Source organism: Poecilia formosa, unplaced genomic scaffold, assembly GCF_000485575.1.
Source record: "Poecilia formosa unplaced genomic scaffold, Poecilia_formosa-5.1.2 Scaffold587, whole genome shotgun sequence".
Classification (NCBI taxonomy): domain Eukaryota; kingdom Metazoa; phylum Chordata; class Actinopteri; order Cyprinodontiformes; family Poeciliidae; genus Poecilia; species Poecilia formosa.
Window position 1 is genome coordinate 1 of NW_006800526.1, and position 50,693 is coordinate 50,693.

General features: G+C 39.5%; 5 protein-coding genes across 5 annotated transcripts in view; 2 read left to right on the plus strand and 3 right to left on the minus strand.

Moving 5' to 3' along the window:
* Positions 1 to 2,805: 2,805 nt before the first annotated feature.
* b2m (beta-2-microglobulin) lies at positions 2,806 to 6,075 on the minus strand. The gene is made up of 4 exons (XM_007541077.2): positions 5,920 to 6,075; positions 4,893 to 5,165; positions 3,630 to 3,661; positions 2,806 to 3,176 (listed from the first exon to the last, which is right to left on the minus strand). Exons 1-3 carry the CDS (start codon positions 5,981 to 5,983, stop codon positions 3,648 to 3,650), a joined length of 351 nt encoding a protein of 116 aa, XP_007541139.1. The 5' UTR covers positions 5,984 to 6,075; the 3' UTR covers positions 2,806 to 3,176; positions 3,630 to 3,647.
* A 5,191-nt stretch (positions 6,076 to 11,266) lies between these two features.
* hspa14 (heat shock protein 14) lies at positions 11,267 to 18,195 on the minus strand. Its single transcript, XM_007541078.2, has 14 exons — positions 18,066 to 18,195; positions 16,491 to 16,571; positions 16,261 to 16,343; positions 15,649 to 15,697; positions 15,146 to 15,251; positions 14,987 to 15,077; positions 14,695 to 14,799; positions 14,227 to 14,388; positions 13,080 to 13,235; positions 12,897 to 12,999; positions 12,227 to 12,442; positions 11,746 to 11,910; positions 11,497 to 11,564; positions 11,267 to 11,422 (listed from the first exon to the last, which is right to left on the minus strand). The coding sequence occupies exons 1-14, from the start codon at positions 18,132 to 18,134 to the stop codon at positions 11,344 to 11,346; spliced, it is 1,533 nt and encodes a 510-aa protein (XP_007541140.1). The 5' UTR covers positions 18,135 to 18,195; the 3' UTR covers positions 11,267 to 11,343.
* Positions 18,196 to 20,576: 2,381 nt separating this feature from the next.
* prl2 (prolactin 2) lies at positions 20,577 to 29,078 on the minus strand. The gene is made up of 5 exons (XM_007541092.2): positions 29,060 to 29,078; positions 25,715 to 25,902; positions 23,286 to 23,393; positions 22,747 to 22,926; positions 20,577 to 21,107 (listed from the first exon to the last, which is right to left on the minus strand). Exons 1-5 carry the CDS (start codon positions 29,076 to 29,078, stop codon positions 20,913 to 20,915), a joined length of 690 nt encoding a protein of 229 aa, XP_007541154.1. The 3' UTR covers positions 20,577 to 20,912.
* Positions 29,079 to 30,737: 1,659 nt separating this feature from the next.
* Positions 30,738 to 41,496, plus strand: rint1 (RAD50 interactor 1). Its single transcript, XM_007541079.2, has 15 exons — positions 30,738 to 30,993; positions 31,083 to 31,208; positions 32,024 to 32,139; positions 32,524 to 32,697; positions 32,775 to 32,912; positions 33,888 to 34,068; positions 34,694 to 34,804; positions 35,466 to 35,691; positions 35,995 to 36,132; positions 37,439 to 37,533; positions 37,729 to 37,833; positions 38,039 to 38,259; positions 38,419 to 38,599; positions 40,320 to 40,438; positions 41,131 to 41,496. The coding sequence occupies exons 1-15, from the start codon at positions 30,763 to 30,765 to the stop codon at positions 41,333 to 41,335; spliced, it is 2,367 nt and encodes a 788-aa protein (XP_007541141.1). The 5' UTR covers positions 30,738 to 30,762; the 3' UTR covers positions 41,336 to 41,496.
* Positions 41,497 to 44,372: 2,876 nt separating this feature from the next.
* lemd3 (LEM domain containing 3) overlaps positions 44,373 to 50,693 on the plus strand; it is a 10,069-nt gene continuing 3,748 nt past the window's right edge. Inside the window, 7 exon segments of the mRNA XM_007541080.2 lie at positions 44,373 to 44,540; positions 44,543 to 45,667; positions 46,727 to 46,767; positions 47,614 to 47,683; positions 47,974 to 48,047; positions 48,186 to 48,265; positions 49,353 to 49,498. Coding sequence (XP_007541142.1) covers positions 44,405 to 44,540; positions 44,543 to 45,667; positions 46,727 to 46,767; positions 47,614 to 47,683; positions 47,974 to 48,047; positions 48,186 to 48,265; positions 49,353 to 49,498 — 1,672 coding nt within the window. The 5' untranslated portion in view covers positions 44,373 to 44,404.

The window sequence follows — 50,693 nt, forward strand, 5'->3', positions numbered from 1 at the left end:
TCACAATTTTGTAATTTATCATTGTTTATTAGACTCTGAAAGCTGTGTGGCTTTGTTAATATTCTGTCCTAGAAAGCGGTAAGATGTGCCCTTTTTTTTGAGTGCCCTTTTAGTGGTCTCTGTACGGCCCTGCCTGGAAAAATTGACAATTTTCAATTTTTGTCCACTTGTTACTTTGACTGGACTTCTTCCCTGACATGTTGCATTATTCTTGAGCACTGAACCCTACACCGATACTCATTTGTATGTCACTTGTGTTAGGTGCGGTGAGTGAGAGGTGGTGAGGAGAGACGCAGGACCCAGGTGTAGAAGAAAGTGATGAATTTAATGAAGATGCTCAAAACAGTCCAGATCAGGCAGCACGGCAGAAAGATAGCACACAGCTAAATACCGGTAGAAACTGAAAAGACTGAAAACGAGAGCTATACCAACACAGGACTTGACAGTACGACTTTGAAGGTATGCAGACAAAGAATGACGTACACACGACGAGGATCCGACAACAGACAAAGACAACAGGTGGGACTAAATACACAGGGAGGGTAATCAGGAAACTAGACACAGCTGGGATCAATCAACAGGGAGGACAGGACAGAGACTCACAGGGAAACAGGACTAAATGCAGAAAATCTCAAAATAACTACACAGAGAAACGCAGATCACAACAACGTGCAGCGCAAAGGAGTTTTTAATTCATCCTGGAGAGATTCACACACTGAAAAAACTGCAATGAGAAATTTTTATTTATCATGAATGAAAACGTTTTGGTGCCGGACCCCGGGAGACCTGGGCGCTATGACCTGTAATAAGCTTGGATGGGCTAAAGGGTCATATGAGAAAGAACTATAAACATGACAGTTATGTGCTTAAATATTATTACATCAATGTAAAAAATTTGTTCAATATTATTTAAATTTCAAATGCAGAGACTTCTATAATATTTGAACCATTTGTTAATGAGCAGTTTTATTAATATGTTCTGCCATAACCGGCCTTTTGAGGACATTCATGATTTTGATTTGGCCTAAAATGAAAACGAGTTTGACGGCCTGTTAGAGGAAACTGTCAGGTCACCAGTGTGTGATATGTTGTGTTGTGTTATGACACAATATAACGTAACACAACACTTCTTATTCTCATTTTCCAACAAGCTTTTCATCAACTGTAAGGCACAACCATCAAATTGAACAAAAAAATAAATGCTACAGATATATTAGTCTGTATAATGTGTTTTGTCTCTTGAAATGAGTTACTGAAATAAACTAGACTTTAATATGTGACTTCATGTCTGGGCGCTGCAGTGGCACAGCAGTAACGCACAACACATGGAGGACTAGTCCTCAACCTCAACATCACAGGTTTGAGTCCTGGCCTGATGACTTCTGACCCCTCTCTCTCTACCCACTTTCCTGTCTGACAACTCTCAGATCAAGGCCACTAGATCCAATAAAACCTTAAAAAATGATGATTCTGAGACGCATCCTGAGACACATTCACAGTTTATGAAATACAATTAAAATATGAAACCTTTTCATAACTGTTTCCTTTCCACCAGACTTTTAGCAACTAATTGAAGTTATTAAATAAAATAATAGATTGTCTTTTCTAAGCAATATCAATTTCATGCACCTAGTGTGGAAGGTCACATGGCCAGACCTCTTTACTTCCTGCCTGTGACGCTGGAGGTAAATGTCAGCCACAAACCTGTACAAGAGGAAGTCAGTAAAATATTTAAATAAACAAATATAAATAAAATATTTTGAACACATGTTCTTTCAAGTGTCTTCTACTGATATGTAAAGAAAATTGTATCCCTTCATTCATCTTTTGATCATAAGAAGAGCAAATATAAGCATGGCAACAATTGTTGCCGCTAGCAGAATACATAGACAGCAGTACATACGTGTCGATAGCTTTGCTGTTTATTCTGCTTTGCTTAAAGATATCAGATGTTTTAGATCTAGACCTGAAGGAACCTCGAAATGATGTCTTCTACATCCCACAGTTGAAACCCTCCCCATTTCATCCCCCCAAAAGGCGATCCTTTCCACAAAATGTGGCCTATGCATTGAAAAACAACTACAAGATGATGCCACTACAAGTCACAACAGAGCCAAAACCTTGACTCTGTTTAGGAGCCAAGGTGTACTGCTTGGTCTGGTGGAACAGGGACAATGTCCTCTCAGATGCAGATTTGTTCATACTAACAGTTTTACCTGATTTTGCCTCATTGATGAAATGACTAAATGAGGTCAAAGGTCACTCAGCACATTGAGACAATGACATCTGCTGGATGAATTTTTATGTTTCTAAAATATTTCTGAACACTCTTGTAACCATTCTTTGTTATAATAGGCTATGCATGTCATGATTTTTAATATTTTTATAGGTATAAATTGGCCAGATTTGTGTAACTTAGACGATGCTGTTTCCCACCGGCAACAATTATTGCGAGTATAAAACCTGTATTTTCACTAACATATCCAACATAAAATGTAATAATTCATAAATATCATGTGTTAGGGAGGTCCAAGGATTGAAATGTATGCACTTATTTTGCAGGAAAAAATTTGGGATTAAATGGGTTAACATTTGTTTTTAAAGTACTGTATGAATAAATTCACACTGACAGAATTCTCTGAAGATATTTGGCTAAATATCTTCAGAGCTTAACTAACAGCTCTGAGTTATGACATATTTTCCCTTTGGGATCAAATAAAGCAACAGTTTACAGGTACTTTGTTTTATAGTAAGCTACAATGTTGTAACTATTGTAATGTTTCTTAATTAATGACAGAAAAGAAGTATTACTAAGAGGCTTTTATTTAGTACAGGATGTTGACAATCACTTTAAGCCATAAATCAATAAGAAAAATAGAAAAACCTCTCAGAAAATTTGGCCAATTATGAAACAAAGTTTCACTTACAGAGTTTACATATCAAACATGGATACAATCATTTACAGGATGAAAAGCAAGAAATCAAAAACAGCACACTTAAATTATGACATGGTGTATAAGTTGAAGACCTGTTTGTATCAACAAAAACAAGACTGAAAATGACCCACCACCTTTCTACCCAACTATTATTCAATAGACAGTCAGAGGCAAACTGAAGAAAACTGATGCTGCTGATTGATGGGATGGTGAACAGATGATTCTGCAGCAGGGAACATTCTGAAAAGAAACATGACAGCATTAATAAGAGATGATCCTGCTGCTGAGGAGCCAAAGTGCAGTCAAGATAAAAACTCTTTCTGATCTACTTCTATGTTGTTTTCACAAAGAGTTTCAGCTTCAATGTTTTTAAAACAGTGTTCTCACTAGGACACATGCTGCAGAATTTAGTTCTCCAGGTTTCAATTTCAGAAACTTTTTTTTTTAAATCTATTTGAAAATGCATAAGAAAAGTTTTGAAAAGTAATCAAGCTGACTCTGACCTTGAAGTTAGTCAAAACATGTTGGAAGAGGATTTTACCAAAATTACAAATATCCAATATGAATAAACTGAATTTTTCAGTGTGGAAAACGTTGGTGATAATGTAATAATAACCTAGTAATGAACTTTATCTATCTGACGATTTTACTGTGGATCATCGGTTCTGTCAACAGGAACAAGAGGAAACTTACCTGTCTGGGTTTCTGCAGTTACATGTTGGGCTCTGTAAAACACAACACAGCAACTGTTACTCATCTGAGGAGTTTCTGAGAGTCCAGGCTGATGTCCAGGAAAAAAAAAACACATTCCCAGAATGCTATACTGGGGACAATACTTTTCAGCAAAACATTTTTGGTTTATGACATGGTGATTGTATGCACAACAGCAACAAATGTTGAAAAAAATAAAAGCCGAAAACGTTGCTCTCCAGGTTCTGCAGATATCATTTAGGTATGGTCATCAGTGATGTGATAGCCACAAACAATCCAACTCTTTTAACGGCTCTTTGCTAAGTACGGCATTACTCAGGTCTGACTGAGAGCTGTTCTATGTTTGTTTTTTTTTTTTTCATAACTTAACTTGCTAACAATGCTCTGTACACACTGCAGCAGCTCTTATTATATTTAATGTAAAAAATATATTTATTTAACCAGCAAATAAATAAAACAAAGGAAAGTCCTTGTTTATTAGCACTGCGCAGTTAACTGTCTGAGTTATTGTCGTGTCATGGTGGCTGTGCAGGCTGGACTACACTGACGGGCTTTGATAATAATAGTCACATTAATTCTTATATTTAATAGTCCAGAAGAGGATTTGTGTTTTCGGCCACAGCATCTGTAGTCAACTTTTCCTTCGACTTTGTTACATTTTTTAAAATTTTGTTTCAATATTACAAAAAGCACCGAAACATTATGAATACACACAACATTGATTTAAAAAGCTACATGGGTATTTAACAAGTATATTTTGAAATTTTATGTTTTATGAAAATATATACATAATATATTCTGTAAGAATTTTTTTCTTGGTTATTTACTTATTACAGATGATTCATCTTTTTTGTGAACTTTACCCTAAAAAGCAATTAAAATAAAACTATATTATGAATAAGATTGTTTGCTAATTGAAAAATTAACATTTTAAAAAATGGATACTTTGAACAGCTCTTTGCAGTTAACTGATCCTGAAGAGCCATAAGCCCCATCACTAATGGTCATACTTTTATCATAGAGGTTTAATAAATTAGATATAACAATATGTGTGCACATTTCCCCAGGTTTAAATGATTGTTTTTATGAAACCATTGTTCTCCCAGCAGGTTTCTGTTGGCTGCAGTCATGTGACCAGGCATGTTGCAGTGAGGGAAATCGAAAGCAGACTGAAGGGAATTCCTGGACTTTGGTTCTGATTCAAAGCAATATCTATTTCAGAAAGATTTTAAATTACCAACTCACCCCAAGTGTATTGTTTGGAATTTCCCGCATGATTGACTTTGCAGATGCATGTTTTGCCAGATTCTGGAGTGAAGGCGGCGCTTTTGGTCAGGTGGAAGTGCCAGTCCTGTTTGAAGGCCAGGTCGGTCTGCACAGGGTTGGGGAGCAGGTTGCCATCACACAGGAGGTCGATGGTGATGTCAGGAGGGTGGAAGTTGCTCACATGGCAGATCAGAGTGTTCTCCTTCCCGTACTCTCCAGGGTTACGGCTGTAGATCAGAACCTTGGGTGGAGCTAGAGGCAACAGGGCAAAAAATGGTTGTCATTTTACAGGATAATGGTAGTTATTCACATTACTTCTGCAAATAATTCCTTCTCAGTGTCTCAGTTTAGACTTTGAGGTAATGAAAAAGCTTCGTCAGGCTGCTAACATATAAAATAAGCTCTCAATACAACCACAGATCCTCAAAAGCTTGACTTTTATTTCGCTTAAACATCAAACCAGATTTTCTATGACAGTTCAAACATTAAACCTTCACGTGTTCACAGAAGATCAATAATTTGACGCAGAGAAGCAACGGTCGAAAAGAAAGACCATTTGAAAATTACTTCACACTGTCGCCAGTAGGGGAAGCTATTCAGCAGTCTGTAACGTGAGAAAAACGAAACTAAACTCAGGTCAAGCTTTTTCTATAATTATTTTATGCTTCATATTTGTCCTTGACTTCAATTCCCGCCAACATTGAAGCTTTTCGGGAGAATTAACTAAAAGAAAAACATATTCTGTACATATAGATTAACTATATATAAATAATGTAAATTAAAACTGCGTCTCTATCGAGGCCTCATCAAGATTACATCAACAAAAAAAAAGACACCAATGGTGTCGCCTAAAACGCTGTTACTGAACAGAACACGAAACTGTTGACAGCAGCAGAAGGTCCATCCTGTAAATAGAAAATGTTTCTGATATTCTTCAGTGTGATGAAAAGTATCATACTGTTTTATTCTATCCTGGCAGAATTAAACAGAAGATTTTGCTACTTACAATTTTTGCAGCTCACTGCGCAGAAAACAGCAACCAGAGCTGCGAGACACAGTAGCAGCTTCATTTTACTTCACTTTCTTCTTCTTCAGGTCGCAGAAAGTTTAGAACAGAACCGGCTCTTTCTCCGTCCTCTGATCAATAAACAGAAAGTGCTTCAGCCTCGGGTTGAATACACATCAAATCCCGCCCACTGTGTGACCTTAACCAATCAGGAATTTTATATCCTGGTGTTACCAGGTAAAATATGACCAAACACGTTTGTGTTAATTGTAGGCTGAGAAGAGTTTTGGTAAACGGGTTAGGTGTTTCCGTGTTCAGAATTCTCCAGACAATGAACATAAAAACTAAACCTTTTGGGGTTTTCTCTTACAGTGTGAAAGTTGTAATTGAGTTCCTTTGTTTTCAAAAAAGGAAACGGTCAGCTTAATGTGTTCTTTTGGGGATATTACCAAAACTTCCTTTTCTAGTAACTGGTTCCATAAACGTGATCCTCCCAGTCTGCCAATTAACTCCCCAGCAAATATAAAGAGTTTTAAAATAAAGATTCAACTCTATGTACACATTACACTCAGCAAAGTAACAGCCTTCTTCATAATAATAATAAAAAGGCAATAATGACAGAATACATAACAACAGATGAAGGCACAATAATTGATTAGCTGTAGAGCACATTGTCTTCATGGAGTATGAAAACATTGCATGTATGAAAAGGTTGTTAATCAGAAGAAATATGCCAATAAGTTGGTAAGCTGTCAGAGGACTGGCAGTGATGTTACAGCAAAGCCAAAGGGAGGAGGATGGCATGAAGAGAAAGTCCACATAAGAGAGATGAAGACTGAACTATCTGCTGTCAGTAGCTACAAATCTTCCCACTTTGTTTTATCCTCAGATTCAAACCAACTGAATACTGGACTGGAGAGTCCTTCCAGCTCTCTAGTGTCATGGTCAGCAGTGTGAAAGGCTGCACTGAGGTCCAGCAGAACCAGCACTCAGGTTCTTCCACTCTGGCTCTTCCAAAAGACAGCAGTCGGCATAGAATAGAAAAACTAAATCGCAACTATTAAATGAAAAACAGAAACGGTTTGTATACAGGACGTGATAAGCACACCAAATTATCCAGGAGTGCAGCCAATGTTTCTACAGAAACTAAGTTCCAAAAACCAAAAACACTTCACATGTGAAACTGTGAGCAATCATTTTATCCACATCTGGAAGAGCTGGTGTTATCTCTACCCAACCATTGACGGAAACCTGTTGGTGTCCCTGACAAGCTGTGAGTTGCTCTTGTATTGATCTGGAGGACATACAGCGTCGATGATGCTATGATTTTCAGCATCATCTGTCCTGTAGGACAGAACTTTACATTATGGGCCTCAGGATCAACTAGAATGATACCCCGTTGTTGTTTAACGCCTCATTTGTTAAAAAGAAAAAGAAAAAAAAATCTGAAAACATAGCCAGTATGGTACAAGCTAACATATGAAGAGCTTAAGGAAAGAAAAAATAAATGGAATTGAGAAAGATAATCATCCCTTTTTAAAAAAATAAGTAAATAAATAAAAGAATGCTGAACTTTTGTGAGGCACAGATTTAGATTTCCCAAAGATATATAGTACATGGCAAAAACAATGAAGAATCAAACTCTGCCACAAAGTTTCACTTTCTGTCTAAACTCATAACACTGTGCTGATGTCATTGCATCAAACAGGATGCCGTCTCATCTGGATGAACACCCTCTCACAGCTCCATCTGCCTGGGCGGAGCTTCTGCACCGCTTTTACAGGCCTGGGTTTGGCACACACTCATGGGAACGTTTGGGGATTTCCACTCGTTTGGTTTTATATAATAAAATGTCTAATTTAGTTTCGATTGTGTTTTAATACATGTAGGTCTAGGAGACATGTTGCATGTCAAAATACAAATTTAATAACTTACCTTTCAATTTTCAGGTGTTTTCTTTTTATAAGGTTTTATCAGCTCTGAGGCCTTTATTTGAGAGCGGTCATACAGGAGAGCAGGTTCTGAAAGAGAGAGAAGACGTGGGGCAAAGGTCATCGGGCCGGGACTTGAATATGACAGCCAAGTTGAGGATTAAAGCCTCACCAGCCGACAGCGAGTCAAGCAGCATGGCGTAGAAATACTGAACAAATAGACAGGGTCCACTGGAGTTCAGAGGACCCTGAACTCCAGGGTTCAGAGTCCACTGAACCCTGAACCCTTGAGGGTTCACTGTAGAACTCCAGTGGACCCTGTCTGATTTGTTTGGGGGAAACTTTGGTTAGAGGGTAGGGCACTTGACTCACATCCTGAAAAGTTGTGGGTTCAGTTGCAGTTTTCTTCCTGACACATCCTGACCCTGTGCAAGGCACTTAACCCCAAGTTGCCTATATCTGTGTAGAAATTTGTGTGTGACTGAGTGAACATGTCTCCAGAGTAAAATGATTCAATTGGGTGGATTGACTAGAAAGTGACTTAAAATGTATCCATTTACAATTTTAATACAATATTGTGATCTGTAATGAGCTGCACAGTGGCACAGTAGGTAGCACTATTGCCTTCCAGCAAGAAGGTCCTGGGTTTGATTCCTGGCTTGGGGTCTTTCTGCATGGAGTTTGCATGTTTTCCCTGTGCATGGTGGGTTCTCTCCAGGTACTCTGGCTTCCTCCCACAGTCCAAAAACATGACTGTTAGATTAATTTGTCTCTCTAAATTCTCCCTAGGTGTGAGTGTGTGTGTGCATAAGACAGACAGATGTCCTGTCTGTCTGTGTTTGCCCTGCAACAGACTGGTGATGTGTCTAGGGTCAACCCACCTCTCACTTGAAATATTTGCTGGAGTTAGGCACCAGCAACCCTCCTGACCCTACTAGGGACAAGGGTGTACAGAAAATGACTGGATGGAGGGTAATCTGTAATAGCTTTAACAAAAACAGGTGCGTCTGTAATTCCATTGGAATCTGACCTGGACCCAGTTTAAGAACAAATCTGGTTTAACATCATCATGTGAGCTAGAAGAATGCCTGGAATGCCCTCCTCTCATCAGCAACCCAAAATATGAGAAAGTTGGGTAAAATCTTTTCTTTAGATGTGACACTTAAGACACACAATCTAGTGTAGATGCTGGATAAATAAAAAAAATTAATCCTTTTTTTTGTTGTTTTACTTAAACGGGCCATTTCCAAGACATTAGCTTATGCAGAAACATATTTTGTAATATCTGCATCAGTTTATTTTACAATAAATGTGAATGGTTTCTTCAGAGATATAATTATGTAACTCTGACGACAGAATAAATGATTTGATTGCACAGTGCTGCAGTGTTTCTTCTCATCACTTATTTCCAGCCAGAGAACCACTTTTAGAACTAATTATTTCATATAAAATGCAGAAACAATTGTTTCTATCTCGGTGTGATCGCAGCTGATGAAAACCACAAACAGCCTGACCAGGGGCCTCATGCACAAAGCGTGCGTGCGCACAAAAAATGTGCGGTTCCATATTTTATGCAAAAGTCGGCATGTATAAAAATTAACTTTGCGTCAAGAAGCACCAAAACGATGTTTTTCATGATTTTAATATTTTATTGCTAAAAGGTAAACGATGAAAATGAGCCGCATTTATCCTCAGACAATAAGCTAACACGCACACAAAATAGAGAAAATAAAAATAGAAGTATGTGAAAACCTCGCTCGAATGTAAATAGTACTTTTCCTCAGTTTTTGTCTCATAAAGATGTAACACATTGGTCCATGAGCCGAAGCACATGAATTGCATCTGCGAAGTAATTTAATTCTCACTAAAAAAAAGAAAACGTGGTTAGATCAGTAGATTAACTCAAACCTGCTGATTAAAAATAACCAACAGGTTTGATTATTTTTAAGGTGATCAAGGTGTGTGTATACAATCACACATAAGTAGCTGCGCAAAGGTGAGCAGCGTAATTGTGGAGCCCTTTGGCTCTGGTGGAGAACATCCCCAATGGAAGGATTCAGAGGGAGTGTTTGTTCAGAGATCATATTGATCTGCTGGGAAATGTTGATGGTGGTTTATTAGCGTTTAGATTGCTAATCATCCTGGATCTCTGAGCAAAACTTAAAGAAGGATTGCTATACCGGTCTTGTGCCAGCTACAGCCATCCTTCAGTCGAGCCGCCCGTTTTGTGAATGCGCCATATAAAGCATCTTTATTCTGCAAATGTACAACTTATACACACGATTCTACTATTTAGAATAAACTGGTTGTTATGTCTAAAGAAGGCTCGGTTCTGCTGCCCCCCCTTCCCTGAGAACATCTGTGGGCCCTTAACTGATAAAGCTGGTGCTGAACTCCGACATCATACTCACAATCACAGACAATCCGTGCTTCAGTTAGGGTTCATGGTCTGACACACATAACTCACGAGACCCATATGCACGTCACACCTCCTCCTTGTACCCGGCTTGTTTTGTCTATGAGTTTATATGTGCCCTGTAAAGAGCAGAGTTTGAAACAGGCTGTTTTCCCCCCCTCTCCTTACCTGATGTTTTTCTTATTTCCTCTGCAAGGCGGCGCCTGTCGGGCTGGGAGGCCTCAGCCAACTATTCGCCCTCTCCCCCTCGTGTTGTGTAATGGATGGTTGTACTGGAATTGCAATTTTGTTGCCTTTCTGACAATGACAATAAAATTCTTCTGATTCTGATTCTAAACGTCCACTTTCCCCACTCGAAGGACCCTCTGACTCGGTCTTTAAATCCCGGCTGACCGCGCTACTGTTCAGACAGGCATTTGCACGATCTCATTTTTTTTTATTTGCATTTGTTTTTGTCTTTAAAATGTACTTTTATTTTTGTGAGGTGACATTATGTGCCCTCAAAGCACCTTTTAAATAAAATATATAATTATTAGTATTACTATAAATACTTGAACTGCTTCAAACAAGGACGTTGCCATGGTTATTGCTTCACGTGGTGGCAGACTTCCGGGTATTTATACAAATTCACATATGCATTTGTGGGTGGCGACAGGGTGGACCAGCAGCTGCGCTCTATTTCCCGCAAATTAGGATTTATAAAGGAAAGGTGCGCGGCCACCTGCGTGCGCACGGCTTTATGAGTCCGATTTTTTTTGTGCGCCGCACTTTTCTAAATTTTTCTGTACTCTAAGTTTTAGTGTCAAAACTGCGCAGTCTTTTATGCATGAGGCCCTAGAACTTTACTTTCATTTTTATCAGAATGTGTTCCAGCATCAAATCCTGCTCATACTGCCCAACTCTCAAATCTGCTTAGAAGAACTTTCAAAGTGCGACACCTTGTGGTCATTTTTGCGATCTGCATTATTCCGTGTCTGTATGAAAGCACCGAGCAGCTGCACATGGTTTCATTAGTTTATTAAGTTGTAGAAAACAGGAGGAGCGCTGCAACACGGAGTGGAAGGGGATGAAGTGAATTCATGATGCTGCTGCTATGGTGACGGCCTCAGATCTCCCACTGCTCTGCGCTGCACATGACACATGAACAGAACCGTCCCTGGAACACACAGACAAGAATTCTCCACAACTGTGAACTGAACTGAGCACACTGATGCTTCAGAGGACACACACCTTTTCATGGTGACCACAGCATCAATGCTGTGGTTCTCTTCACTGGGCTGCAGGTCTCTTAAAATAATCTGGATATTAAACACAAACATGTGCAAGTACTTAGATGGTGCATAATATTTTCGTGAATTTGCACAATTTTTCTTTACCTTCAGTGAAAATGTGCAGTTGCGTGGCAAACTTTTTCAGTCAGCAATATCAAACTACAAAGTACTAAAACTCACCTGAATACAAAACTACAATTCTGATTACCTTGGATAGTTTTTGGGGCTGCTGCGTGGTGACCCTCTGATAAACCTCCAGGCAGAGGGAGGACAGTCTGCCCTCGGCGGAGAAGGTGTGGTGTCTGCGAGCAGGAAGGGGAGTTCCCACAGGAAGTAGAACGCTAAACGTCTCAGCTCCTGAATTATCCACTTCCTGCAGCACAAAGCAGAACATTTTCATCCTAATCCTCATTTTATAGAACTGAATGAAAGAGGATGTCTTTCGTTTTATATCTTTATTTTACATCTCAAACGATAAAAAAGCTAATTCCATAGATTCCACTATTTTAAGAGGGAAAATGAGTAACTACTTAACTTGCTATTTCTGTTTTGGAATGTTGTCACAATATGACAAAATTTTATCCACTTTATATATACATAGTAATATATATAAAGGTCATATTCCAGAGGGAAAGCCATCCATGCTGTGCAGATGGCTCAGTGCAGACGACTCAAACAGATGAGGATACCTTCAGGAGGATGTCAGCAGCAGAAACATCCACAGCAACAGACTCCTCCTCCAGGGCAAGGCTGTCCCGGCCAACCAGAAGCCCCGCCTCCATGGCCGCTCCCACGGCGATCACCTCATCCGGAGGGGCTGAGTTCAGCAGCTCTATGTCTGGGAACATCTCACGGATCATTTGTTGGAGGCGAGGGATCCTGGACGATCCGCCACAGAGAACCACCTAAAACAAAAATGGCCGCCCAACTATGTTCATATCCATGATTTATGTTTCTCAGCTAATAAAAATGCCAGAATTCAGATTTGCAGATGCTCAGCAGGCAGTCGCTGGTAAACAAGCTGGTTTTTCAGAGTGGAAAGTTTAGTGGAAGGAGAAGTGGATCCTTATTAGGATCCAACCATGCAAACAATCAAAGAACTGTGTGCAACTTTGAATGCCTCGCAGCATGAACAGCCCAAACACCTAGCTAAATACTAGTCAGGTTTAGCAGTAAATGTCTTAAGCGCAACTGATAGCCATACAAGATCATTTTTCCATAATTGGGTTTTTAATTAAATGGGTCAAAATTAATATAATATTTGAAGTACATCAGAACATTTTATTTTTCCTCTCAACATGAACCTGTTATTTTTTGATGTGCTTTGCATGAAGCTGTGCCTGGGTCAACCTGTCTTACCTTGTTGATGTCTCCAGCAGAGAGTCCCGCCTCGTCCAGCAGCGACCTGATTGGCTGGATGCTTTTGTTGAACAGTGTGGAGCAGAGCAGCTCAAATCGAGCTCTGTAGGAAACAAACCAAAAGGTCAAACCGTAACGAAATGAAACAAATAACGAGATGAAACACCCTCGCTGGCACCTCACCTAGAAACAGCGCACTCAAAGTCTACGCCGTCATGCAGGGAATCAACGAAGCAGTTGGCTGACCCCAGGGAGGACAGAGAGTGCTTGGCCATGTCTGCACTGTTCATGAGCTTCAGCAGGGCCCGCGGGTTACAGCTCACATCGTGTTTAAAGGTTCTGCACAACAACACAGACATCTTAGCCCAGTGAAAACCAGCTTGGTTCAACGCTTTGCTACTGGACTTACTAAAAAACCATTCCATTCTGGAGGCCTGGACTCTGTTAAAGTTTTACATTTTACCTAGTCGCTAATGTCTGCCTGTGATGCATGTAGTGCACCAGTTTACCAGAAATTTTTTGCACTCTCAGAGAAGGGTCAATCCAAATGAGGTGGCTGTTAATATTAATTTAATATTTGGAAGTGTAACCAGCACGGACTGAACAGCTTCCTTCACTGTCATCACTAAAACTACAGGCAGACTACGATTCTAAAACAGAGCAGAAAATCAACATCATCATTCAGTCCTTCTGTTTGCTAATTAGAAATTCAAGTGAATGGGAGAAAGCCCAAACTGGTCTGTAAACCAGAATATTTTTATGGAATTGCACAGGAAGGCAACAGCCCGGCTGTTGCCTTCCTGTGCAACAGCCGGGCTGCCATGACGGCTGAGAAAAACAGTCCAGAGAAAAGAGGTTCCCAGTTTATACAGCAACTCTCAATATTTTCTACATTATGCAAATGCTATCTGGAATTATGGGAACATTTGGACTCTCCAGTCCAGATGAACTGGTGATGAAGTTGAGATGCACATGTTCTTATTGATTTGAAATATTTCTATTATTAGCTCACTAACCCATCAAGATTTAACCCTAGCATAGATAGCAAAGATACAAACCCATAATTTACAAATTATCAAGAAGATAATTATTTTGGTCATGAGAATCTAAAAGTGAAACTCACACTATGAAGATTCAATATCCTGCATCGCTGGTCTGATATAACATTTTGAGTTTTTATTTCAGTAAATGTTAATTTCAACATGAGCAGAAATAAATACTTGATATGCATTATTCTGATAAAAAGAACTTTAAAAAAAAGCCATTAACTGAATGTTCTTCTCTGTGTTTAATGGACCTGACTTGTGTTGTTCTTTGTGACTGTAGCTACCGTTTGAACTCGGAGGCCAGGTGCTGAGCCAGGGCCTGGGTGAAGCTCTCCCCCCCGATGCTGTGGTCCGTCCGGGTGCTGACCACCCGCAGCATACCCCCGTTCACCTGCAGCACCGTCACACTCAGGGACGTCCCCCCAAGCTTATACACCAGGACGTGACTGAGACAAAACCACAAGGTCAAACATCAACACTCACTCTACACAGGAGGAAGACGATTCATTTAGAATTCAGATCAGACTCAGTAAGCTGAACCTCTTCAGCACAGCTCAGACAAATGAAAAGGCTGAGCAGCAGCCAGTGACGCCTAAAGCAATTTAGCTTTTAAGAACGACTGTTGAGGCACACTAATTGACCACTTTATTAGGTACCCCTGCTTAATTGCTTGTTAAAATAGATGTCTAATCAGCCTTTTGACATTTCCTCTGTTGTTTTCCAGGCGTTCTGCAGACGTTTCCACCCTGTACCTGTTCCCAGAGGAGTAGTCCTGTCCCACGTTGTAGGCCAGCAGAGCAGCAGCAGGTTCATGGATCATCCTCAAAACATGGAAGCCTGCAGCTTCAGCTGCCTCTCTGCAAAACAACGTTTTGAAGCATATTTCAGAAAACTTCCAGATTGTTTTGCCTACCAAACTGCAGCAGTTAAATGTACTACTGTCAATTAAAGAAACATGGACACCATACATTTGTCCCCCAAAGCCATAAAGCTGGGGGAAATATAGTAATAAAACAGAAATTAATGAAAATAAAATATTCTTACCTCAAACTACGCTTCTGAGCATGTGCAAACTCAAAGGGAACAGTAATAACGGTGTCAGTCACATCAGAGCCCAGAGCTGACTGAGCCGTTTCTGGGGAAAAGTAAAGAAGTCATCTGATTGTCCTTTTCTACGGACAGGGTGCATTTAATTCACACTACCTTTCATCTTCTTGAAGATGAGCTTTGCAACATCCTCTGGTGCCACAAGCTTTGTATGCTCTCCACAGGTGATCTCATAATATGGCATCTGCTCTCTGTTGATAACCTGCACACAAACCACAAGTCAGATGGAGCCACAGCTTTGTCTCTGTTGGCAAAGCGCATTTTCGGAAAGAAACCAAAGTCCTATTCCAAGTAGAGAGTGGTAGAAGAAATAAAAATAATGATAATTAAGAAAATGTATCACCAGTCAAAAAAAGAAGGAACCAGGTGAATGTGTGCCTGATGATGGGATGTTTTACATGACAGTAGCATTATTATAGCAAAAGTCAACTGATGATAATTGATGATAAAACTGGCCTGTTTCTTTTTATGTTTTTGTCACTCTAGCTCTTATGTGGGTTGAAGAGTGGCATATGATGGAAACATTTAAATAATGGAAATAACCAAAAAATAAATACATAATTAGACTTCTTTCTCTTAATGTGACTGCCACAACATACCTGGCATTTGGTCTCTGTTTTGTGTGTTTGTGTCACAGGATCATCGAATCTAAATCAAGACAGAGAAAAGAACTCTATTATTGTCCAGAGCTGTTGTCAAGGAGCCGTTCTTCCCCTCAGTCCAGCTAAATAAAGCCTGTTACATAACCGTCTCTGAAAAGACGACTTCAAAATGTTCAGTAAATATCCATAACAGAAAATTTGTAGTAATTTCTAAAGAACTGCAGGTTGTTTTCCGTTTTAGGTTTTTAAATAGACAAAACATAAAACATGTACAAACAGAGGACTGATACATTTTCTTCTATGGCATGTTGATGTTTGTGTTAAATTATGGAAACAAACAATTTCCACAGTAATAATGAGAATCTATATATATATATATATATATAAAACTTATAGTTGATATGAGTCTAACAAATCTGCCTTTGTTAGATACATACATTAAAAAAAGGAAGTCTGTGTAAAAAAAAAAATAGACAAAAGTCAAAAAAAGTGATTGCTGTCGCTTTACACATTTAATAATAATTCAGATTTTGGCCTGCAGGTCTGATCAGAGCCATTGTTCTACCGAAGCTACATAAGCTGCAACAAAACACTCCTCTGGTGACCTACCTTCTCCCCAGAACCTGCTTCACCTTAACAACTGTGTTGGCCGCATTTCGGACCTGACCTTGCTTTGCTGCTATTCCCACAATCTGCAAACGAAGAAACAGTCCACATGGAATTAACAAGAATGACACAGCTTCAGAATGCCAGAAAAGACACAAAAATGATTCTGTTGGCAATAATTTTAGGAGAGTAAATAAGATTGGTAAAATGAAAAGCAGAACTAAAAGACTCACCTGCTCAGTATCTCTGTAGCCCACCACAGCTGGAGTGACTCTGTCTCCTGCATCGTTAGCCACCACATCAGCACGCCCCTCCTAAGACACACATTTTACTTCATTAAAACAAAAAATAAAAACAGGAAACAAAGAAGACAACTGGCATGACAGCCATCAGGACACTGGCAGCAGTCATGTAGAGGGAGGTCCTTACAGGGTCCGGCAGGCTTATAACACACTGGGGGGACCCTGTCAGAAGTGTAGCTTGAGTACATTTCATGAAATAATCTGATGACAAAAAATACTTTTATACAATGAGGTTTTATGAGCTTAGTAAGCCAAGCTTTTGAAACCAAAGCAAGGGGAACAGGGTAGAGTACACTGACAGGAGGCAGCGACAGTAAAGAGGACGAGGATTTGAAAAGATATGAGTTAATCAGCTCTAGGGATTAAGTGGAGCCCTGGCCTGCACACTGCTGGATGATATTCCAGTTGCACATTGAACATGATTATGGACACATTGTACACAATATAGTGGCTGCTGGTCATCTTCTACATAGAGTCTATCCCTTGTTTGTCCAGAACTGTGTGGTTTGGCTCATCCACAAACAGGACAGGTACAACTGTAGAGAGGGTCAGCAGGAATGACTAGCCCTCCATCCAGGACTGGAACAGGTCAAGGGTCAGGCAAAGGAAATCTTAAATCTCTGCTGACCCCACACATCCCAGACACAAACTTTTCAGCCTTTTATCTTCAGGCCGACGCGACAGAGTATGACTTGTGTGTGTGTGTGTGTGTGTGTGTGTATATGCACACACACGTATACATGTTAAATGCATTCACTGAGAGCAAAGCAGAACTGAAGTCAAATTTATTCTGTGTGCACAAACTTGGTAAATAATGCAGATTCTAATAAATATGTATGTCATTATAGGTAGTGTTAAAAGTATAAATATGAATGTGTAGAACATATAACATCATCATATATATTATAGAAGAATCATAAATATATAAATAGTAAGGATCATTCAGGAAACAGAACTTCCTGAATGATCCTTAACAGCTGGAAGCTGTTAAGGATCACAAATTATAGGTTTGTTATCCAGGTTCAACTTTTAAGAACCTGGGTTTATTTTTTTAAGCACATATGTTGATTCAAAATTAAAAAGTTGTGTCCTAATTTATAACACATTAACACAATAAGTTAAATTCCTTATTAAAAAGTAGAGGTAACAATAACGTTACAGATTCTGGATCAGTGACTGACAGCATTACCCTCCCAACATGGCGACCTCGTCGACGTGTGTAACTGTTAGCGTGTACACATTATATAGCTTCCCTCTGAGCTGAACCTGGCCGGTCTTCCACACACCTGGACCCCCTCACTCCTCTCTGATCTTCTAGCCTCTTGGTTCTCCCAACTTCTTTTCTTCTCTGAACGACCACTAGACTGCTGCTGCTAACGCTTACATTTTACCACGACGCCATCCATCATTACCGGAACTGACATCACTGCTCGTCCCCCCCGCGAAAAGCGGCGTGGACCTCAGCTCTGAAAGATTTTAGGTGGTAAAAGACTGCGAGTCGCTCACCTTAAACACGGCCACACAGGCACAAGTATAACCAAAATGAATCCCAATCGCAGACATGCTGGAAAACATGGACTTCCTCTTCTTCTTCTTTCGGAGTTTACCAGCGGTTTAACTTGCACTATTGCCTCCCTGTGGTTTTGTTGAGCATTACTGCCCACGTGCCACTTTTTTCATAATCATTCAGTGATTCTTGAGAATAGGGACAAAATGGATTTTAATTTTTCCAATTTTTTTTTATTATTATTTCTCAATCTGATGTATGCAAATATGTCAAATAATGTTTTGGAAATGTAAAAATGTGCAGCCTCCAAGTTGCAACATTTTTTTTTAAATTACATTTTTAATCAACCTGACCCAGAACTTTGTCATCACCATCTGACAAAAATAAATCTAAAATTATTTTTAAAATACCCTATTAGCGATATTTTTCTAATTTTTACAGACAAATACTTCTCAAGAAACAAAAAAAAAATATTTAAAACAAAAAACAACAAAAAGTCCATCTGGCAGAGTTGACAGTGCATGAAGGAGTTGACATAGAGCTGAAGGTGATGACAAATTAGTGAGAAAAAATACTTGATAGATGTGAAGTAATGCAATTTATGTAAAATACATTAAAATGAATTAAATGCACATTTAAGTGAGATTTAAAATTGAATTAAAATTGATTTTCTTGAAAATAAAGAGATTGAGGGAGCATTTATAGCAAATGTAAAATTTGATCTATGTTTGGACTTTTCTGATTCAATTGAACTTCCTGAATTATCAAAAATATTTACTTCATCTAAATATAAGTAGACCCAATCCCTGACTGAATTATTTAAAGAAGTATGCCCTGTAATGGTTCACTAGAGGGACCCAGAAACTCAGCCACGACACAGGAGTGAGCAGAATACTCAATTTATTAAAAAGCAGCTAAAGCCGGACACACAGGATCGTCAGCTGCAGCACTGCGAAGGGGGCGGAGAAGAGAGATCGGTGACTGGAGAGATAGCAATGAAGGGATCTTATTAGTGTGTATGAGGGGAACACTAACCTGGCTTGGCGGTCCGGTACAGCGGTGATCGGCTGAGGGACGAGGAGACAGCAGATGCTGTGCTGACGCAGGGCGCCGGAGGAAGCGCCTGGAGAGGGGAAGCGCTGATACTGGGCAGCGCACTACTGGGTGAAACAGCAGAAGGGCCAAATCCAGATCCGAATACTTAGTCAGACGAGCAGGGGTCATGCACAGTGGGACTGAGAGCAGAATCCGTGGGAGTGGGCGAGAGCAGAGTCAGCGAGACAGGCGTGGGTCGAGATCCGAAGGGCAAATAGCAACAGTCCGACAAGGGCAAGGCAAAAGGGGTAGATCCGTGGAACAAAGCGTGGTAGAAACGATGAGAGCGAGACAGGAGTGCTGGAAAACTACTAGCAGAAAGGGTTCGATAATCTGGCGACTTGGTAGTGACTGAGAAGGGCTTAAGAGGGGAAACAATCAGGGAGCAACACAGGTGTGGGGAATAACGGGAATGAGGGGTGTGGCATGGATAAGTTCAAACAAAAACACAGAACACCATGTGAACATTACATGCCCTTTGATTACTGTCCCCAATTTAGACATGATTACTCACTCCTTATATAACACAGGTTTTTAGGATCGGTGTCATTACATTGTATTTATGAAACAATACAGCTACAAGGTAAGCTAATGGACCTAGACAGTTCATTAGCTTGATTTAAGGCCTTCCACAGGGGCTAAGAGTGAATATATCATGGTGGCTTCATTCATGAAGAGCCTTGTCAGTGACGGACGTTGGCTCATGCAGGATCTTATCATCCTTCAATGGTGAGAGCGCCATTATAATATATTTTTGTTTTTTGGCTTGATTTCTTATTAGGCTAAGAGAAGATTTAAGCTTGTTATGTGTCAAACATATATATGGAATGAGAAACAAGAAAAAAATTCCCTTTAAAGTGACAAAGTTTGGATTTAGCTCGTTGAACCACACTAAACTGATTAAAAATGCTTTTTGTGGTTGTGATAAAAGACACAAAATGAAACGGCTTGTGGGTCCATTTGCTGAAATGTCTCACAGTTCTCATGGCACACAGTTCTGACAATATTCTTGTCTTTCGATATTTTCATGAAGACAAAAAAATATATAATTTTGACATCTGAAATGAGTAAAATTGAAACTAAAATTCATGTTTTTTTGTGGATTGTTTGACTAAATGCCAAGATCAATGTCAAGTAGACACTTTTCTGTTCTCACTGGCCAACTGAGACATGTGACAGTGAACTTTTACTATGGTCACATGTTACACTTAACACCATTACTTTGTGGTCAGACTAGAACTTGCCATTTAAAGATATGATGATACGTTATCCAAAGACTGTACATAAAGAAAACTGATTAATGTGTTCATATTGGCTCTTTTCTGACCATGTGAACATGAACAGTCTCTGGTGGAATGTGGAAACACTGCACATAATTCTTCTCTGGTGAAATGAGAATAATATATTTTTTTTCTAGTAATGTTTTTATATAATACAACCATACTTCAATACATTGTTCATTTTACATGACATTTGTAAACATTTGTGCTGCCACTGCACCCTTACATTATGCCCATCGTTTCTCTGAAGTTTTGAAAGTGAAATCAAGTATGAAGTACACAGTAAGCCGACTACCTGCAGGTCTTCATTCATGACAGAACTGAACAAATTATAAGTGTAGCTACTTCATGCCTGATAGCTGGCAAAAGGAACGTACAGTAAGTCAGATTATACATTGTTTCTTTATGGAGTATTTCCATTTCAATGCTGATGTAACAGAGTCCAACACAACCTCTTTGATAGTGTTCCTTTTAGCACCCATGCTCTGGAACAATTCGACACTTCAGGATTTTCAGGTAATTCTGGATCTTGTTTGAATCACGGCGAAAGCAATAGAGGAGATCGTAGTCGTTCATGAGTCGCCATTCAGCCCTGTCAGACGCCAGCAGAGCCTCCGGGGAACCCAGGTTACCAAGAGAACTGTTTATTACTCCCAGCATCTGCATCTGAGGCACAGGAACACACATGATTACTTCAACTTTCAAACCAATACCAAAACGCTCTTATTGATAGTAAACCACATATTTAAAGCTTCTTAATGTCTATTTAGGAGACTGAACAACTTTCTTCAAAAAATATGACATTCAACTCATCTGTCTTCAAAAAACATGGTTTGAGAAAAAAAAACTGGTAAAGTAGTCTACAGCTCTGGTGATCAGGTGGATGAGACGAGTTAACCTCAAGCACTATCAGACGGTAACAGTTTTATGCACTGATGCATTTTGTTCTAAAATAAATTACTTTAGGAATTAAAAAACAACAAAAACATAAACCACGCAGTGTCCTCTATGAAAGCTCTCATGAGAAATACAAAGTGTTGTGATCTGTGTTTTCTGTGTATTTCTTTTGAGGTGTTTCTGTGTGTATTAGCCTGTTCCCCTGTGAGTCTCTGTCTTCCCTGTTGATTGATCCCAGCTGTGTCTCGTTTCTTTGATTACCCTCTCAGTGTATTTAGTCCCACCTGTTGTCTTGTCTCTTCTCATTTTCACTCCAACCTGGGTTCAACCTGCGTCTCTCCTCACCACCTCATCCACACATCATGACACAAAGCCTTTTACCCACCAGAACTACTTTCACCAAGTTCCTTTAAAACTATTTATATTCCACACAGCTATAATTTCCTTTGTCTTGAAATATCAGTGTTTCAGTGATTTAGGTGTGAGGTTTTACTGTTGTCATGACCATGTGCTAGAGCTTGAAGAAATAATATTGATGGAACATAACTTTAGAAATATATTAAATTATGAAATATAAACCATATATGATGATTAATATGTACAATGATTTCCTGCTGGAAACCTTTTGTATGTAAGCAGCTTAGGATAGTTTGCTTACATTCTTGGTATCTATCGGAATCTAAATAGTGGTTGAAAAAGAATAGAATCAATTTTCTCTTTTTTTGGGTGTTCAGCTAATTTTCTTTTTTTTTTCCATTCTACTTTGTTTTATTGTTACTGGGTTCAGTTCAACAAACATAACCAATGACCTTCAAATTTACCAATGACTGCCTGACCGGAACCAGCGCATTGGGAAGAGGTTTACCCGTCAGGTAAACTGAGACTAGACTGTCATCTTCATCAGTGAGCCAACCATTTCATTTCACAAAACATGCACTCACTATTTCTGTTCTGTCTTAGAAGTTGAACTCTGAGAGGATGGGTTACTCCAAAAATCAACCATTTTCTTTTAATGTTTGGTATTGAAACTCATAACTGTACACATAGTCTGAAGAAAGTAGCAAGAGACCTAACTCATTGTAGCTAATATTTCAAATGTTCACTATTTGCTCATAAAACCTTCCCCTCTTTTTCCCCCCATCAGTTTGTGTTGAGTATTATTGATGCATTAGTATATTTTTTGGTGGTTTCTGTTCTTTGTACTTATTTATTTTATTGGGACAGCAGTATGAATAATGAGAAAATAAAATATCCTGTTAATTAAAAAGGTTCCTGGTCTTTTTTAGTGATAAGTAAATTTTAATCTGATAAGTATAAATAATCTCCTTACGTCTCTCATAAAGGTGGCTCAGAATCATTCACCTTGGTTTATGATGTAGATTATGAGGACGTGTGTGCAGGCATGTACCTTCTCAACCACTTTCTGCACACCCCTGCGTAGTTCATGCACCATTTCGCTCATTTCCAGGGACTTGTTTGAGCTGAAGTTGTTAAATTCACGGTGCTGAGCCATGTTCTGATGAAAATGCCACAGAGGTTCCCGCCATGCGACCAGGAGCTTCAAAATCACCTCGGTTAGTTCCTCTCTCTGCAGAGCAGCAGGACATATGGAAACATGGTGAGATACAAATGTCAGGAGAGCTTGTTTACCGTCACAGCTGTACGCAGTTACTGCTTAAACCGTTGCATTTTCAATGCAACGGTTTAAGCACACACACATGCTTTCTGTGTGTGTGTGTGTGTGTGTGTGTGTGCGTGTGCATGCGTGTGTGCGTGCATGCGTGTGTGTGTGTGTGTATGTACATGTGCATCACTAAACCGTTAACCGTTTAAGCAGTTGTAAAAGGTAATAACTGAAGGGGAACCCAAAAGGTTACATGACGTTTCACTATGATGTAGACAGCTGATGTCAGGAAGAGGAAATACGTTCCAGAAAGGTTAACTCACCGCTATTCTCTGAGCATTCTCTTTGCCATTTGGAGTTAGGATGGTAGACGTGTGGCAGTTGCGACTGACCCGGCCAATCTGGTTCTTACTGGGAAGGAAGTAGAGTTCCTGATGGAGTAGACATGAATGAGAATGTCAAAGGTCAGGCTTCTTCTAAATGCCATCTGTGGACAGAGTACGCAAGTGATTAATATTAGTGATGCTTTCTGTGTGTGTGCGTGCGTGTGCGTCTGTGTATGCGTGTGTGTGTAGTGTGTGTGTGCGTTTGTTTGTAATACCTTGTGGGGACGATTTTCCTGACATATACTACGTTGTGGGGACCAATTGCTCCTTGTGGGGACCGGAGCCTGGTCCCCAAACCCTGTTTTTGGGTCAGAGGTCAGAGTTAGGGCTAAGGTATGAATTGAGTTTTGGTTAGAGTTAGGGTTAGGTATGTGATGGATAGGCTTAGGAAAAGGGTAAAGGTAAGGTTTGGGCTGTAGAAATGAATGGAAGTCAATGGAAAGTCCCCACAAAGATAGCAACACAAACATGTGTGTGTGTGTGTGTGTATGTACATGTGCATCACTAAATAATAGCAAGAAGAGCAATGGAAGATGGGTTACAGAGAGCATTTTGCATATTGCAGTTTATGGTGCTGTATGGTGCAACATATTACACAGAAATGTATCCTGCTCCTCTCAATGCTTTTCTAAATCTGTTGAACTGACATCGTTAGTGATGTTTGGTCCTAATGGCCCTCACGACTGGAATAAAATAAAAAGGATGGAAGAAAATTGCTGCAGCTAAAATTTAAGTATTGTTTGGTTTTTATTCATACCATTATCTTTTGGTATCTTTGCCAATTTTATATTTGTCTTATTATTTTTACTAAACTTAATTTTATTTTCTATTTTGTCATTTATCTACTTGTGATGTTGTGCTTGTTGCAAAGCACTTGGGTCAGCTGAGGCTGCTGTAAATGTGCTGTATAAACTTTGACTTGACTAGAATACTTTCGGTCAATATAATAAATTATTACTATCAAAATTCAATGTATGAGTATTGCTAGTTTCACTGCAGTTCAGAAAAGCACTGTGGTATGCTAGTCGTGACAAATACCCATCTGAATACTATTTGATGTATAACCTGATGATGTCATTCTCAAAAATGCAAATATACAAACAGACCCTTGACACTGGATTTAATTCTGAGGTGTGGGTGAATGTCTCTCTCTGTGTTAAAAGGCTTTTTTTTATTGATGCACAAAGTGTGACTTCATTCCATCTATTTAATAGGTGAGATTAGATTTTTTGTTACAGACACCATCCGCTTTGTTGCAGCACCCATAAGAGCATTACAGTTATGAGCCCCATATGGTCAGAACAGACAACAAGGTCTGTATTTAAAAAAAAGAAAAGAAAAGAAAAAATATCTGTGTTCCTATGAGGAGTTCCTTGGCGATGCCTGTTGCTGTGTCAGTCTACCTTATCAGCAGATTTCTGATATCAGCTGATGATGAGCCCACAGGGACCATTTTAAAACAACTATAAGATCTGGAAAGCATGGCAACATGGCATCCAGAAGGTTAAAAACTTATATAGGTCATACTGTCATTCACAAATTACCATATATATTAGCATTTGTTGTATTCTTTCTTGTTGCCTTTGGTCACCTAAACTATGTTTTATGTTTAAATGTGCATATAGCTAAAAGAACAGCTGAGATGTTTTTGATTTACTTGCTTAAAGTTATTTTTCCAGATCTCTTAGAACACTTAATGTTGTCAGACAGGTTATGTTTCAGTCAGTTTTTTGATTTCACAGGTCCAGCTGTAATCAGGTCTGGGTTTGACAAGGAAAACTGAAGTTAGTATCCATTAAATGTAGTTAATAATAGTAAATTGAGCAATGAGGTAATTCATTTTTCATGTAGGACAAGGTTGGTTTGGACAGCTAATTTTCTCAACTACGTAAAATCAGAACTTAAAAAAGAGGTTTTGGATTTACTCAGGTTATCTTTCTCAGGTTATTAAAATTAATTTACTTTTAAACTTTTAAACATGACTAAAAAAACAAAAAAAATTATGAAGGTGAAAATACAGTGTATTTATTTGATCCTCCTCTTACAAAACCTTTTTAGGTATGATAACATGTTTAGTTCCCACTTAAAACAGAGTAATGTACTGTATGTCCTAAAATCACTTCTTCATTTAAATCTTTTTTTTTTTTTTAATTATTGGCAAAGTAAGGTTCACCAGTAGACCAAACTGTATAATCCTAACCAATCACTGGCATAGCTAATAAAACAGAACTGTTACATCTAATAGATAGATCGAGTAGAAATGCACTCTGGACACAACGGATACACTCAGAACGACAGAACACAAGTATATCAAAGAGACTGATCCAAATCATTAAAAATCCTCAGGAAATAAGAAAAAGTCTTACAAATTCAGAGTGTAGGTCATTTGAAATGCCATGCATCCTGGCTGAGTGCTGGATGACCCGGTCAAACAGGTTGGCCAGGGAAAGGAAGTGGCATCCAGTCTGGCCGTTGGTGCAGCTGGATGCTGCTCTTATGCTGCTCAGCCTGCTGCAGAGTGCCAGGTAGACTAGCACCACCAACACGGGGGAGACTAAGAAATGCCAAAGAAAGAGAAAAATGAGGAAAAACAACAAAGACCGGAATATTAAGAAAACTCACAGTGACCCTCAAGAATATGGACAGTAAGTAAATGAATGAATTGATATATTTTCTCCATGTTTTCCATATTAAAACCTAAATGTGCCTCCTTTTTTTCAAAATATTAAAATGGATTCTACAAAAAGCAGCAAAAAAGGTCAAAACTTCATGCAGTGACAGACTGAGAAATTAGACGGGATGTGAAGAGACAGAGAGAAGTCCTTTTCATGCATGATACCTGCCTGGTCTGATGTGTGCAGACATCCTGTAGGTGCAGAAGGCTTTCGTCTCTGGTGCAGAAATGAATGCTTCAGTTTCAAGACAGCAAGAGCTTTATATGAATCCTCACTGATAATTTGGCTGGTAAGCAAAAATAAGGAGGGGGATGTTAAGAAAGGATGGGGGGAGAAGGGGAACAGGGGCATGTGAGTGATCAGTCAGATCACTGTAAGCCCAACCCTAAGAACAATGAGTCATTCTAGAACAGTTTATTTTGTGTTGTTATTATTTCCAGGGGTTGAAAGCATTGTAATCATGTTGTCTTTCTTTGTCCTTCATGTCCTTTAATGCCCTTTAATATCTCTCTCTCAAACTCATATACTATGGGAGAGTAGGTATGATGCATACAGGTTAATATCCTATGGCTTATGTTTTATTTTAATGCTTATGAACTTTGACCTAATGACCCTGTCTGAGCCCTGAGGTAGCTATCCTGGGCTTTTTTTCTACAGCTGCAAGAAATCTAGACTGTCTTTATTTCTCTGTCCTTGGTGTAAAAATGATGACAGAACTGTACTCTGACCTATTCATGAATATCTGTACGTAAGTGCTCCTATCATGTACATATTCATAAACCTGGTGGTTATGTATGTATATGTGTGTGTACCATGTATTTAATACTTTGTGGGGACCATTTTCCTGACACATATTACTTTGTGGGGACCGATGCCTGGTCCCCACAAGGAGAAATGCTGATTTTCGGTCAGGATTTAGGTTTAGGACTAAGGTGTGAATTGAGTTCAAATTCAAAGTCAAAAATACTTTAATAATCCCAAAAGGAAATTAAATATTGTAACACAATGATTTAGATTCTTCAAAGAGTTATTGAAGATGGTGATGACTGTTGGTAGGAAAAATCTTCAGCAGTCTGTACTGCACTGAATCTGAAGAAGCCTCTGACTGAAGATGCTCTGCACACAATAACTACACAATAAGTTTTTTCCTCTGCCTCCACCAACTAAACCACTTCAGTCTCCTTCCAGGTCCCAACAGGCCACTCTTTCAGGTTCTATGTCTCAGACAGGAACATGTTTTGGAGTGAAATGCTTGCATCTACCCAGAGCAAAAGCAGGGCAGCCATGTTGGTACATTTGGAGGAAGAAGGGAGGAAGCTTGCAACTCTGAGACGAGTATCCAGGAAACTTGTTTTTGAGATTTTGACTAATCCAAACTACAATAGTGCTTTGTTCACAATTCAAATCAGTAAACCCACCAGCCCAGCAGTTGCCTCATTAAGTTCTTTTTAGAATAATTTTCCTTTCTTTTCAAAATAAAGCTTCACTACATTATTCCATATACTCTTTCTGCATAGCCTACAGACTCAGCATGTTGACTAAGTAAAATTTTGTCCTATCAGTGTGTGCATCATAATGTCTCACTCCTTTTACACTCTGATGCTGAAGGTTTGTTGTACTAAAAGGATGTCATTACTTCATTAGAGACGATTATGTGATTCAGTCTAGAAAGCTTCATCTCATAAAAGCATTGATTTGTTTTGGAGATTGAAAACAGTACATTATCAGAGATGTTTCACTGATAATTGAATGATGATTCCACATGTGACCAAGCTACATGTGCAGACAAACCACACTTAGGCTTCCATGGGAAGCTGTGTTGTCAGGCAGATCTTCTCATGTTGTCATTTTTAGACTGACCTGTAGAGTTAAGGGGTCAAAGTTTTGTTCACGAATGCCCACAGGACACTACAGTCACTGGATCTGACCTTTCAATCCATAATTACAGAAAGCAAATTTTCCTGGTAGACAAACAAAGAAACCTTATTGATGTGTTGGAACAATGGAGATTTGAAAGTTATCTTCTGGTTAAAATCTTTCCTGAAATAAATGGTGTCTCAAATACTAGACTAAAAGTTTATAAATGTTCAAAAGTTTGGAGTAAAAAAGAGTAAATTATTGGAGATTGCGAAAGTTTTTGCTAAAACCTTTTGAACTTCCGAAGTTGTCTGAAATAAAGATCGTAAGATGTAAAAATGTGAAAAGAAATGTATTTATTTTTTGTTGTTGTGAAGGATTGAATATCTAAATATTTCTCACTGGAACAAACTTCCACAAAACTGCAAAACAGCTGAAACATTGAGTTCCTTGAAATTGATTAACAATAACTGGAACACCGATGAATATATCTGATGTGCATTTGTTTGATGATTATTCTTGATGATTTTGAAGATGGTATTTGACTAAATGTAATGTTTATTGCTTGTTTCGTAATTGGTTACTGTATTATGTTTGTATAATGTAAAGCACTTTGAACTGGGTTGTTGCTGAAATATGCTGCAAATAAATCTGACTTAAATATTGCTGTTAATTTCTGAGAATGTGTTAGTCACAAAGTCAGTGCCATAATGTACAACTTTCCTGGAAGAGCTGCATAGTCTGCCTACTTGACTATTTAGTAAAATGTTTATGCTGTTATGTTTGCTCTATATTTCTGTATGTCACTGACAGGTGGACAGTGCCTGACAGATAGCCATTATGTAGATAATCATTTGGACTTATCTTTGTTGTTAATTTGTAATAAAAAAAAACAACTCATTTGATTAATCCACAGTGTGTTCTAGAAGCTGAAGGTTGGCATTTTGGGTCATTCAAATCTAAAGGAAACATTTTTCTCCAGCAGATGCAATCTATGTCAGTAGGTAGATCAACACCTGTTTACTCTAATAAACAGACTATTTGACAATTTATTGTGTGCTTTGATGATTTTTGATACTTAGAAATTTTGTTTCCAAAGTACCCTGCCTTTAACATCAATGTATTTCCCTCTCGGTGTATTATGGGGTTTTTCTTCCTTTCTATGGTTGAGTCTGATACCGTTGGCTCTCCATATCATCTCTGCTTATGTTTTATAAACAAGTACTTTTTATTGCTTTTCACGTTGATCTGGAAATTCATCCTAGCCGAACGGATTTGCACATCATCTTTGGATATTATTCAAGTGTGCTTCAATTCCAGTGGTGGGAAGTAATAAAGTACAAGTACTTCGTTACTGTACTTAAATACAATTTTCATGTATCTGTACTTTACTTAAGTAGATTTAATAATGGATACTTTCTACTTTTACTCCACTACAGTAAGTATTTCCAGTATTTTACAGTAAGTATCTGTAATTTCTACTTCACTACATTTCTACAAAACTGTCGCGTTACTCGTTACATCCAAGTAGCGTTGCGCTTTTTGTCCATTAAAATGTGTAGTTCAGGGTCTTAAGGTGGCGCCGTAAAATCCATGCAATAACGTGACTGTTATTGTCACGTTATTGTCTGTTGTCACCCATCGCCTCCACCTTTACTAGCACGCGGAGCTCCAGACATGCGCAGTGGTTTCCTCTGAGCGGCAGAAGATGTCGGTCTAATCGTCAGTAATATAATAGCGCTGCATAAATTATAAAATATGGCGACATGTTAAATCAGCAGCGCTTCGCTTTCACAGACGGTGGGGACTTCGTCCAACTTTTAGCGTCACTTAGAAGGAAAGCTTAAAGAAAGGTAAGATCTGTGGACGTGATGCTAGCAAAGCTAGCTGTAAGAGACACATGTTGCATCTGCGATGAAAAAAAGTTGTCACTCATGCGCTGAATTATAGTGTGGAGGTGTTGAATGAGGTGTCGCAAATATGGGACAAAGCTGTGACCAAAGTCTGCTTTGATATGACATTCAGGAACGATCCGATTCTTCTGGACGGATCTTTACTGATTAAATTTATTTCAGCTCTAAGTATTTAATATCTATGTGTTTTATGGGAATGTGGATCTTTCAGATCAATTTGAGAAGCAATTTTGATAGGTAAAACTTAATTTTTTTGTGTCACGTAGCGTGGGGTGCTGGTCTTGACTTGGTCTTGGGTAGGTGGTCTTGACTACAACTCTGCTATGTAGCTCCTCGGTTGCATGTCCTCCCTCACCCACCTTCTTTCCATCCCCTTTCTGTTGGATTTCTTTAAAAAATAAAAGCCACTAGTGGCAAAAAAAGAAAAGAAAAGTGAAGTTCATCCTATGTTAGGACAGGAGACAAGATGTTTCCATCCCTGAAATTATGATGCATAGAATCAGTCAGTCTAAACCATGTTACAGAGAGTAAACATAATAAAAACATGCTTTATCTGTGGCGTTGTTCATTAAAATGGCACATTTCTAATGTATTAAAATTAAATACGATCGGTTCTTTTAATGATATTGTATTAGGGATTAGGTAATGCATTCAGCAAGTACTTTTACTTTTAATACTTAAGTATTTTTAAAAGCCAGTACTTTTTTTACTTTTACTTAAGTACAAATGTTAATGTGATAGTTTTACTTTTACTTGAATACATTTTTGTCTGTGTGTTTGTACTTTTACTTAAGTAAATTTTTTGAGTACTTTCACCACCACTGTTCAATTCATAATACATGTCAATAAAAACAAACAGTGGCCTTCATTCTGCTTTCATACCACCCCGAAGCGGCAGGGGGCAGTAACTTTAACATTCGATTTGTACTCGCCGGAAAGACAACGTCATCCCGGTAGATTAAAGGGAGAATGGCTGCAGTTACAGAGGAGCAACAAGACTCCCCAATGAGAAAAAGTAGCGATCAGTTAAAAGAGAAGGTTTCTCAGAGGAATGAAGGAGTTCCTGATGATTTGGGGGAGCAGGAGGACTACGGACTGGAGTTTCTGGAGAAGGAGGAGAGCGACATCCTGAATTCTTCCAGGAATGTTTGTGAGCTGCTGGAAAAGATCCGAGAGGAGACCGAAGCTTTGGAGGAGCAGGTCGGTTGGCTCAACTCTGAGTAAACACAAAAGTCAACACAAGTTTATGACTATAAAAGCCAATGTGAATGTCTCCTTTTTTTATTCAGGTTGTGACTGTTTGCAGTTCTGCTCCTCCTAAAGTTGCAGCAGCTCTTTCTGCTGCAGTGGAGGTCAGATGTTCTCTGGACGAGCTGCTGCAGAGAGAGCAGCGCATCTCCAACAAGCTGCAGCAGGTAGAGCTCATAGAAAAAACGATAGAGATAGTTTTAGGTCAAAGTGTCCAAAGGTCAGATTTAAGCCTGAGATCGTCTTGTGAACAGTTCCCACTTATTAATGCTGCATTTCCCCCCAGAGATCTAGGGGTCTCTGTCCAATTGGATCCATGCATTTTCTTTCTGTTATTTTACTAATCATTATTTCAGCAATCAGTTATTTGACGATTAGTCAATTAGTTGGATAAAACAATAGCCTCATTCTACAGATTTGTCATTGAACCACATAAGCTTTTTCTATACATTATAAGAAATACATTAAAGATGCAAATAAACACATACCCAGTTTTTTTTTTTTAAAAGTCATTTTAACTGCCTAAAATGCAATAACTGCTTCCTGTAGTGAGTTTGAACCAGGTGAAGTTAAACATATTTACAGACAACGAGATTTTTATTTTAAATGCAAAATGTTTAAATATTTTTTTACAGTTCAGGGTTAGTTTCTACTCTGAATGTGTAGGGTTTGTTTTTAGTCTATACATTCCAGTTAGCGATTAACCAATTTCTAAATTATCCTTCTATCAATTTTCTTACAACTTTATCCCATTGGGGTCATGAGGGGTGCTGGTGTCTATCTCCAGCTGTCAATGGGTGAGAGGTGGGGTCACCCTGAACAGGTTGTCAGTCCATCGCAGTAGAGCTCATAGAAACAAGTACTAAATTAATTGAGGACTGTTTAATTAATTGAGTCATCATGATTAATCATTTCAACCCTAGTCGTGTTATGAGTGTTTTATGGTGTTTGTATTTATGATGATCTTGTTGCTCTTCTCTAGCACCTACAGGGGACCAAGCAGTGGATGGAGGATCTGGGCCAGACATGTAACCATGTGGACTTCATAGAGAGATCCATGAAATACCTGAAGTGCCTTCACCACATAGAGGAGCTTAGGTACAATAAACCAGGACACATGGTTAATGACTAATTAAGTATTTAATTGGTCATTAAATACAAGGAGAGAAACTCAAAAACAGAGAGTCAGCCTCTTTTAGACCAGATCCAAAAAGTTCCTTTGTTTGTTCTTGTTGGTCCACAGTATGTTTTCCCAGAAGTCTTAAGGGTCAACAAAGGTCAACAAATTTAGAGAAAAAGAATGAAAATGATGGTACTGTGCATTTGGGAGAAAACATTGTGTGTGACTTTGTCTCCTGATTGAGTTTAGGAAACATTTTGGTGCATCTCATGCAAGGTTTGGTAGGGCTGTTTGTTTTGTTGTGGTCTAATCCCACTGTATATATGCGTGTGTGTGGTGTGTGTGTGCTGCTGTGTCCACAGTGCTGCAGTCCAGCAGTCTCTGATGATAAGCAGTGTGTGGGATGCCATAAAGGGAGTAGAGAGCATGGCAGCCCTGGACTGTGGTCTCAATCAATCCCAATGTTCCCATCTTCGTGACTTTCTCCGGAAAACTCTTTGTTTCTGGCACAACATCATCAAGGATCGACTGACCAGGTAGCTCTGCCTCAAAGCCCCGGCTCTCAGGAGGTCAGATGCTTCAGAAGTCTGATTCTCCTTTTTTTCTGTCATAGTGATTTTGAGAAAGTGTTGGCTCAGCTGCAGTGGCCCATCATCACACCGAACCAGTCAGTGACGCCGCCTGCTAACCACCAGGAGCTGAGCAGCCAGCTGGAGGGACTGCTGCTGCAGCTACTGGCTCTGCAGACCTCGTATCCTTTCACATGTACAGAGCTGCTCAGTACACTTAGAATATTACATGAAAAACCACTGAATGCAGAAATGTGGCAAATGCGTGTTTAATACCTGCTTAAAGGTTGTTGTTGTCAGAGGTACTTTTAGCCTGACCTCATCAGAACTCTAATTTATTGAATCTCACTGTACCTTACATTTTGATTTTGAGTTTGACCGTGAAGCAGACCCTGAACTGATTGTTCATCTCAACATGGCACACAGGTCCGGTAAATATGTTGGGTTGTTAACTCAGAGTAACTCCAGCCTCTAGTTGGCAGCAAAGTGCAGTTATGGTCTCTGGTACATATAGAATATCAGTCATAAGTCAACTTGGCTGCATCAAAACCAGTTACATCCAAGTCTGAGAACTTCCATTAATGAGACTGCAGGGGTGCCATCCACCTTTCATAGCATAGCAGTCCTCTTAAAGCTGCTGCTGTCCAACTTCATTGCGCACACTTTTCTACCTAACTTTTTTCTTTCACTCAACTTTCCATACATTCAAGTCCACTTCTCTGTAAACAGCCAGTTTCTTTAGCAGTGGGTGTTTATGGCTGACTGTCCATGTAGAGGGCTAAATAACCTGTTGTACATCTGTCAATGCATAGATGTGACTATAACAAAACATTTTTTTAATTCTACATTTTTTATTGTTAAGTAAAAATGTAATTTCATAAGAATGTTTTATGAGTTTTGAGTTTAAATTAGCTGGTAGTAATAGTGAACAAAAATAATGTGTGGGTGTAAAAATCTCTCTTTGAATTGATTTGAATGAATAAATGAACATTGAGTGACATTCTGATCTATTGAGATTCCCCTTTAACAGAAATTATTAAATGCTACAGTAAGTAATTCAGCTATTGCTCCTAATGTTAAGTTTTAATCATAAATCAGAAACACTGACTGCAGTCAGCTTCCATCAGGCTGTTAGTTTCTGTAACCACCCCTCAAAGCGATGACCTCATATCTCAGAAGGCCTCAGCCTCCACCCAAGGAGCGCCGCCTGGCTCTTCATCCACCCTGCCCCCTGCAGCACCGCCCCTCTGCCTGCCCATTCAGATCATGCTGCAGCCACTCACCAAGAGGTTCAGATACCACTTCTATGGAAATCGCCAAACCAACTCCATACACAAGGTTTGTCCTGCACTGAACACCCAGTGCAGGATGTCCTAACACTAACTCCTCTCCCCGGTTCCTTCATGTGACATTTACTCTCAGAATGAAAAGTAAAATAACCTTGAAGTTTATTCCTCCTTAATGACCTATTTGTTTAGAAGAAGTTATACCAACTTGTTTCCATATTTTTCTGCTGTTGCTTTGTTTTCCATTTGTGAACTGCAAGCTAACTGTGAGACGATCTCTCTGTGGATTGGCTCTAATCTTCCTATCAGTTATTTTCTTTCCATCTCGACCTAGAAGTATTTCTGTGCTTTGAAAGTTCATGTATATCATTTGAGTTTAATTGACTTTTTTTTATATACTGCAGCTGAGTTTCATTTACAGATTTATAATTAAAGAATCCTTTTTACTGTTGAGGAAATAAAAATGCAGTAGACAGAATATAATAAAAGTAGTTTTAATGTTAATAAAATGGACTCCTCCTTTAAAAAGGACTCCACTTTAAACATGTTCCTGTTTGGTTTAGTACCTTCTTTAATGAAGCACTGTTTGTGGAGAAATGAGCCGTTTGAGTTCAGTTCTGCACTAACTAGACTGGTTCCCTGCTTTAGAAGAGGCTCATTATCTCTGTGTGTTCCAGCCAGAGTGGTACCTCACTCAGGTTCTGAAATGGATGGAGAACAGCACCACCTTCATGGAGGAAAAGATTCAGCCTGTGTTTGACCGGTCTGAACAAACCATCAGTGCTAAGGTATGTTGGTCATGAAAGAGAAATAAAATGGATCCAAATCTGGCACTGAGATCAGTTCTAGCCTATCTTGCAGTGCTTACCTTAAACATGTAAAAATCTTTTCTGAAAACTCCAAGACCATGATGAAACTGATTTTTTAAAATTTTTATTAATGAATGTCTGTTGGGAACAGATTTGTTGAAGAGGTGGTAAAACTGGTGGGTGCTAGTTTACTGTAAGTCTGTCTTTAACTGTTCTGATGTTACAGAGTCTAGATGTATGGAACTGCAAGCACTAATTATAAATGTAATTATTTATTCCTCTGTCAGACCTTTAGACTGTTGTTGGTCTCACTGAATTTAAATTTCATGTTTTTAATGGTTGGACTGCTTGATTGTTAGAACTAAAACTGTTTGGCCAGACTCTCTTGGAAAGTAGATATTTGATCTCAACAAGTCATTTCAAAAATGTTTTGACTTTAACACATGATCTTCTTGTTATGAATCTATCCAAATTAAAACATTAAAGTTCAAGTTCTTGTTTTGTCTAAAATTATAATGTATAACTTTAGGTTTTAAAATTAGAAAGTTTCATCTACAAATCCTCTGAATCCAGAAAAAAAGGAACAAAGTCTCCTGATGGGTGACGAGAGAAGCAATCTGTTGGCTCTGTCTGCCTACAGGTGGCGCTGTGTCAAGGCCTGGTGTGTTTAGTCCAGGAGAAGGTAGCCAGTGATGCATCTCGAATGCTGTATGATGATGGGCTCTTCTGCCACCTGGTGGAAGAGGTGCTGCAGTTTGAGAAGGACCTGAGAAGCCATCATTCCTATCCGGCGACGCTGCCTGCTCTGCTCCACATCCTGCTTGACGACGCCTTCCTTCAGAAGTGGCTCGCCGTGGAGAGGAAGAGTGAGTTCTTACCTGACTGCCGTCCATCAGTTTCTTCCTCTTTCGTTGGGTTTAAAGCCGTATCTTGTCACTCAGGGCTCATGTTGCAGAAGTAACTCTGACATCTGCTGGAAAATTCTAAATCAAACAGTGATGTGCTGGTTGGTCATTTTTGCCCATGATTCAGTGATTTTAATTTTTTTGTTCTTTTTGTGGTTTGGAGATGATGTTACAAAAGCTCCCAGACCAGAACACCAGGCAACGTGGAGCGTCCTCCACGTTGCCTGCGTCACTTCCTGTGCTTTTCTCTCCGTTTGCTCACAGTGGCTGTGGAGAAGATGGATGCGATGCTGTCAACTGAGGGAGCCTGGACTTCTCAGTACAAAGACATCAGTGACATGGATGAGCTGAAGGCACCAGAATGTGCAGAGACATTCATGACTCTCCTGCAGGTCATCACAGGTATGACCTCATCATGTTTTCACACATAAAGTAGAAGCTGAGAAGTGTTGCTATGGCCAGGTGTGTGTAAACTCAAAACCTCTTCAAGCTGGTCAGTTATCAGACATAGACTCATCCAGAATAACTGATAATTTGTACAAAGGATTTCTGCTCATTTTGATGATTACAGATAAGGTAGAAAAGCAACAGGAGTAAGAGAATTTTGAAGCAAAAGAGCAAAAAGTGTTCCATTCTGTGTTAAAGGGACAGTATTATGTAAAATGGACCTTTTTTTTAAGCTATACATCATGTTATGTTATTCCCTCATCAAAAACATACTTGGAGTGTTGTCTTGATTAATTCATGCATGTTTGAGAAATCCTTTAATCTCCGTGGCAACCATTCAGCTGTGCTAAATTCCTGGGTGGACCTAGCTCTGCCTTTAAAGTTTCCAAGATTCAGAGCTTCCTCCTTACAGAGCAGCCCTCCACAGTGACTTAGCCACTCAGCTCCTTCAGACTAGCCAGCAGCAATTAGCAAACACCTGGTGTAACTGGACATCAGCGGAGCTCATTATAGCAGCTGCTTCTCAGTTCAACGCTGTTAAAATGTTGTTAAAGGGTTAATAGAGGAGCCATATTGTGATGACTTCCTGAAGACAGAGATTTCAAGGCGCTAAATCATCAAGTGACATTTCTTATAAGTCATATTTGATATAAATAGCATTTTTATAACAACCAAAGGTAACATAGTTACTTGATTATGTTATAAAATGGCACTGTGGGCCTGGAAAATACATAATACTGTTTCTTTAAACCGCTCCTGACCCAGAGATAGAAAATGGATCAAGTTTTGCCAAAACTAAAAACCACAATAAGCTCATTTGAAAAGAGGACTACATATTTAATTATAATATAGATTCCTCCAACAGTTTTGGTAACACTTTATTTGACGGGGTGTGAATAACACTGACATGAGACTGTCATAAACATGACATAGCACCTGTCATGAACATGAGGTCTTTATGAATGTCTATGAATATTGTCATGAAGTGTCATTCGGTAAATAATGACACTTTTAATGCAAAGTTGCTCTAAAAGTTGCATTGAAAGTCCATTAAAAGTGCCAACTTTGCATTAAATTGTCATTATTTACCGGATGACACTTCATGACAAAAGTCATAGACATTCATAAGGACTCGTTCACGTTCATGACAGGTGTTATGTCATGTTTATGACAGTGTCATGTCAGTCTTATGCACACCCCTTCAAATAAAGTGTTACCACAGTTTTTTGTAAACTAACTGTGTTTGGTTGCAAACTTGCAGAACGGTATCGGGCCTTGCCCAGTCCTGCAGCACAGCTCAGGTTCTTTGGGCTGCAGAAGGAATTGGTCGATGACTTCCGCATACGACTAACTCAGGTAAGGATGACTCTGGATGTCAGCTTATCATAAAAGACTTGTTTCATAACGCTTTGAAAAACATAAAATCATGAGTCAGCAAGAAAACCTCACAATCAGACAGTCCGCTCTGCGACATCAGGAACAACCAGAATGTCCAACATGAGGACCACTGAATGTCCAACCACAATAAAAGTCCTTTTCTTTTGTTCCCAGGTGATGAAAGAGGAGTCCCGCTGCCCACTGGGGGTCCGTTACTGCGCCATCCTCAATGCAGTCAACTACATTTCAACCATTCTGAGAGACTGGGGGGACAATGTGGTGTGTATGGGTTTATGTGACTGCAGGTCTAGCAGAAGGTTGTGTTCACCTCTTCATGCTGAGCTTTTGAGCAGAACAGGAGCTGTAAAATCATCCTGAGTTTTACAAGTAAAGCATTTGCTAAGCATGAAGCCAGAGATGCAAAGGAATGACAGGGAACTGAAGGCTACAGAGTGTGTGACTGCTTCCTGTGTGTGTGCTCCAGTTTTTCCTCCAGCTGCAGCAGGCTGCGGTTTCTCTGGGACAGCAGGAGGTTCTGGGCAGCGTGGAGATGACAGAAGTCGGGCGTCTGGCCTCCCTGGAGGGGTCTCTGTTCGATGGTCTGCTGTCACTGCTGGATCGACTGAAGGGAGACATGTTGGGAAGACTGCTGCACTTTCTAATGAGAGACACGGCTGAAAAAGCCCAGCCATACTGTCAGGAAAGGCGAGTCTGCTAATGTGCCACACCCAGTCACAAATCTGATGGTTTTTGTCCTGGTTATTGACCTTTTTTCAATATTTGACTCAGTTTTTATTACGAATGTTTTTTCAAATTAAAGGTTCATCAGAATAGATGGATATTGTGCTCTTTCTCCTGTCGTAGATGGTTGTCCATTCCATCTCCTCAAGACCAGTCTGCCATGTCCCTGTCCAGTTCAGCATGTCCCATGATGCTTTGCGTGAGGGACAGACTGTTGAACCTTCATCAGGTCCTGAGTGTTTCTCTGTTCCAACTTGCCTGGCAGGGTTTGGCAGAGAAACTGGACAACTTCATCTACCAAGAGGTGAGAGCTGTGATGTTTCTGTTTTGTGATATTCACAGAATAGCTGATCTAATATAGTAAGAGACTTTACTATGCCCACAGTGTTTCACACTGATACACTCAGCTGCTTTATTTCACTGTTTTGGACATTTCCTGGGGGACATCAGGGTGAACTGGTTTTATTGGACTGTACTGCTGGCATAATGCACACAGAAGACCTCATGTTAAGGTTTAAAAAATGAATAATGAAAACTCTACTACATTTTGACTCTTTATGTCTGTAGGACTAAACAAAGGTAGCTTCTTGTTGTCTGTGATTGGAACTGTTCAGAAATGTTCAAAGATTTGTTTCAGTAAAGATTACATTAAAAACAAAACAATAGACAGTGTTTGATCACAGAGACTACAAATTACAGCGTAAAGTAAAAGTCCTCTCTGTGCAGATCGTCTTGTGAGAAAATTACAAACTTTTGCAAACAACAACAGTCCAAGATGTCAATGTGTAGATTTGTAAAGCCGGCAGAGCCATACCCCACAAGACCTTTAGCTTTATTAGTTTCAAAAGGTGAGCAGAGAGACACAAGGTGGAGGAGAGGGCTGTTGTCTTGTCTGCTCTCAGTAGACGTGGGCCCTGGTTTCCAGGTCAACTGTACATCCTGTTCTGTCTGTCTCTCCGCAGGCTGTACGTCTGGGTCAGAACTCTATGCTATCTGCTGGGCTGGGACATCTTGTCTGAACAAAGAGGCTGGTTGCTTCTTCTTTGCATAAAAGAAAATGTTTGAAGCCAAGAGTTGTAATCTAGTTTTATCAGGATTATGTCCATTGGCCTTGAAGAATGGTTTTCTTTCCCAAAACATTTGAAAATTCTTAATAAATTCTATTGAACTGTCAATGCAGTTATTTTACGCCACTTATTTGAGGGGCAGTATGGCACACAGAAACGTACATCAATCAAGTTTTTTATTATAGTCCATTCAGCAGCAAGGCAGTTCAAAGTGCTTTACATTATAGAAATGCAAAGTCATAAATACACCATGTGGTAAACCAGGAAATATTACTTTACAAGCAACTCTAATCAAGTTGGTTTTACCCTTGATTTAAAGGAACTCAGTGTTCCTTTAAATACAGTTTTCTGGAAGTTTATTCCAGAAGAAATGTGTGGTGCTTCTATGCACCACACATTTCAGATTTGTGGTGCATAGAAGCTGAATGCTCCTTCTCCATGTTTGGTTCTGGTTCTGGATGCAGAGCAGAACCAGCAGACCTGGGAGGTCTGGAAGGTTGATTCAACAACAGCAGATCTTCATAAACTAACAGTATTTTAAAGTCTATTATCTCAGTGAAGGACTGTAGAACATATAGACATTGAATGAGTGTGGTCCTAGGATTGAACCTTGGGGTACACCACGTGACTTCAATCAGAAGTTACCTATTAACACAAATAAATCCCTGTTTTTTCTGTAAGATCAGAACCAATTGAGTACTGGAGAGTCTGACCCAGCTTTCCATTCACTTCAGTAATATAAGATAAGATGGGTCCCACAGAACCAGCACTGTGGTTCTTCCACAGTCTGTTTATGTGGATGTTATTGAACACTTTGATGAGGGAAGTCTCATTACTGTGGTAATCATGGAAACCAGACTGAAAGATGTCAAAGCTGTTTGTCACCGTTGGGAAGCTGTTAACATCTTTTTCAATAAAGTGCTGCCAGTAATTTCATGAAATGTTTCTGTCTGCCAGGTTATTTTGTCTAATCACTTCAGTGATGGTGGAGCAGCTCAGCTTCAGTTTGACATGACCAGAAACTTGTTCCCTCTGTTCGGCCATTACTGCAGAAGACCTGAGAACTTCTTTAAACAGTAAGTGTTTGACAGCGGCTCGGCTTTACTGCAGCACAACGTCCCACTGACCAGGATCCAGAGATGGAAAAGGGCAGAAGGCCAACATGAGATCCTCCTGATATGACGACAATTAAACACTAGAGCTACACAATACGTTAAATTGCCGTCATCGCAAAATACCAGTCAATACCAGTGTGTTTAATATCACAGTTGCAAAGGGCTACATGGATGCAATATTAAGAGGGACTACAATTGTCACAGTCTGTTTAGTCGGTTATTATTGCTAACGAAAGAGGGCTAATCACAACTGATGTCAATGTTGCAATTTCCTGGAATCATACAGCCCTACTAAAAATACTAGTGGTTCACCAATTGCAGTTTTCTGGCCTATCACCGAGTTTTAAAAACTCTGACCTGCCGATATGTTTTTTTTTTTTTTTTGTTTGTTTGTTTGTATGAAAAGTTACTAAATATAGCAGCTAAGTTAGCAACAGCGGGGTGACTGATTTTAACTGCAGACATGATCTGTCAGGAGTCTGTCAGTCAGCCCTGTCTCATGGCAGAGCAGCCACTAATTGTCTGAAAATCAGCCACTGATTTTCAGACTTTTGTGAAGGTAAAGATCGATTTCTTTGTTTTTGTTTGATAAATGTTTTTGTGGAACCAGATGTAACTGGTTTTTTTTCCCGTCTTCCTTTTTGTCTTTGCAGTGTGAAAGAAGCGTGCATTATTTTGTGTCTAAAGGCTGGTTCTGCCATTCTCCTAAAGGATCTCCTTAAACGCTCCGAGCAGGAGACAACAGACTTTGAAGATCCTTCACCAGAGTCTGCTCTGAATGAGTTGGGAATTTTCTGCTTGGCACCATGTGATGTGTTAATCCTTCTCAACCTCAAAGCTTCATTTCCAGGAATATAACAATGACTGTTTTGACTGTATTCCTGTTATGTGGAGCATGGATCAGATGAACTGAAAGACTGAAGTCTCATCCTATGTATTTTCGTCTTGCACTCTTAAATCCAAAACATTGCTTCTTACATTAGGATTAGAGTTAATAAATTCTGATTCCTCCAAGGTAATGTTTATATTTGAGTCTTTTTGTCATGATGGTGGTTGTTTCACTTATTACTTCATCAGAGGAGGTTTGCAAACCAATATAACAAAGGCTGTAACATCACAAATGAGGACAAAGTGAAGCGCTGTGAATACTTTCAAGATGAACGGTATAAAATGTACAGTGCAGTATTTGCTAGTATTGCCTTTAACTGCCTTGGTTAAACCTTACAGGGGTTCCTTCCTCCAGATTGTCCCACTGGTTTGCAGGATTTCTGACCCATTCCTCCTGACAGAACTGGTGAAACTGGGTCAGGTTTGTGGGTAGTCTTGCTCTGGCTTTGTGATGGTCTCGTCAAAACATCAACCTTGTCCTTGGGCCACTCCAGCTGAAGGTCATTCTCTATCTGGTACCCTGGCTTTGACTTCATAGTTGATGTCTACAGATGTCACTTCAATGTGACATCTGTAGACATCAACTACATAATGTTCTTTCCTCAAGATGCATTTTATGAAGTGCACAAGTTCCTAGCAAAGCAGCGCCACAACATGATGCTGCCACCACCAAACGTCAGTTAGGATGGTGTTCCAGACAACAACCATCCCCATGTTTCCTTCAAATGTAACAATGGTCATTATGGTCAGACAGTTCCACTTCAGTCCCATCAGATCAGAGGACATATCTCCAAAAATGAAGGTCTTTGTCCCTGTGGACATTTGTAAATTTCAGTCTGGCTTTTTACTGTTTCTTTTGGAGTAATGGATTCTTTTTCTCTGAGTTCCTTTCAGTCTGGTTTGGTGCAGGACAGTTTCACTGTGGTTAATGGCTCTGTCTTACCAGATTCAGCAGCTTCTTCACAAGGTCTTTGGTTTATGTTCTGGATCAATCTTCACATGTTGGACCAAAACTCGTTCATCTCCGGGACACAGATCATGTCACCTTCCTAAGTTATATGATGATTGGACATTCTCATCATGTCTATGAATGGATGAATGAATCACCTTCAAGCATCTGGAAATAGTTCCCAAGGATGAACCAAACTGATGCAACTCCATGATTCTTTTCCAGATGTCTGCTGATTTCTCTTGAATAGACTTGCGAACCAGAAAGTAAAGTGCTGCACGTGTGGCTCCAATTAACTCAAATGTGCCTTCTGGGTATTCCCGCATTGCTTAAAGAAACAGTAATCATTCTAGATGTAAACTTATGATTTTGAAAATAAATACACCTCTGATATATATTTTTTTCCCATTATTATGGCTTTTAATGAATAACTCGGTTGATTCTAACCAACCATAAACAAGAAAAGTTTGGTCTGATTTAACTTCAGACATTGAGAAAAATGATGTATGAATTTTCATTGTATGTATTTAAACTCCTGTTTGCAACTGTGTTAAAATATGTAGAAAATATAGATATGCTCCTTCTAGCAATATTTCTGTTTATTTCATTGTTTTCTTCAGCAGACATTCATTTTTAGGTAAGCCCAAGCTTCACCTAAGCCTGGCAGATATAGGATTAAAATAATCTTTTTAATTTTACCAACATCTTTCTTCTGACTGAAAGTAATAAGTTTTTAGAGTGGCCCACCCAGAATTATGACTTCAGTCTGACCAAGAATATGTGGAGCGAGGTAAAGATTAGAATGATGGCACAGATTTCTTTTAACCTCAAGATAAATTATTATTGTACCAGTGAAAAAAGACAAAAAGCTATTCACTCATTATAAGAAGGGTCTAGTTGCTGTAATGTTAAGTATTTTTTCCCCATTGATTATTGAGATGCCAATTTTACTAAAATGCAAATTATATATTTCTTATGAATCCTCATTCTAAATTGTGGAACAATCTTTTCAGATAGCCCTGCCTCATTTTAAATATGGAGAGGGCAGGGAAACATTTTTGATGGAATAAAAGTAATTTTAAATCTAAATCAGGGGTTGTGAAGAATTTTGGGCACTGTACATCCTCACAAAATAAATATTGAACGATTTTTTTTTCTTTCTGGTGGCTCTTTTGGCTGATTTTATTATTATTAGTAGTAGTAGTAGTAGTAGTGGTAGTAGTAGCATAAGTAACTCATTAATCAAATAGAATATATTCTAATGTAGGTGGCAGTAATGCAGCTTTGTGTTGACGACAGCAATTGATAAGGAAACGAACGAAGAACGTTTTCAGCATATTGAATATTAATGAATAAATTTTTAGAATGAAAAAATATGGATCCCGGGTTAAGTTAATGTGGATTCCTGCTCATATTGGAATACTAGGAAATGAGTTGGCGGATAAATTTGCTAAAGGTACAGCAAAAAGGAATAATGTTGAGGTAAATATCAAAATAAGCAAAAATGAGGTCAAAAGTATAAGTAAAATATATATTAAAAAGAGATGGCAGGAACTATGGGATAGAGAAGAAAAGGCAAGATTTTATTATAGCATTCAAAATAAAGTAGGGGAATGTAGGGAAGGTAATAGGAATAAAAAAAGAGGATGTTATATCCAGATTAAGGTTTGGGCATACAGGGTTAAATAGTACTTTGAAAATAATTAATAAACATAGTACAGGTTTGTGTAATTATTGTGGAGAGTCAGAAACAGTGCAGCATATTTTTCTAGAATGTAATAAGTATAGTCAGGAAAGAGAGGTGTTAATCAAAGAGTTAAATAGAAATAAAAATAAATTAGATATTAAAAATTTGCTGCAAAGATCGTCTGAGGATGTAGTATTTTACAGCATTTTTAGTTTTCTTAGGAAGTCAGGTATTATGGGAAGATTATAGTGGTAGGACATCTAATCTATACTCCAGTCTGGAAGGTGGCGGTAATGCACTTATAAGTTGTTTGCCAACCGCCATAAAACCAAAAGAAGAAGAAGAAGAAGAAGAAGAAGAAGAAGAAGAAGAACGTTTTCAGACATTTTTTTCCTCTCCAAAGATGGCGTCGACGCAGTTAACAGATGAAGAGCTCTTTTCCCAGTTGAAGTGCTTCGGTTACACCCCTGGCCCAGTCACAGAAAACACACGTCCGGTGTATTTAAAGAAACTGAAGAAGTTTCGCGAGGAGCAGCAGCAGCAGCNAGCAGCAGCAGCACTGGGGCACCAAGGCCAGTTAAACATGACGTCAGGCGCCTGAGCTCCGGTAGGAGACCGGGCCTAAAGTCCTCTGTTCTCGGCTTCAGCTCTGACGAATCTGACGCGGAAACGCCACTGAAAAGAAAGGGCCTGGATCACATGAAAAGACCCAGCCGAAGCCCACACCTTCAACAACAACAGCTGAAGATTAGAGCAGCTACGCCTCTTAACGAGGCTAACAAGAAGCAGTATGGCGTTGGGACTGCTCTGAAAAGCAATTCATTCCCGAACCCAGACGGACAGACAAGTGCCTCACTGGGTTGGGAAACTGGTAAAAGATATATGCATGATCCTGAATCCAGGGACGAAGACGTTAGTGATGAAGAAGTACAGAATTCCCACCCGGTTAATGGTCGCAGCGCTGCTCGCCTGAACACAAGCAAACTAGCCGGAGAGTACTCAGACTCGGACGAGGAGGAAGTTGGGGGCCCTGGAGGCCCAGAGCGAGACCGGAGGAGTTTGGAGCTGCGACGGATATACACAAGCGGACCGTTTGCTTCGCATGTAGACGACGGAGGGTCCCGAATCGGAGGGAAAAACTGTGCGCTTAATCCGCTTGGGAACAGAGCCATGGCAGGCGGCAGAGAGGAGTTTGAGGAGAGGGGGAAGAAAGGAGACCTGGACGCATCGGGAGGCTTACGGAGCCACATGCTTCCCAGGAAGCCGATCTACTTGTCCCTCGGCGAGGACCACCAGAGTAAGACCGGGGAAAACAACCATATTAACAGAGAGGAGGGGGCGTCCGGCAGCAACATGGCCAGCATCGCGCTGAGACCGCGCTACCGCGGTTCCTACAGCCCGACCCTGAGCCCTCAGGGGGGCTACTCTAATCACAGCTCTGTCCCGAACCACGCATACGGCCCTGGAACCCAGAAGAAGAAGCCAACTGCCCCAGAGGATGAGCTGCTGCTGCAATTTAAAAGAGAGGAGCAACCTTCCTCCGGAAGCTTCAGCGCACACTACCTGTCCATGTTCCTGCTCACCGCAGCCTGCCTCTTTTTCCTCCTGCTCGGCCTCATGTACATCCGCATGAGGGGCTCGGGATCCCCGGCGGGAGATGGTGTCAGTAAGTGTCTAAAATGTTTCATGTTGGCCCATCTCCATCCGGTAGAGAGGGACACATTACTAGCTGGAGTGAAAGAGATTTGAATTTAAAATACACCAGGATTACTGGCTGCAGTTAGTAATCACAGCAGCTTTTTATTTTTCCTATCAGCTGGGGAGATCCAACAATAAAATTTAGTTATTACACGAGGCAGGGCATTTACATAAATTCATAAAACTTATTGATGTTATATACATATATTAAGGTCAATTTAAAATGAAAAAGTGTTTTAGTTTATGAAGTATACCACAAATACAGGTCAACAGGAATACTTAAAAGTAATTTCTTTTTCTGTATTTTTTCAGTTCCAAAAGTGAAACTTGTATATAATATATGTCCACTGTTTGGTATTGTATTGTGTGGCTGATTTGTAGCTTACATCTAACAAAGCTCTTAATAGCTGCTTGCTGCGGCTTTACTGGAGGAATCTTCAGCTCTTCTTCCAATGATTCTTCTTCTTCTGCCTCTTGTCAGGTTTATGAGCATCGTTTAAAGTGACTTTCTGTAAAGTTTTCATCAGCAACACTTTATCCGGAGTAGAAAGTTCTTGTATCTTGACATAATGTAAAATCTGAATGTTGACTCTTTGTTGATGGTGTTGGTTATGTCTCTCAGATTCTGTTGAATTGATGCTTCAGGCTCTAGCTGGTGAAATTAAACTCCAAATGTCTAACAAGGAGAGTCATTCTGTCTTCCTGCAGGACCAGGATACTTTGGACAGATGGTTTTTCCTAACAAAGTCATCGTTTTTAAACTGCTTTTTGTGTTTATTTGATCTTAAAATGACTTTTGATCAGCTTTTGATGATGTGAAGGAGGACTAGATGGCTCTCAGAGAGAGCAGCTGGAGGCTGGACTGGATCTGGGCTCACCAGCTTAGCGATCAAACGTTTCATGTCGTGTAAAAAGTTTCCATTAACATTTACACGAGTTGCTTTTATTCTGAAAACATTTTAAATAGTTCTGGTTAACTTTTGATTTAATATTTTTATCTTCATTAATCCTTGTCTCTTTGCTGTAGTTAAGAGTCACCCGTTTGGCAGCAACTTTGACTCCTCATATGTAAGTATAATTTCTTCCTTTATGACATATATTCATCTTCAGACATCCACAATGTTAAAAAGTAAAGATTAACCTTTTAATATTTGATTGGTTTTTTTTTTGTTTTGTTTTTAACTTATTAAATATGACCTACCACAAAAAAATGTACATTAGATGTGTGAATGGCAGCAAGTCCATCCGATTGGTCAAACATAACAAACATATTAATATGCAAACTATGAATGCACAACAAAAAGTCACATCTAAGTTTGCACTGATTGCAGTTTTCTGACTGATTACCGATCTTCAAAAAACATGACTGACTTTGTTTTCTGAAAAGTTGCTAAATATGGCGACAAAGTTGCTGAGTTTGCCTTAGTAAACTCAGCAACTTTAGTAGCTGAGTAGTAGTTCAGTTTGCCTCATAGACTGACGTTAACAGCATGTTGAGGCGTGACCTGGGGAGAGGAAGGGGGGTCTCTGTCATGGCAGGGCTGGTTTTCACTCATTTTCCAACACAGATCAGTTTCTCATACAAGTATTGATCGCTGATCTGACAAACTTGAGGAAATCGTGGCCGATTTATTGAATCCTACCAAACATTGTGCTCAAGCAGGCTTTGCTATTGCATTGTTTTTACGTGTCTGAGTGTAAAATCGTCTGGTTGGTCGGACCACCGCCACCTCCAGCTGACCTAGCCAAGAGCTTTTTTAACCTCTGGCTCCAAAACTCAACACTGCTGGTGTTCAGGATCAGTTTGTGTCATAGGCATGTTAGTACAGAGCTAATGTTACAAAGTTCTGTATGGTATGCTGCTATGGTAACCAAGTGTTTTTTATGTTTTGTTTTGTTTTTTTCTTTCCTCAGAGTAAGACAGAAAAAGACGTGATCCTAAAGCTGCTGCTCAGCCTCCATGATCACCTGGCCATCGTTGCTGGTAGATATGGACTGATTGCTAAGTTTGAGCTTCATATGAACACATGCTCCATAACACACAGACAGCCAATGGTTTTAAGATCTGTCCCAACACTTGGACTCCACAACAATAATGTCCCATGAATCCTGAGTTCTGTTCAGAACAAAGTTTTCAGTTCCAGTTTAGGATTTATTAACCATGACTCATACTGCCTCCTATAAGCATCAGCTGTTACTATATGAACTCCTTATAAAGAATGTACTCTAATGTAAGCAGTTACTCAGTGATGTAACTCTGGTATTGCTTCACAGGTCATCATGACTGTGGAGAGCAGCAGTATGCTAGCAGGAGTCTGTCCAGAGAGCAGGTCACACAGTATTTACTGGTAGGTGACATGAATCAGATGCTGACCTGGGGTCAGATTTTGCTCTGGTTGAGCATCAGAAGCTTACATTTGGAAACCATCAGAGTTTGACCTGGGATGGACTCAATCGTCTTGGTTTTAAATGTGTGTGTTTTTAAGGCTCAGGATGGAGACTTTAAAGACTTCATCGACGTCTCTCTAGAGTGGATCATCCGAGCTGGCCAGGATGTCGGTATAAGGTGAGGATGGGGAGAAAATGTTCACGACTGTTGCTATAGCAACTCATCTTTATCCGTCATGGGCTGCTTGTGGGTATAAATGTATGTTGATGTTTAAAGTTGTTTTAAAAGAATATATAAGCTTATATATAATGTATAAGCGTTATGATACCTGCTCAGCACTCATTGTTTGCAGCCTGGCTTCTGACAGACTGCCCCAGGGCAGCCATGGCTAGAATCCAGTAGTTTACCACCATCGGTGTGTGAATGTGCCCTTTGAGATCTCAATTTGGTATAAAGAACATTATAAATAAATTGAATTCTTATTATTAGCAGTGGGCTTTTAAGGAACCTCTCCCTCCGTCTGTGTGCACCGAATATTTAATTGACTATTAAAATCCCAAATTTTCCATAAGTCAGAGAGTCTGGTATTTATTTTATGCCACCAAGTGAAATGTAAACAAAGGCATCGGCTCCAGCATAACGGATATGAACATCTCCTTTGTCTATTTCAAAATAAATAACCTAAATGTTGAGCTTATTCACATAAAGAGCGGCCATGTTTGTTTTTTCATTATGTTCCTCATCCATCATGTTGGCTATCATATTTTCTCTGGAAAAATGTACTGACGTACGGAGACCGTCATCCTTTGCTAATGATGATGGACTGCTGTTAGCAGCAGCTCTGCTGCGCTGAAATGAATGTGGTAGTGATCACAACCCGAGATTCAGTCAAGAATAATCCAGTCCAGGATTAATCATTTTAACTGATGGTAATGCCATAAAAATTACTATTTTATCTTTTGAGAGATGCCGGTCTCATTACTTATTAGAAACCAACTTATTAGTTGAATGAGAATAAGCTTTAATCTAAATCTGCCAGGGGTATGAATAATTTTGCTAGGAGAGATTGTTACTGTACAACATGCATCAGTCAGGTATAGCTGGTCTGTTCTTTAATCTCTTATAAGTGACACATGTCCTGTATCTGTAAATAAAGCTCTGGGAACCATGGAAACAATATCTTCACAGGCAATCATTTCATACTGAAACCACAACAGATAAAGTATTTTTGGTGTGAACATGTGATGAACTTGTGTGTTTCCAGGCTGAGCGGGGAGCTAGCTGACGACCTAGTGACGGATGTGTCTGAGATTTCTTGGTTGGAATCCACGCATCCCAGGATGCCGTTCACCTGCCGCTTTCGTCGAGCTTTGCTCACAGTCATGAACAAAGTCCTGGTCGTTGCCGTTGGTGAGTGTACCCAAACGCATGGAGTTCTGGGAGGGGTAGTGAAGGTCAAAGCTATCCAAGTAACATCAGATCTGGAACAATCGGTTAGCGGTACAGACCGCTAACCGATAAGCTAGCTATGATAACCCTGAAGTGCTAATCATAAATATTAGTTCCACTAATATCAACATGATATTTAGTGGAAGCTCGTGCTAAAACGCTAACTTCAACCGTCTTCATACCATGTGTCAATGATTAAACATGTGGAACAACATATGGAGCCAAAGTGGGACCATAAAGTTTGTTCAATAGAAAAAAAGTTTGAAACTGAAAAAGATTGCAAACTGAGAAAAACATTTTTGAAACTAAACAAGAAGTATGTGAAACTTAAAATGTTGAAAACTGCTTTTCAGATTGAAGGTTTTTATTTTTTTAGTTTGAGATGTTGTTTTTCCCCCCCCACTTTCATACTTTTGGCTGTGTTTTGGGTGGTGGGGTGTGGGATCATGACAGACAGCTCACTACCACAGCTGGACAACATGGTCCCAGATGTTGCATTCAGGGACCATGAGAAGTGGAAATGTCCTTTAAAACATCATCAATATTTTATGTGTGTGTGATTGATTTTGAAAAATCACCTGCTTCACTGACATAAGCATAACCTGCTTATGTCAACACACCACACAGATATCTGTGAAAAAAATATGATGTTGACACATTTAACTAACTGTTGATGACTCATACTTATTAATCACAGTAGAGCTTTGGTCAGAAAGCACACTGGACATCAGGAGATTTTTTACTGTAGAACTACATGCTGTCATTCTACAGTGATGCATTCTGGGTGCAGAATAAACATCATTTGCTGGACCCGCATCCAAAGAACATGAGGACTATATGTTTTGGGATTGTTATATAAGAATATTATAGGACAGTGGTTCTTAACCTTTTTTGAGGTACCAAACCCCCCAGTTTCATATGCGCATTCACTGCCCTCCCCCCCCACCGCAAAATACTTTGCGGTATTCTGATTTAGTAATGTAATTATATTAGCTGCGTTACCACCCCTACGCCACTAGAGGCAGTACCAAAGTATGAACCTTTTTTTATCAAACTTTTTTAAATGACTTAAATAAGGCTTATGTTGAAAGACTGCAACCTTCAAGCACCAATTTAATTTTGACATTTTAATTTATAGGTTCTATAAAGCCCTCAG

Excerpts from the sequence above, each read along its gene's own strand:
- b2m (XM_007541077.2), bottom strand. The coding sequence starts at position 5,983 with ATGAAGCTGCTACTGTGTCTCGCAGCTCTGGTTGCTGTTTTCTGCGCA. Across the intron at positions 5,166-5,919 it reads CGCAGTGAGCTGCAAAAATT|CTCCACCCAAGGTTCTGATC; the intron begins GTAAGTAGCAAA and ends TGTTGCCTCTAG.
- prl2 (XM_007541092.2), bottom strand. Across the intron at positions 23,394-25,714 it reads ATGACCTACACTCTGAATTT|GAACTCTACTTCCTTCCCAG; the intron begins GTAAGACTTTTT and ends CTACTCCATCAG. Across the intron at positions 21,108-22,746 it reads TGCAGAAAGTGGTTGAGAAG|ATGCAGATGCTGGGAGTAAT; the intron begins GTACATGCCTGC and ends CCTGTGCCTCAG.
- hspa14 (XM_007541078.2), bottom strand. The coding sequence starts at position 18,134 with ATGTTTTCCAGCATGTCTGCGATTGGGATTCATTTTGGTTATACTTGT. Across the intron at positions 16,344-16,490 it reads GCTACAGAGATACTGAGCAG|ATTGTGGGAATAGCAGCAAA; the intron begins GTGAGTCTTTTA and ends CTTCGTTTGCAG. Across the intron at positions 14,800-14,986 it reads GCTCAGAAGCGTAGTTTGAG|AGAGGCAGCTGAAGCTGCAG; the intron begins GTAAGAATATTT and ends GTTGTTTTGCAG.
- rint1 (XM_007541079.2), top strand. The coding sequence starts at position 30,763 with ATGGCTGCAGTTACAGAGGAGCAACAAGACTCCCCAATGAGAAAAAGT. Across the intron at positions 35,692-35,994 it reads GCTCGCCGTGGAGAGGAAGA|TGGCTGTGGAGAAGATGGAT; the intron begins GTGAGTTCTTAC and ends GTTTGCTCACAG. Across the intron at positions 37,834-38,038 it reads GAGACTGGGGGGACAATGTG|TTTTTCCTCCAGCTGCAGCA; the intron begins GTGTGTATGGGT and ends TGTGTGCTCCAG.